At 40.1% G+C, this 72,089-nt stretch overlaps 1 non-coding gene across 1 annotated transcript; it reads right to left on the bottom strand.

Moving 5' to 3' along the window:
* Window positions 1-21,534: 21,534 nt before the first annotated feature.
* On the bottom strand, window positions 21,535-21,606 carry Trnaa-cgc. The gene has a single exon. It is a non-coding gene; the product is annotated as a tRNA-Ala (tRNA).
* Window positions 21,607-72,089: the final 50,483 nt, after the last annotated feature.

Below are 72,089 nucleotides of genomic sequence, written 5' to 3'. Positions count from 1 at the left end.
CGCACTGCATGTGCCACAGAAGAGTAAAGGAGAACTATCTGCAACTTTTTCAAAAACTTTGTAAGACATTAAAACAGGTTTTTGGGAAATGACAGTACATAAAGAGGAGAGTATTTTGCCATATGGTTAACAAGTGGAACTTCCTTTACGAGTCACTACAGACGTTTTCAGTGGAATAATGTAAGTTTTTAAGAGTAATCGATAGTTGATAAAACTAGCATTAGTGTTACTTTGCAATAGCATAAGCGAAGAAATTACATGTTTATTTTTATACTGATGACGTGCTTTTTTTATAAGCTATTGACGTGACTACGTCTCTAGTTCCTCATTTAAGAAACCACTGTTCAGAATTCTGTCGCAACAGCAACTGAACTAGTATGTTAGTGAAGTGAGATTGTGTAAACCCTTCTGTGTTTTGGCAAAAGAAGAAAATTTAAACATGATAGCACAAGATATGTAGGATTTTAATCTAAATTCGCCACTGATAATGCTTCTGTGAAGAAGAAAAAAGTAAGAAGTCTGGGGGCAGTAAAATCACCCCTTTCGTTGATATTTCAGCAGGAGCCTGTGACCCAAGTATATTAATAATGAACAAGTAGGATTGAAACATACCCAAGGATTTTCTACCTACACTTCAATAATCTTTGAAATATGAAAAAGTACAGCAAATAGCGTACCATATTTCCATTCCTAGCCCTGTACAGAGTGAGGGAGTGAATCTTCTTCACTTGAAATATCTTTTATTTCATCAGTGATATTGGCTATGGCGAACAACTGGCGAGGTTCTTAAAATCGTCAGTATGTTCAGAGCCTCAGATTTATGACAGGTTTGTATTACCTTAGTTCTAATCTGCAGCGAAAATGCAGATCACAAATAAGAATATTATAACATTACAAGTAACATATTTGATTCCTGTTTATCTGTGAATAATAAGGTTACAAAAACATGATGGGATTCCGCCAATACTGGGTAAGGACTGGTGATTTATTTTTGTCTGAACTGTTAACCTTTTTCCTTTGAAGAAGCATCAGGAAAATGGCCCAAAATGACATACTAAAAAGTTAATTATTTTTCACAGCTCATGTATACCAAATAAAATTATATAATCGTAATTTTGCATTATAGTAGCATAGGCATACAGAATTCACTACAAAATAACTAGTTGCACTATGGATTAACAATTTGAAAAAAGTTGTGAGCATGTCATTTTAGGCTACTTGGCACAGCAAAATGACACACATTTTCTCTTAGCAGAGTCATTTGTTTATTTTTACTATTAAAATGTTAGTATAAGCATAAATTATAGCATTAACAAATTTTATACCTTAATTGTTAGAACTGTAATCCTAACAAAATAACAAAACATATACAAAAATTTATGGCAAATTATTTCTAGGATGGAGAATCTTACAACCTGTGTTAAAAAAATTGCTTTTTGTGCTTGTTACTGCATCACTTTCTAACAGGTTTTTCATAAACAGATACGCTGCGTTTCAGATATGTAACACACCCATGCAAAGCGACGTGGTCATATGTCATTTTGCCTCTTCAACACAAGCATAATCTTTGGTCATAACCTCAAAAAATAATAAACACACAATCAAAATATTTCTACACATTTAAAGACTTACCTTTAAAAGATTTTCCGCTGAGTAAATCTTCCGCACAGATAATCAGTTTTAAAAGATTCCTAACGGAAATATTGGTTTCGTTGATTTTGAAAATGGTTTCCCGCATTTCACCAAATGGGAACAGGCAAAGAGTAATGGCTTGTGCGGTGTAGCCATAAGCAATTAAGTAAACCAACGATTATGATCCGGTTAAAAAAAGCCAATACGTCATTTTGCCTTTCCGTGTCATTTGGGACACGGCTTCTTTGATCAAAAGATAGTATAATTTATGCAGTAGCTATTGCATTGAATCCTGAAGTAGAGTATCTTGTTAAACAAGCAATTGGCAGCCAGAGACGCCAACAGCATGTGGAAAAACTCGAGTGTCGGTTTGCAGTAACATATGTGAAGAAATTGCATGTTCATTTTCGTATTAGCAAAGTCTCTTTTCAATAACTATCTATGACTTTTACAAAAATTTCAGTGCTGCACTGAAAATAAAAGCTACCACTCTATCGCCGTAGATAAGGGGTTTTGTATTTTAAGTGTACGGCAAAATACTCAGATCTTTGCGTGCTATAATCAGACAAAATTCTATATTCAAATGCAAAAATCATAGTGAACCGCATTTTTGATTGCAAGCTATTCGAATTTCGTCTACTGCAGTACGTAAATGTGAAATATCACAATAGCTACGACCATTAACGAAATGATAGTCACTTCACCTTGAAGCTGACATACAAGGTATCTCAAACCTTTCGGGTCAAATTGAAGCAGGTGATAGTGAGTCCACAACCGATTGTATTGAGATATAAAACCAATGGTCGGAAATGTCTGTTTATGTTATTTGGACACAGATTGCATAACAGTAACGTAGCTCACAGAAAGTGTTCGAAGTGACAGCCACCAATCTCAATGCATACACGGTAAGGGCTCATAAAGTTCACTAGCACACTCGCAAAGGTCCCATGCGTCTGCTATACCAGGAGACAGGCATCTTGGACCCTAGGAAGCAGGTCTTCAGCCATGTCCACGGGAGTTTCAAATACCAACGTCTTGACGTAACCCCAGAGGTGAAAGTCCAGATGAATGAGATCCAGCACTGTCTGTGGGACAGGAACTCCTCTTCCAGTCCAATAATGAGGGTTCATGTTGTTCCAGTGCTTATGAACATTAACATTGAAGGGGGCTGGTGCAGAATCATGTTTGAAACAACATTCGCGTGGACAACATGGGGTACATTCCCCAAGAACTGTGGCAGTACATCTCACAGGAACACCAGGTAATATTGTCCTCACGTGAGAAATGGCTGTTGCAGCTACTGAAAACGCCATCACAGTTGAATGGAGGCGCATCTGTAAACAATATAAACTGTACGAAGTTCAGCATCAGCACTCCAGTGGATAATCTAATGAGAGAAATGAATGTGGGGCTCAAAATTTGTTGGTTGCAGTCCTTGCACATGTTATTTATGATAGGAGTGTAATACCTGTTCCATCAGTACTATATCCTTCGAAGTGTGCGTTTTACAGGTAAGTTGACAGGTGCTTATTGCATGTTGGTCGACCACATGATCTAACACCATCTCCTCAAACTCTAGTGTTCAGACATGTCTTTGACAGGAGTCTTGGCGTGTCGTCTGTGCTATGAAAGACTCCATCTCTCATAAGTTGATATCCATGGAGATAAACTTCTTCCAGTTAAGATGACACCTGTGATAAAAGTGTTCTCTGTACATTTGTGCTACTTTACAAGCAGTATATACTGCCACACCATATATTTAATGCATGTTTGCCAAATCTCATGATGGGGGTCTCACTACGTTTTATGCAGTATATGCAGTAACAGCCCTTACCGTGACTATATCACAATCTAACTCATGCAATGGACAACTGACAACAGGGATAGTGGTGTGCGTGCAACACAGGTTAATGCACCAGTGTGATGCACGCGGTCGTCACATGACACATGTGCTATGAGCTAGGTTGTGTACAGCATGTGTGTTTGGTGTTCAGAGGTGTACACTGTTTACCACCTGCTGCCTGTTCCAATGTAGAACAGACCCCCGGGCTCATTGCGAGAGTGCAACAGAACTTCATCTGCTGTTGCAGTACAGGCACTGAGACTGGCGGTTTTCGCTTTGATTAACTGCTATGAGCTACTCTGTTGTTGTACAGTGTTCACTGCGTATGTCCATAACACAACGAATGTGTGTTTCCGAGCATTGGTTCCCTATATCAGTCTAATCAGTCGTGGGCCCACTACTATGCCTTTTAATTTTATCCAAAACTTTTGACACACACTGTATAGAGCTACAAGTAAAGAAAGAAGAAATTTTTTTACCGATTAGTTTCTATAAAATCGTTTGAGAAAGATTTCAGGGCAGCTGGCATGTGTCCGCCTCAATTCTGTCATAGGCCACCACTTCAAGCCGCACTGCACTGGCGTGTGCTACACTGGTACCTTGCTTTCTTTGTGTGTGTGGTGGAAGACTTCGTATCGGCTCCATCGTCATCTGACCAGCTCACAGGACAAACAGGTAACTCAATGGAGCAATACAAAAGAACAGAATGAGGAAATACAACAAAACAATTAACAAAGCCATTTGCTTGGGCACAACAGTGAACACTCGTATGTTAGCTTCGTTACCTTTATTAGCTGCTCTTTGTCATTCACCAGCCATGACTGGACAGACAGCGTCAATTTTACAACAATATTATCACATTAAAATTAAGAAATATTCGTATTTTAATCTATGATACTAAAGTGGATACTACAAAACATATATTTAAGAACTAGAATATAATCTACACAACAATAATAAGAGAATTGCTGCTGTTTTCATTGGCATGGAGTTAGAGCTCAGGTAGACACAATTCTATAAATACAGAAATACTCTTCTATACTACATACTGGCTGTTCTTTCAGTATACACAAAATTTTGGTCTATTGGTAATGACCGAATTTCTTTAGGTAGAGCATTAAATAACTTTAGGGCCACCAATGGAAAGCTGTTCTGCATCTTGGCCTGTCTGTGCTGCCTTTATAGCGAATGCTCTATTGACGAACTTCATTTCTCTTTCTGTAGGTTTCATGATTTGTCTTTGTGTGAACAGGGCAGTTGAAAACGTATTGGCTGAAACAGTCAAAACTCCTAATCTGTAAATAAATTGGTTTGCAGTGGTCAGTCTTTTTTTTCGTTGGGGTTATGATCATCATTGCTTTCTTTCGTAATAAAAGCATATTCTTGCAACCTGCAGAATGGCCCCACAGCCGATAGCTGATGTGATTGTGGAACATCGTATAGCACACTGTTAATAGGTACTGGTGTGGTATAGTACTTTTTAATTTTCTCAAGATGTGTAGGACCTCTCAGAGTTTGGAGCGTATATGTTTAGTCTGCTGTTACCACGTTAACTTGGCATCAATAAATAAAAAAGCCCCGAAACTTAACAACTGCTGTGTCACCCCCAATGTTCCAGTATCACTTACGCTGCGTGTCATCCTCTATGTTTTGTCTCCATTAACTTTCATCTTGTTCATGATGAACCAGGCCGTGGCCACACTCAATAGGACTTCCACCTGTTGAACAGTAGTTAAATGAAACATCATGAAGGACGTATTAGTAATACTTTCTGAGATACAGAGTTTATTGTAGCATCTGTGAGGTTTTGAAGGATGGAGCGAATTACTGGCTGAATCTGAGGTGTGAGGGAGGCTCACGAGTTAAGTGTGGATAGCTTAATCAGTATATGTTCTGTCTGTGAAAGATATGGTTACGAGTGTCGACCTACACACAATTTAAACCTGTTATGAAGTCTCAAACTAGTGTACATTCCACAGTCGTGTGAAGTTAGCACCCCTTTTTCGAGAAATATACATTTTTTTCACAGTTCTTGATAGATGTAGCATAGTTCTAGAGTTCTTTCCACAAAATTTCAATAGTTCTGCAGAATTTAGCGACGAAAACAACAATACTCGGAAAAATTTTCGTATTGAAAATGTTCTTTGGCAATTTCCGCAAAATGTAAATAAGTACAAGAGTTCTGAGCACAGTTCTGAACAGAGCTCCAAGAGTTGTTTCGAAAATCCAAGTAACATTTTTTTGTGCAGCTAATAGTTTACGAGATAATTGCAATTTAATGAGAAAATCTTTTCACTTACTGTGAAGTTGGCACCCTTTTTTCAGAAATATATATTTTTTTCAGAGTTCTTGATTGATATGGCATAGTTCTAGAGTTCTTTGTACAAAATTTCAATAGTTCAGCAGAATTTAGCGACGAAAACAATATTCGAAAAATTTTTCGTATCGAAAACATTTTTTGTAAATTTTCGCAAAAATTAAACTTGTAAAACAGTTCTGAGGACAGTTCTGAACAGAACCCCAAGAGCTCTATCGAAAATCCCAACAACATTTTTCTATGGCGATAATGGTTTGAGATAAATTGATTTAATATGGGACACATTTTCTTTACGGAAAATATAAATATATTCGTACAACAGTTCTGATGACAGTTCTGGACAGAACCCCAATAGTTCTATCGAATATCCTAATTACAATTTTTTGTGCAGCTAACACGTTACGAGATAATTGCAATTTAAGGAGGGAATCTCTTCACTTACTGTGAAGCTGGAATCCTTTTCTTCAGAAAGATATATTTTTTCAGAGTTCTTGATATAAATGTCATAGTTCTAGAGTTATTTGTACAAAATTGGAATAGTCCTGCAGAATTTAGCGAGAAAAACAACAATACTCGAAAAAATTTTCTTATCGAATACATTCTTTGTCAATTTTCGCAAAAAGTAAATTCGTACAACAGTTCTGAACAGAACACCAAGAGCTCTATCGAAAATCCTAATAATATCTTTTTGTTGCGATGGTAGTTTATACGGTAACTGCTTTGATGTTAGACCCACTTTCTCCACAGAAAATGTAAATTCGTTCAACCTCAAGACTTCTATCGATAATCATAATAACATTTTTTGTGGTCATAACAGTTTGTATGGTAATTGATTAATTGTGGGGCACTCTTACTAAAAAAAAAATTATGTCTGTTCGTATGCTCTGATGCCAGCTCTGGATAGCATTGTAAGAGTTCTATCGAAAATACTAGTAACATATTCTGTGCAGGTAATTGTTTACGTAGTAACTGCCTTTATTAAGGAATGCTTATGAGCATTTCCCGTGAAGTTTGAACCCGTTTTACGATAAATATAAATTTTTTTTCACAGTTCTTGATTTATATGCAATAGTTCTAGATTTCCCTGCTCAAAACACGAATAGTTCTACAGAATTTCGGGAAGAAGACATTAACTCGGAAAAATTTTGGTATGGTAAAAAATTATTTGTCAGTTTGGAAAAAATAAATTTGTATAACAGTTCTGTTGGCAGTTCTGGATAGCACCGGAAGAGTTGCATTGAAAATGATAAGAACATTTTTGTGGCGATAATAGTTTATACAATAATTGTTTTAATCTGATACTCACTTTATCTAATATAGCAAAATTCGTAGAATAGTTCTGATGACAGTTCTGAATATCACCCACAGAGATCTACCAAAAACTATAACAACATTATTTGTGACGATGACATTATATGAGATAATTAATGTGGGACTCACTTTTGTCATGTAAAAGTAATAAATTCGTACAAAAGATCTGATGGCATTTCTTAATACGACCCTAAGAGTTCTACCGACAACTGTAATAACATTTTTTGTTGGGATAACAGTTAATGAGATAATAGCATTTTCGAGAGACCCACTTGGTCTACAATATAATAAATTGGCACAACCCTTTTGCTGACAGTCCTGGATAGCACCGAAAGAGTTCTTTTATAAACCCTCATAACATTTTTATGGTGCCAGTAGATTATGAAATAGATTGTGTGTTCACTCTGCAGTGGGTGTGCGCCGATGTGAAACTTACTGGCAGATAAAAACTGTGTGCCGGACCGGGTCTCTAACCCCAGGCTGTGACGAAAGAATATCGTCACAATATCCTTTCGTCCAGGAGTGCTTCTTCTGCAATTTTCGTAGGACAACTTCTACGAAATTGGGAACGCAGGAGTTAAAGTACTGCTGGAAGTACAGCTATGAGTACGATCGTAAATTCTCACTTTTATTTTGGAAAACCGAAAATCGAAAACCCGGATGTATATTCTACTAAATACAAAAAGTCTAAATGTTCAGCACTATACAAATGCCAGTACACCTTCTTAAGACTGACTGTAGTAACTGTAGGTGGAAGCGTGGGATGTGCACGCTTAGATGATTCAAGGAGAGAAGGCTCGTCAGTGCAAAACAAACAGATGGCTGAGAGAGCAGATACATTCACACGCGCCACTAACCAGATGGTGTCACACCTGTCGAGAATCGCACCAGAGGTACAATGAGCTGTGGTGGAGTGCTGTTGGCGTGGTTACTATGCAGCTTACTTGATGGGCATCAATACACCGTTATATTAATGTACAATACTTGAGAAACAATGTCATTCACACACTCCGAGTTCCTTATCACTCAGTACTAGACTAAATTACCGGCCTAGTGATAAGCAGCCTATGTACCTCACCGACTACACATCTTCGTGTTATAAGAAAAAAAGAGAAAAATACCAAGGGACACAAAATATGAATCCAGATAAGCCGGAAATCCGGATTACTGAGGACCAAATAAACGAGGTTCTTATTTACAAATTTCGAACTTCTTATTAACTTTAATACTGTATCCCCTCAACATTATAACACCTCTATCAGCCATGTATTGAATTAGGATTTAAACATACTACTTAGTTCGTTTGTACGATATATTCAGTAAATATGCTTACATTTCTATACATTGTAAAGACTTTTAACTCTCGCTGTAGTGTAACTCATCAAACTTCCACACTTCCTTTCTAACTAGAACAAATGTTTGCAACAATATTAACGACAGCAATTTCAAATTTATTCCTTACACACAGCACATGTTTTTATGTATCCTAGCGGTTGGTGATGTTGCCACATAACTGTCATCCATGAGGGTCCTGGGCATATTTTTAGCTGTTAGTGGGTCCTGGATGTCATGAGAGCCCAAAACAATTACTGTTTTACGTAATAAAATTCATCTGGTTCTTCCTGATTCTAAAAGTATACACTTCATGTGTGCCTTTCATTGTTGTATGATTCAGTATCGACGCTAATGCTCTCTTGATGAGATATGAGCCGATTGCTCGTTTTTATCCACTGTGCCCTTTCATATTTCATTTCAGCGATTAATTTATTTGTTTATCACCGTAGCAAGTAGTACAAAGCTAATCCAGAATGTAAACTGCACTTAAATTCTGTTTGAACTGTTTAATGGTCAGTGTCCGCTGTCTGAACGTCAAATTTCAGATCAATACACTGCGCGTGGTTGCGTTATTTTATAGAAATTTTATTATTGTAAGTGGGAAGTACTAGACAGTGTTGAAGAAATCCAAAGCATATTGTTCGAAGAGCATAATATTATTCGAAATTTACCTGTACCAATAGGTGCAGCCAAAGCAGCATTTGTGATGCTGTAATTACCTCATAGATAATGATATTTGTCTATTGTAGTTTTGTATTCCAATCAGAATTTAGAGAGCATCAAAGCCTCATTTCAACGTGACAGAGGGGTAAAATCAATAGATGATATTGAATTGAAAGCCTTCATGAGTCTCTTGTTTTTAATTGTGGTTAACAAAAGTAACAGATAAAGCCTGGAAGATCTGTGTGGAACTGATGGTGATGGCATTGAAAAATGTCACCTCGCAAATGAACATAAAACGTTTCAAATTTACTCTGGACAGCCTTAGATTTTACAGTCGCGCAATTCGTGATGAAAGGAGACAATTAGACAAGCTAACAGCTATTCGGGAAATATTTACTGTGTTTGTACGCAACTACCACAAATCTTACACCCTTGGAGAAAATGTTACAGTAGACAAGAAGCTGGAAGGATTCTGTGGAAGGTACAGTTTTCGCCAATATGTATCAATCAAAACAAACGAGTATGGATTCTTAAGTGTGGATTCTTAAGTATTTTACCTGTACAATTTGGAAATATACGCTGTGTTGCAACCAGAAGGATTTACCAACTGAGCAATAAACATTTTGATGTTGTTCTGTGACTGTGTAAACCTATATATCAGTCAGGTCGAAATGTGAAAGCGGACAACTGGTTTACTAGTACTGGAATGATAATAGAGCTATGAAGGGAGAATTTTTCTTTTGTTGGCATGATGAAGAAAAACAAGCGTGGAGATTTCTCTAGAGTTTGCTATCAGTAAAAGAAGGGATGCCCACATTTGCTTTTTTGGCTTCCACAAGACTGAACTCTAGTTTCGTCCGTACCTAAAAAAAGGGACGTGTGTGATCCAGGCATCACGTTTGCATGAAGATAATTCGATAGATGCTGACATTGTAGATAAACGGGAGCCATCCACCATAAATTTTAAAATAGCGTTAAGCGTGGTATTTTCACAGCGGATAAGCAGAACGCTTTGTACAACGCTGCAAGAAATGTGCGCCGCTGGTCAATGGTTGTATTTTTGTAATGATCAGTACCGTTGGAATCTATGCACAAGTGATTTATTGTGGCAACAGTAAGAATTGTATCAGAAGGAAAGGGTTCCTGAATCAGCTATGTTATACAATGTTGTTTTCTTCGCTAAATTCTGCATAACTATTGAAATTTTGTACAGAGAACTCTATAACTATGACTTATCTATCAAGAACTCTGAAAAAATATATATTTCTGAAAAAAAAGGGTGCCAGCTTCACAGTAGGAGCTCTTATGGGGTTCTTAATTAAGTTGCAATTACCTCTTAAACTATTACCTGCACAACAAAATTCTACTAGGAATTTCGATAGAACTCTTCACGTGGTGTCCAGAACTATCATCAGAACTGTTGTACGAATATATTTATATTTTCTGTAGAGAAAGTGTGTCCCACATTAAATCAATTTATCACAAACTATTATCGCCATAGAAAAATGTTATTAGGATTTTCGATAGAGCTCTTGGGGTTCAATTCAGAACTGTCCTCAGAACTGTTGTACAAGTTTAATTTTTGCGAAAATTTACAAAAAATGTTTTCGATAGAAACATTTTTTCGAGTATTATTGTTTTCTTCGCTAAATTCTGCAGAAATATTGAAATTTTGTACAAAAAACTCTAGAACTATGGCATACCTGTCAAGAACTGTGAAAGAAATATACATTTCTGAAAAAAAAGGGTGCCAACTTCACAGTAAGTGAAAAGATTTTCTTCTTAAATTGCAATTATCTCGTAAGCTGTTAGCTGCACAAAAAAATGTTACTTGGGTTTTCGGTAGAACTCTTGGAGTTCTGTTCAGAACTGTACTCAGAACTGTTGTACTTATTTACAATTTGCGAAAATTGACGAAGAATGTTTTCGATACGAAAATTTTTTCGAATATTGTTTTCGTCGCTAAATTCTGCAGAACTATTGAAATTTTGTACAAAGAACTCTAGAACTATGGTATATCTATCAAGAAATCTGAAAAAAGTATACATTTCTGAAAAAACGGGTGCCAACTTCACAGTAAGTGAAAAGATTTTCTCATTAAATTGCAATTATCTCGTAAACTATTAGCTGCACAAAAAAATGTTACTTGGATTTTCGAAAGAACTCTTGGAGCTCTGTTCAGAACTGTGCTCAGAACTCTTGTACTTATTTACATTTTGCGGAAATTGTCAGAATATTTTCGATACGAAAATTTTTTCGAGTATTATTGTTTTCTTCGTTACATTTTGCAGAACTATTGAAATTTTGTGGAAAGAACTCTAGAACTATGGCACATCTAACAAGAACTGTGAAAAAAATGTATATTTCTCGAAAAAGGGGTGCTAACTTCACACGACTACATTCCACTGCATAGTGAAAGACTCATTCTGATTGTGGTTTTTGATTATGGATGTTTACCAACAAACTCAGTTTAAGTGTCGGCCAAGTTTTCAGTCACACACACACCAAAACTGTTCTAAGCAACTAAAAACAATTTGTTTCATATACCCTGCGCAGTATTATAACTCAAGGAAATGGGGTTGCTTTGTGTGCAGAAGGCCAAGCACCAAATGTGGGAGAGTATTACAGAGAAACACCTGGCGGCGTTAGTGACACGGCACTATCTGTAGTAACATCTATGAGCCGTGCACGGCTCGCACCTATCCCATTTATTGTTTGTCATCTTCTAATACGGTACCGCCGCCTCGTTTTCTTATTCCATTTACTGGCGTCACTAACTTCCTGCCTTACTTGCCCGTATGCGGCAGCAGCAGCGCGTATCGATAAGTGCACTGTCGTACCATCTCTGGATTGACCGACAGTATTTCCAGGTCATCGTGTGTCTGGCAGTCAGTTCGGGATGGACCAGCAGTGCAGTCGGGACGCAGCAGCAGTGAAGTCGGGGACGGAGCGCCGGTGAGGCGCCGACAGCCAGTGCTCGCCGACCGCTGGCGACACACGTGAACTGTCCGACGGAGATTGTAGCAGTACGATAGTTGATTGTTCGTTCGGTTGGTGGTCTCATCGCCGATGTATATTTGGTCCTTTCACCGTTTCTGGGCCTGGGGAGTTGTTCGGTTGGCATGGAGCAGCGAGGAAATCTCCGCAGCGCGTAGTTTGGCCGAGGCCGCTGGCAGCGTCCACGCACGGTCGGTGTGTGTCGTGCTGTTCCCATTGCTATGAGGTCCGTAGCTCACCGATCCTGGACACGGAAGTTGAGTTTTGACTTAATCTACCAGCAAGTCTCAACTGTTCACATTATGTCGTTTGGATTTCGTTGTCTGCTTTTGGGACATTCCCGCAAGCAACAACTTGTGTTTTCAAGTTCGCAAATTTTAGCCACCATCCAGTGGAGTTTAACTGTATTTGGTTATTTTGAATTGAAATGCACCAGCAGAATCTTCTGCCTTATGGCTGTTAACGTTCCAGTTACCTGCCCTGGCAGTTGACATAAATTCAGACAAAATCTGCAATCTCTGTGATAACTTTACGTATGTGTGTGTGTGTGTGTGTGTGTGTGTGTGTGTGGGCGCGCGCGCGCGCGCGCGCGCGTTGTGCTTTGCACAATATGGTGATGTACAAGTTACGTAAGTGCTGGATATATTTAGGAATATGCGAAAAATACAATCCTGCAACTTCGCAACAAAATCACGCGGAATTTTCGACGGCAACAACACACCAAAAATACTTCGCCACAGTGGAATAATAAAAATTGAAAACGGACGATAATGTAAAGTGTATCTTGAAAATCATGTGAACAGCCGTCTGATGATGAACTTGCCAGTTCGAAACCGATAACGGCGCTATTTATCTAAATAAATAGCAGTATTAATAGGGGCTGGTTGCTGTTTTCTTCTTTGTACGAATTAACCTACATTAAATGATTCCCATCTTATAAAAAAGATTTCTCTAGGCGTTGTCTGGATTTATGAAGTTTTCCAAGTCATACATAGAATTCTGCCAAATTTATAACACATATTTAAGCAATAGTAGGCATTCATATGGGAAAATTACGGAAATCTTTTTGGTTAAATTGTTCTGCAAGATCACAGTATGAATGTGGCTGAAACAATAGATGCTAGATATACAGAATGCACTCAGTATTAACAAATTAACAGTGATGTAAAATATCAAATGCCTATTTATTTGACACTTTCATCTGTGCATTGCTCCACGTGCAAATACACGCCAGTAAAAAATACACAATGATCAAATTATTAAGATAGGTGGTCCTCCACAGCCATGATTCTTATTATGGAACTCTTAATTGAAAACACAATATTACATTATCAAATGAATCTCTCTATCATACTACCAGTTCCCACCTACAATATCATTGGTAGGTCACAAAACATCACTTGCCTGTGTGTATAAAGCAAGATAATCTTTCTGTCTCATCTACATTTATTTCATTTTGCGTGTCTACTTCTGTAGCACCAAACTGAAGGGCAAATCTCCCGGTCTTCTGAGTGGCTTGATGTGATCCACGACAAATTTCTCACCTGTGCCAAACTCTTCGTCTCAGACTAGCACTTGCAACCTATGTCATAAATTATTTGCTCGATGTATTCTAGTCACTTGTCTTCGTCTACAGTTTTTACCAACTATAAGACCCTCTAGTACCATGAAGGTTATTCGATGATGTTTTAACGGATGTCCTATCATCCTGTCCCTTCTTCTCATCAGTGTTTCCCACATATTCCTTTCCTCTCTGATTCTATGCAGAACCTCCGCATTCCTTATCTTATCAGTGCACCTAATTTTCAACATTTATATAGCATCAAATCTCAGATGTTTCGATTCTCTTCTGTACCAGTTTTACCACAGTCCATGTTTCACTACCACACAATTCCAAACGTACATTCTCAGAAATTTCTACATCAAATTAAGGCCTTTGTTTGATACTAGTAGACATCTCTTGGCTAGAAACGCACTTTTTGCCAGTACTAGTCTGGTTTTGATGTCCTCCGGCTCCATCCATCATTAGCTATTTTGCTGCCTTGGTAGTACAATTCTTTACTTTGATCTACTTTTTCAACATCAATCCTGATGTCATCTTTCTCGCTCTCTCATTTTTGCTACTTCTCATTGCTTTCCTGTTTCTTCTATTTTCTCTCAATCCATATTCTGTACTCATTAGACTGTTCATTCCATTCAGCAGATTATCTAACTCTTCTTCACTCTCATGTAGGGCAGCAATGTCATCAGCGAATAGTATCATTGGTATCCTTTCACCCTGAGTTTCAGTTCCACTCCTGAACCTTTCTTTTATTTCAATCATTTCTCCGATGTATAGATTGAACAGTAGAGGCGAAAAACTAAATCCCTGTCTTACACACTTTTCAATCTGAGCACTTCATTCTTGGTCTTCCACTCTTATTACTCTGCCTTGGCTCTTGTACATAGTGTATATTGCCCATGTCTCTCTATATCTGTGGTGTAGGGGTAGCATTTTTGTTTGGTTATCAAAACGTCCTCATTCCAGGTTCGATCCCCACCACTGCTTAAATTTTGAATAAAAATCAGCATAAGCATTGAAAGATTTACAGCATAAGAAGTCACTGTTATTCTGCCAACGGCCTTGTCGAAGTGGGTGGAGGAGTGGACAGAGGTTCAGGGCACACTCTAGCCCATGTGGTGTGAAACTGACCCTAAAGACAAAAGGAGCAGCTATGATCATTGGCATGAGGATGCAGAAGACAAAGTAAACCACTGCATTAAAGACTAATATTGTATATCCACAGGACATGTGGCCTGTAATTGAAAAAGTGTCATGATGATCTCTCCACTGGCAAAAGATTCTGGAATAGTCCCCCATTCGGATCTCTGGGAGGGGATTGCCAAGGGGGAGGTGACAATGAGAAAAAGATTGAATAACTAACGAAAGGATAATGGTCTACAAGTCGGGGCAGGGAATTTCAGAAGCTTGAACGTAGTTGGAACGCTACAAAATCTGAAAAGGGAAATGTAAACGCTCAGCACAGAAGTAGTGGAGGTCAGTAAGGTGAAATGGAAAGAAGACACGAATTTCTGGTCAGATGAGAGTAGGGTGAAATAAACAGCAGCAGAAAATGGTATAATGAGAGTAGGCTTCCTTATGAATAGGAAGGTATGGCAGAGAGAGTGTTACTGTGAACAGTGCAGTGATAGGATTAGTCTCATCCAAATCGACATCAAATCAACACCATCAACGTTAGTTCATGTATACATGCCAATGTCATAAGCAGAATATAAAGAGGAAGTATATAAGGACATTGTACACCTAATTCAGTATGTAGAGGGAGATGAAAATCTAATAGTCATGGCAGACAGGAATGCACTTGTAGGGGAAGGATTAGAATAAAGGGCTATGGGAGAATATGGGATTGTTGCTAGGAATGAGAGAGAGGAAAGACTAATTGAGTTCTATAACAAATTTCAGCTTGAAACAGCGAATACTCTGTTCAAGAATCACAAGAGGAGGTGGTATACTTGGAAAAGGCCAGGAGATATGGGACGACTTCAGTTAGATTGTATCATGGTCAGGCAGAGATTCCGAAGTCAGATACTGGATTGTAAGGCATATCCAGGAGCAGATATAGACTCGGATCACAATTTTGTAGTGACTAAAAGTGGGCTGAAAGGAAGAAACTATGTCCCAAGGAGTGGGTTACAGAGGTACTAAGGAATGAAGAGATACGCTTGTAGTTCTCTAAGGTTATAGGTAATACAATAAGGAATAGCTTAGTTGACAGTTCGGTTGAAGAGTAATGGTCATCTTTAAAATGTGCAATCACAGAAGTTGGAAAGAAAAACGTAAGTACAAAGAAGATAACTACAAGGAAACGATGAATAACAGAAGAAATACTTCAGTTGATCGATGAAAGAAGGACGTTCCAAAATGTTCAGGGAAATTCAGCAACACAGAAATACAAGTCGCTGAGGAATAAAATAAACAGGTAGTGCACGGATGCTAAGATGAAATGGCTGCATGAAAAATGTGAAGAAATCGAAAAGGAAATGATCGTCAGAAGAACTGACTCAGCACATAAAAAAAGTCAAAACAATCTTAGGTGCAATTGAAAGCAACGGTGGTAACATTAAGAGTACAATGGGAATTCCACCGATAAATGCAGAGGAGAGAGTGGATAGATGGAAGAGTACACTGAAGGCCTCTATGAGTGGAAGATTTGTCTGATGCGATAGAAGAACAGACAGGAGTAGATTTAGAAGGTATAGGGGATCCAGTATTAGAATCAGAATTTAAAAGAGCTTTGGAAGACTTAAGATCAAATAAGGTAGAAGGGATGGATAACATTTCATCAGAATTTTTAAAATCGTTGGGCAACGAACTACTATTCACGTTGGTGTGTAGAATATATGAGTCTGTGATATACCATTTGACTTTCGTGAAAATATCATCCACACAATTCTGAAGGCTGCAAGGGCTGGCAAGTGCAAGAATTATCGCACAATCACCTTAACAGCTCATGAACCCAAATTGCTGAGAATAATAATATACAGAAGAATGGAAAAGAAAATTGTGTGTGTGAGATAACTATCAGTTTACCTTTAGGAAAGGTAAAGGCACCAGACAGAGAATTCTAACGTTGCGGCTGATAATGGAGGCAAGACTAAAGGAAAATCAAGACACGTGCATTGGATTTGTCGACCGGTAAAAAGCATTTGACAGTGTCAAATGGTGCAAGACGTTCGAAATTCTTAGGGAAATAGGGTCAAGCTATAGAAATTAACATTAGAAAAGTTGTAGATGACAAGCTGCTTAGTATACATAGCATATCAATATAAAGTAGAAGTTTGCTTTTTTTTCAGAAAACTCCCCAACGGAATAGAAGACTATGAAGAAAGTCGTCAGTTTAGACTTGAAAGTGCGTGAATTGCTGTTAAGATTTTTAATTCGCGTGGTATCTTTTGAAAATGGATGCAGAAGAATACTGGATGCCTTTCTGCATGAGATTCTAAGATGTTCAATCCAAATGCAGGCTGGATTTCTGCCTAGTATTAACTGTATGAAGGCTCCTAATTCTCGGGGATAAGCTCATGTTGTTAATGACAAACGACATTATAGAAAATGTATACTGAGGCCAATGTCAGACTTCCAAGACTCCTGATCAGGAACGGACAAGACATTCGCGAATTTGTACTGTATATTGCTCGAACTTCCCGTTTCTGAACCAAATATGCGCTTTGGAAATAGGAAATTTATCCCAGAATATTACAGTGTACGTCATAACACAATGAAAATAAGCAGTGTAGACTAATGTTGGTGCTAGACTACCACTTATTGGAGATACTGTTCTGGTGGTAAATATAGAAGCATTCAATTTTTTAAACAGGATACTAAACATGTGATTTCCACGCCAGCTTACCGTCTATCTGAACACCTAGGAATTTGGGGAGCTCAGACACTAACGATATGCCATTCTGTGTAATTAAAAAGTCAGTTTTAGTTTAACTGTGTGTTAGAAACTAGAAAAAATGATTCTTACTTTGATTTAGCATCAACTTATTTTGGAGAAGCCAAGCACTGTTGTCTTGAATTGCACAGTTTGATATGTTGCTTATGTTGCACTCATCATCGTTCACTACCAAGCTAGTATCATCAAGAGTCAGAAATATTTTACGATCACCTGTCATGTTAGAAGGCATATCATTTACACAGTATATATTAAGAACAGTATAACCCCAGCACTGACACCTGAGGCAACCCCTCTTAACCATGACCCAGTCAAACTCCACATCATACCTATTCTCCTTACAGTGGAAAATGACCTTTTGCTGTCTAGTCTTAAAGTGAGAGAGAAACCAGTCATGAGCTACGCCTCGTATTCCATAATGTCTCGGCTTCAGCAGTGAAATTTTGTGATTAACACAATCAAACGCCCTGATTACCTCAAAGACGCTCAGTGTTTACAATTTTTTCTTTAATATGTCCATTGCCTCACCGAGAAAACACAATAAATCAAGTTGAATTATCAAACCACTGCTATTGACAGCAAATTAGGTGAACTGAAATTATGAATTACCCTTATATAGACAGTATTTTCTATAATTTTAGCGAATACTGGTGGCACGTAAACCGGTTTAAAATGGTCCCTTCCTCCTCTTTTACTAAGGGATTTTACTACTGACTACTTTAATAGTTGAGGAACTGGCCATTCCTGAAGGAAAAAATTACATATGTGCCTAATTACTGAACTAACATATGCAGCACAGTGGATACCACATCGTATGCACGAGAGTCCTTAAACTGCAGTTGTTTAATTATTGACTAAATTTCCCCTTGCCAGTATCACGGTGTATTTCAGAAAGCAGTCTTGGAAAATCTTCGAAGAGAGTTAAATGATTCCCTGTGGAATCCACGTTTTATTTAATTCATCTACTTTACTCACAAAATTATTGTTAAATATTGTACATACAGCTGACTTATCAGCAAGAAAAACATATTTGCTACATATTGGCTTATCCTCGAACTTCACAGTTGGCCAGACACTTCCTTCACGTCTGACCACATGATTTCAACTTTATCCTGAGAATTAACTACACTATTTTAATATCACGCCTTTTGCCTACCTAACAAAATTTTAAGCATCTTACAGTACTGTTTGTAATGGGTTACTGCACTTCGAATGCGACTATTTGTGATGTTTTGATGTATTTCCGTATAGTTCTACATGAGATCCTTATCCCATTAGTCACCTACCCAGACTGTCTGGTTTAGTGCTACTACTCTGTTTTAAACGTTCTAACGGAATGCAATTTTTAAAGGGCATAAAAAATGTGCTGAGGAAGCAGCATATTTATCGTCTATATTATCAGCATTGTGAACATCCTGCCACCACTGTTCTTTAACGAGGTTCAAAAAAGTATCTGTTGTCACTAGATTAACATTTCTAAATATACCGTACTTGTGCGCAAAACTGAAGGACGAACGTAGCTTTCGTGTCATGTGTCATTACCAATTAACACAGTTCGATAAAACATGGACCATACACAGAAAGAACTGCTACAGTATAGTACAGCTGAAAGAAATACGCAATGAAACGAACAGAATGACACTCTTATTCAAAGACAATAATTACAATCATGTTACCGTGATTTACGATAGCCCCCTGGACATTTTAAGGCAGGGTACGGTTCTCCATAGTGTGCGCGATCACCATGGACAGCAACGCACGCTTTGCAACCTGCTCCCATGTTGGCCACAAGGTTGATAAGAAGTTCTTGTGGTACGGCGTTCCATTCATCCATCAGCAGGTTTAAGTGATGGATGGGCGATGGTGTATGTGGACGTACGTCTCCCCGACGCATCCCACCCGTGTTCGATGGGATTTAAGCCGAAGGAACAGGAAGGCCAGTACATTCGCCGAGTATACTATCATTCCAAGAGCTGCTCCACCTGCTCTGTTCAATGCGATCGGGAGTTGTCATCCATAAAAACACAGTTAGGACCGAGTGCAGCCCTCAAAAGACGCTCATGGGAAAGGTGTACAGTGTCGCAACAATGTTGCCTCCGGGCCATGTTGATATAAACCCCACCACCGCAGTGCACCATAACTGCTCGCTGCTTGACACACACGGTCTTCTTCCAGTTCCTTCAACTTCCTCGTCTAGCTGCACCAGCCCCAATTGGCGCTATAGTCTTGCTGACCTATAGATAACTATAATTAAAAGTTCAGTTTCACTGAATTCAACTATTCCTACATTACATTCAATGATATGTTCGGTGCACTACTTTGATACCTGAATAGACTGAATTGGAATACTATTTATTATGTAAATGGCCACTCCCCTACTCCACAAAGAACTTCAAAAATAGCTAGCTAATGTGTACACCAGGATAGGAAGCCACTGAAACGTCATATTGTTTTTGTGGTGCGTGATACGCCAATAATACCACAAAAAAATGTCATCCCCACCGATATTCTGCAATCCATTGTTAAGTGTATGACAGAGGGTACTTCCTTCGCACTGTATCAGTTATTTTGGCTTTTTCCCATTCAGTACAAGTACAGAGCGAGTGAAGAACGATTGCTTCGCGACCTGCACAGGAGCGATACGTAATGGACTGCAGTACGTTCCTAAATCCATCACTTAACCCTAGAAGTTTACACTGGGATGTAGACCCTGGGGTTTTTGTTTGTTATTATGCATGCGCACTGCACACTCACAGCTCGCTGCCACCAATGCCAATTCAGCACTCAGTGAGACCAAGTACAGGACGGACGTTCGAAGTCGTGAGACACTGCTGTTTACTGAAATCGACAACAGTACTTTTTGAAGTAGTGCACACAATGTTTAACTGTTCTGTCGCTGAGTATATAGTTCATTTATGTCAAAACAGCACATAGGAATTACATTTTACTACCGGAAGATGCTGTGAAAGTGACTTTCGTGATGAAAGTGATTCTGAAGCTGATGCTCCCGCAGCAATTATGGATAAAGGTGAAACTGTTAAGTCTGCCGAATCTTCAGACAACGATGACGAAAATACTGGCGTCCACGGTACGAGCCATTATTGATGGAACACAGCAGTCCCTAGTAGAACAAGCCTGCCTGCTGCCAATGATATTATGGTCCATATTCCAAGAATGTGGAAATAACGAATGAACGGATTTATGAATAATTCATGTAATATGCGCATTTCATTAAATGAATAGCATCTTCGTCTAATTAATCTGCAAATAAAGTCTTTAGATCCGGATCATTTGTAAGTTTTTTCATTGAAACGTTTCTGCTTAGTCTCGAATCTTGGGTACAATCATACTAATATTGTATTGATTGAAAAAGTAGACTACGCAAGAGGTGAAATAAAATTACAAGTTTGCAAGTCCTGTTTCATCAGTATTTGCGTCAAATTGACTTTAACACGGAAAGTGAAACAAGTATTTTAAAAAACAATGTTCAATGAGCAGTATGAAAACACCTGCGTAGTTACTGTACAGAGCAGATTACAATCGCTGAAACACGTCCAAAACGTATAAACAGTTGTTAGTCTTGCCTTTTACTCTTCAACACAAGTACTTATTTGGTCAGATCTACTCTCCTGCTCCCAGTGTTTCCAAGAAATCTGCGAGGCATGAAAACAGAAAGAGGCGTGTCGTATTTGTGGGGAAACCAACAGCACAAGAAAAAAGCACATGAAATTGTGAAAAGTTATTTCAATAACGAGGTAACAATTTAAATCATGAGGAATACGAACTGTTTTAGATACGTTTGCAACAATTTCAGATAATAAAGTTAGTGGATATCAATATTCAAACGTAGATGTAGTGAAAAGGAAATTTCTGAGAATGTATTCTTTTCATACGTATATAAACATGTGGTCTGAAATTGAGTGTACATAAAGGTAACGTAACTGAGATATTAACGTTACATTAAATGATAAAATTTTTGGAGGAGCTGGGATTTGAACCCAGGACTTTCTGCATGCGAAGCAGACACTCTACCACTGAGTTACACCCCCACACAAGATATTGTCGTATTCTCTGTCTTCACTCTGTGCATGCTGTTTGTTTTTCTTTTTATCTTTAGGATTTTTCGAATGAATTTTAATACTTTATCGATTGTTCTGGTCGTTAAAGATAATATTTCAGCTTTCGTAATCACAGTAGGCAGTTTTCCAATCGCAGTTTATATGACTTTTAATGGTTCCCACATCAAATCGAAGTTAAACAGCTAAATACTTCTGTGAAATTACTGTAAGCCCAATTACTCATCTGAAACCTAACCGACGATTAATTGTGTGATTTCACTGATCACTAAGCGTAGAAACTAACTTTCGATAGTTATGGATGTTACTGTAAATAATTTACTTGGCACAGGAATGATAACATCGTTAAAATATTTGGTTTATTTTGCGTCAGTTGCCTTTCAAGGCTTATACTCTCTTCCATCAAGTCGACGTGTTTGCCTTCTGTTACGTTGCATTAAATCAGATCCCGTATTAATCGCAGCGAGCAAAATGTATAATCTGCAAGATAAACATCTACTGTTAAGTGAAATACTAGGATTATGAACCAGCTGCAAGACTAAAGGCAAGCACTTTGTTTGATTAGAAGCGCTGAGACGCAGGCAAACATACATGATGAACGAGATGAAAGCAGGAACTGAGGACTAAAAAGTTCTGTGCTTCGCGGGATTAGCGTACCTCGCGTCTGCGCAATTTCGAAATAGTTCATAAGACAATATGAAATAAAGCGTTATTAAAGTACTTTGAAAACCAGTACTGATATAACAACAGTTCGCGGAAAGTAGCATTATTTTTCCTGCCAAGGAGTTCTAACAACTAATCTCATTATTTACCACTATGTTGGTAAAACATAGTACACTTTTAAAACAACGGAAAAAAAAATTTTTAAGCTTTGAAAGTATGACACTGATAAAAACCCATCAAACATCCAAAGCGCAACTGTTTCCAAACAATGTCGTTACAACATTCAAAAAAATATTAATATATGTAATAACACAAAAAACTGATACTTCCAGTATTTATTTCATGTACGGTACGGAAACAATACCAACAAGTTCGTTCATTATGTGTAACTTTGCAAACACAAAGTGATGTGAAAGCTTCACTTGCAGCCGTATATTCTGCCTCCTCTGAAGAAAGAGCTGCAATTTACTTTTCCACATCATGCAGCTCAGAGAAACTCGAGTAGAACACAATTTGTCGATTCTCATGTACACTTGTTGCCACCAAGATCAGCAGCAGCACTGTAAGTTTCAATACTACAGTCTTTATTCTTCTCAAATTTAAAGCCAGCTGGTATCTACTCTGGTTCAGTTGTTAAAGATAATGGTTCTGTATCCCTCATACTGGTGCAATACATTTGTATAACTATCTTAACGCCGGCTGAAGTGGCCATGCGGTTCTAGGCGCTGCAGTCTGGAACCGCGAGACCGCTACGGTCGCAGGTTCGAATCCTGCCTCGGGCATGGATGTATGTGATGTCCTTGGGTTAGTTAGGTTTAACTAGTTCCAAGTTCTAGGGGACTAATGACCTCAGAAGTTGAGTCCCATAGTGCTCAGAGCCATTTGAACCATTTTGAACTATCTTAACATATGCTGACTGATTTATCTGAACACCAGTTGTCAAGCTTCTTGATCCATAAACCCAGCAAGAAATCAACATTTTTTACAATGATCTGAAAATATTTACCCAACCGTTCAATAAATTTAGTCGTTGCACCAATGAAGCCCAGAGCCAATCCATCATAAGCATAAAAGAATAGTACTAGGTTTCCACTACTGAACAGCTCTCCCATAAATTATATTCACTAATAAGATTACAAGTAATTCATTCAGCATCTTGAGATATCTGTTTTGTAAATAAAAACCACCTATTTCCAAAACAAATATTTCTGTGCTTGTTTTAAACCATACAGACTCTTCAGCAACTTACATACATATCTTGTATGATCATCATAGCCCTCTGGTTGATACGAAGATACATGTAAATTTACTCTTTAAAACTAACATTGAGAAATGCTGTCTTTACATCAAATTGCCTTATCCATTAATCACGTGAAATTGCAACACTCAACAAGATTCTCAGCATCTCAAAACTTGCTACAGGACTAAATGTGGCTACAAATCTATTCCAGATCATTTAGTGTATAATTTTGCCAGCAATTGAGCCTTACATTGAACCACATCATCATTTACATTTAATTTTGTAGCAAAAACCCATCAATTTTCAGTCACATTTGCTTCAGTTTTGTAAGCTAATTCTCAAGTTTCTTCAAAAGTTGCATTTATTCCTCCACTACTTTCTTCTAGTTACCAGGATTTCCTGACTATACAGATACTTTAAAATTCCTTGGTGTCTCACAAAGAGGCATCACTGTTGGTTAATTGGCAGAATCTCCCTGGTTTCATGTTCACATAAATTGTGACTTTCTTTGTCTTCATTTATTGCTTCCAAGCTGCTCTCATGCTTTCTGTCAGCATCATATAAATGGTTGCTGCTTATAACTACACCTTGGTTTATAAATCCCATTGATTATCCTCTTCAAAATTAAAGTTTTTACGTTCAGTTTCTGGAACACACTTCTTCATCTATATCTGAAATATCGATAATCCTTTTAGTCTGTTGAGTCAATGGTTCCTTTAACTGTCAACAACTCAATTTGACAATTCTGCATACACAAACAAACATTTTTCCAATAAAATAAACATTACACCCACAGTCATCATAACCCACCAAATATCCTGACGAAGATTTACCATCAAACTACTTCTGTTTTTGTGTGGGAGCCTATACAGTTTAGAAGCTTTTATAGCAACAATGTAAACAACATTCAAAGCAACTGCATTACCAAGCCTAGCACCCCTCCCCCCCTACATGAAGTGCTAAAAGATTGTGGGGCATACATTAAAAAAAGGGTTCAGAATATGTCATTACTGAGGGAGGAAATGGCATCTACAGGAACAAAAGTAGTGATGCAAGTAGTGCTCTAAGGGAAATTTTAGAAAGAATCCCACATCCGTATTTTCTTGTTGTAAGCATTCCACAGAGGCACTATCTAACTGAAACCTCATGTGTAAATAAGGAAATTATCAGCATGAACAAAATTCAAGAAGATATGTACCTATTTTCAAAATGTTACATTTATTCAAGCTACAACCTCAGTGAGAGAGCATTTCATGAAACATCACCTGCACAAAAACAGTATTGTGCAAAACATTTATGTGCAAAGAGATACTGGAAATTATTAACTACCCAAGGCAAGACAAGGCCAGCCACACTATCAACAATGAATGAAAAAGACATAGCAGTGCTATCTCCAGTGAAAGGAGGACCATTAATGACTCAAGATGAAAATGAAGAAGAAGAAACTCACTGTGCCATGAAGAGGAAGAATCAGCATTGTATTCTCAAAAAGGAAGAAGGATCATCATTCTCTCCTGAAAAAGAAGGACAATCACAGACTCAGGATGAAAAAAAAAAAAGAAAGATTTGACCTACAAAGGAATACACATCACTGATCTTGCCATAGGAAAAAGCATTGTCAGCAGAAGAGAATGCACAAGCAAAATTGGGAAGAGGAGAAAGAACCAAGAAACACAAACACCTGAAGGACTAGGATTTTTTGTACCAGCAGCTGGGAAAGAAGGTGACATAAAAAATTTAGATGTAAATATAAATATCTTCAATACACAAGTGGAAGTTAATTCACAGGTGGGAATTACACCTACAGATACGGTCCAACAATAAACAATGTAGCTTTACGATTATCCACAAAAACTTCAGAAGCCTTAGTAAAAAGCACAATGATCTGGACATCATAGCATGCATTAGTAAACCAGTTATGTTAGTTATCACTGAGTACTGGTATCCCGAAGAAAAAATTCTCACCACACACCCATTAACAATTAATCTTTGCTCAGCTTTCAGTACAGAAATCAAGGCTAGTGGTGGTGGTGGTGGTGTGTCATTTGCAAAAAGAGATACTGGTAGTAATTACTGTCCTGTAGATGTACTGTTAAGTTCTTTAAGTGTTGAAGGTGTCATTGAACTGTCTGTGGTAAACTATGGACAGGAAAGGCAATGTATCATAGTTGTGGATACACACAAAGCTCCATGTGGAAGTGCAAGTATAATATTTATCTAGCTGATCTCTATCAAATGCTTGTAGAGATAGACAGTAAATACTCTGGGAAGAACAACTGGGTAAATACTTTGTATTTGGTGACATAAATATTGAAACTCTACGCAATAATTCCCCCAGAAAAAGTTTTCAGAACTTATTACATGCATTCAGCTTAAATTTACTCTGGATAATATTTTCACTAACATGGACAAGTTTACTTGTATGACAGGGAAACTGCTATCCTCAAATGTGCTCTCAGTATCATACTGTGGAATTTCAGTGTGTGTCAATAATATAAACTCTCCACCATATCAAATGAAAAGACACATAATAAAAAGAACAATATGTGATGAGAACATCAAAACCCACAACCACATGTAGGATGTACAGCATAGGCTGAAACTCTTACACTATGAAAATTTTGCTAGCGACCCTTCCTACTATGAGGAATGTTCAATAAGTGCTGCACCACTCTTTTTCTAGAAGCTGTTTGGTTTTATTCAGGATTCCAATACACCAAATGTTTCCCCACTCTTTTAGCTATGAAACAATGTTTTTCAATTAATTTTCAATGTAATCTCTGTTCAGTGAAACAGCCTTATGTCACCATACACTGAGAGGGCCTGTATGCCCACATTGCACCAGTCTACAGATTGACTGCACAGCCAACATCTTGCTGCATCAATAATCTTCCCATCATCAATGTACTGCTTCCCATAGAGTCCATCCTTCCTTGGACCAAACAGATGTAAGACGGAAGGTGCAAGATTCGGGCTGGAGGGTGGATGAAGAAGAACAGTCCAATGAAGGTTTGTGAGCTTCTCTTGGATATACAGATGTGTACATGGCCTTGCTTTGTCATGGGGAAGGAGAAGTTTTTTTGTGTCGTTACACATGCTGAAGTCATTTCTTCAGACTTCTGATGGTAGCACAATTAACTTCACAGTTTATCATTGCGCCATAAGGGAGGCCGTCAAACAGAATAACTCCTTCAGAGCCCCAGAAGACTGTCATCATGAGTTTACCAGATGAGAGTGTGTCTTTGAACTTTTTCTTCAGAGGACAGATGGTGTAGTGCAACTACATGGATTGCTTTTTTTCTTCTGGCTCAAAGTGATGAACTCGCGTTTCATCACCTGTGATGATGTTCAACAAAAAATTGCCACAATCAGCCTTTTAATGCACAAGCAATTCCACATACATGGTCCTTCATTGTTCATTTTGGTCTTCTGTTAGGCACTGAGGACCCCTGTGGGCACACAAATTTGAGTACCCCAACTGGTGGATGAGTGTGTCAGCAGTGCCAACGGGCACATCAAGTTGAGCAGTGAGGTGTTTGATTTCGACTGAGAGAGTTCACACGTTCCAACATTGCTGGAGTCACAGCTGTGTGTGGCCAGCCAGCACGCAAGTGGCTGGACAGGCAAATGTGATTTTGTCACGATGATGACAGATGCCTTGCTCAATGACTCGCCATGCTTTTGTTCACTGCCATGTATCTGTAAACATCCTGAAACTGCCTATGAATATCTGTGAAACTCTGGTTTTCTGGCAAAAGAAGCTCAATGACAACAATCTGCTTGAAATGCACATTTGTTACTGTTCCACTATGCCCCACAACATATTCTGTATTTTTTCAACAAGAATTGGCTGAGGGAAAAAAGTATTCATTAGTTGTGGAACTCTCCTCGAAGTTTGAAATCAGAAGCCCAATAAAAACCATACAGTAAAAAATAATCAAATATGCAGAAAAGTATCTGGACAGTGTGTGAAGTTGTGCAAAGAAGGAAAAGGTTAATGTTGTGCCAACGAAAAATGTTAGAAAAATGTGAGAATGTAAAGGTGAAAGAAGCATTCAATAGATATCATGAATATCATAAAAACTTACAAGCACACAAGAGGCAAACATGTTGTTGTTGTTGTGGTCTTCAGTCCTGAGACTGGTTTGATGCAGCTCTCCATGCTACTCTATCCTGTGCAAGCTTCTTCATCTCCCAGTACCTACTGCAATCTACATCCTTCTGAATCTGCTTAGTGTATTCATCTCTCGGTCTCCCTCTACAATTTTTACCCTCCACGCTACCCTCCAATACTAAATTGGTGATCCCTTGATGCCTCAGAACATGTCCTACCAACCGATCCCGTCTTCTGGTCAAGTTGTGCCACAAACTTCTCTTCTCCCCAATCCTGTTCAATACTTCCTCATTAGTTATGTGATCTACTCATCTAATCTTCGGCATTCTTCTGTAGCACCACATTTCGAATGCTTCTATTCTCTTCTTGTCCAAACTATATATCGTCCATGTTTCACTTCCATACATGGCTACACTCCATACAAATACTTTCAGAAATGACTTCCTGACGCTTAAATCTATACTCGATGTTAACAAATTTCTCTTCTTCAGAAAAGCTTTCCTTGCCATTGCCAGTCTACATTTTATATCCTCTCTACTTCGACCATCATCAGTTATTTTGCTCCCCAAATAGCAAAACTCCTTTACTACTTTAAGTGTCTCATTTCCTAATCTAATTCCCTCAGCATCACCCGATTTAATTCGACTACATTCCATTATCCTTGTTTTGCTTTTGTTGATGTTCATCTTATATCCTCCTTTCAAGACACTGTCCATTCCATTCAACTGCTCTTCCAAGTCCTTTGCTGTCTCTGACAGAATTACAATGTCATCAGCGAACCTCAAAGTTTTTATATCTTCTCCACGGATTTTAATACCTACTCCGAATTTTTCTTTTGTTTCCTTTACTGCTTGCTCAATATACAGATTGAACAACATCGGGGAGAGGCTACAACCCTGTCTTACTCCCTTCCCAACCACTGCTTCCCTTTCATGTCCCTCAACTATTATAACTGCCATCTGGTTTCTGTGCAACTTGTAAATAGCCTTTCGCTCCCTGTATTTTACCCCTGCCACCTTTAGAATTTGAAAGAGAGTATTCCAGTCAACATTGTCAAAAGATTTCTCTAAGTCTACAAATGCTAGAAACGTAGGTTTGCCTTTCCTTAATCTTTCTTCTAAGATAAGTCGTAGGGTCAGTATTGCCTCACTTGTTCCAGTGTGTCTACGGAATCCAAACTGATCTTCCCCAAGGTTGGCTTCTACTGGTTTTTCCATTCGTCTGTAAAGAATTCGTGTTAGTATTTTGCAGCTGTGACTTATTAAACTGATAGTTCACTAATTTTCACATCTGTCAACACCTGCTTGAAGCAAACATACGTCACACATTAAATAATGGAAGCAACACTGCTGCTAGCATGTGGAATACTATAGTGAGGGAATATGGAATAGTTGTAGGTAAACAACCAGAATTCTCTCAGATACAGATTTATTCACACTTAGCTTCTACACAGATACAAGTCCGGAGGCTAACTGCCGTTAGCGTCCAACATCCTCTCCAAAGCCCTCTCCTCAAAGATAGCACACCTACGCACAGAACAAATATCGATTTTTATGGCGCTCTACGCCACATAGCCAGCCCCCTCCCCTCCCCCCCCCCCCCCCCCCCCCCCCCCCCCCCCGCGCAATATGGAGTACGTCCCTGTGAATGGGGGGGTGAGAAGTTAGGAAAGTAACGCACAGTTCTTCTGCGTCAGGTGGAAGCGGTCGACTGGTAGGAGACCGGGGGGGTGAAACCCGGTACGTCGACGGTGAAGTCAGCAAGCGACGTCGGCGGCTGAAGACGACGTCCCGTCGTCAGCCGGCAGGTGGAGAATCACCTTGCCAGAAGGCCTAACAAAGGCACGCAAATTGCCACACGCAGCACTTCTGCTCAATTTAAAGCGGTGCACCACACAAGATTCTGCACTTCCTCCCTCAATATTGTCACACACGAGTACCACACACACTGTATCGCCATCTACGACAACAGATAATTTATGTATGTCATCAGGGTGCACAGGTGTTGTGAATTCTTGGATGGCACCTGTACGAGCAATGGTAGGGAGGCAGAGAGGTGTGGGAAAGCCATGGCAGGGGGGAAGCATCTGCTAAGAGGGGGGTGGCAGGTGCACTGGACTGTGCAGGAGACAACCTCGGGCGATCAGCTGACAGACGAGGGAGCGTGACCGAAGGCAACGAGGAGCCAGCGTGGATTGAACGGCGTGATAAAGAGCTGCCACACGAAGATGGTAACACAATGGTAGAATCCGAGTGGTTGGCAGTTCGACTGCGAGGGCTGTGAGGAGTGAAGCCCCGAAAAGATTGGCCACTCGAATTAGATGAACGCGGAGAAGGGGCAGTGCTCGGCAGAGAAACACGCTGTGGAGAATCAATACCCAAATGCATGGTGTGGGAAGATGGATGGCCGCTCGAAGCAGGAGTGGGAGAAATAGGGGCAGAATCAGGGAGGTTCACCTGAGGCTCAATGAAAGCTGGTTTCACTCGGTTGAGTGAGACCGTGGTTACAGAGTCTTTTATGAGGAGATCCATGTTATTCTCAGACCTTGTAAGGACCTGTGTAGGGCGACTGAAGCGGGGCTTTGACTGAGTCATCTCTGAGAAACACGTACTCACAAGAGTCTAGCGTGCACGGTACGTACACTTGCGGAGGTGTATGAGCAGCCGGAGGTGGCAGCTGAATTTTGCTGCAGTGCAAGCGCACCCGCTCGAGAAGTGAAGGGAGTTCATAGGGCTGTGGAAGTGGGGTCAGAGTGACTAATTCTCCAGGCAAAACCAGAGGTTGGCCATACACAAACTCGGCTACGGAACCCTTGAGGTCTTCCTTGAAAGTCGCACGAAGGCCAAGAAGCATGAAGGGCAGTGCCTCTGTCCATAGTGCGTCATGGCAACGCACGGCAGACTTTAAGGTGCGATGCCATCGCTCGACAAGCCCATTGCTTTGGGGGTGGTATGCAGGAGTATGAATTTTGACAATACCATACATTTTACATAAGTCATAGAAAACTGAAGACTCGAATTGTCGCCCCTGGTCAGTGGTGAGATAAACAGGTGAGCCAAATCTAGAGATCCACGAATCTAAGAATGCTCGACTTACTGTCTCAGAGGTAATGTTCGGAATAGGCACAGCCTCAGCCCACTGAGTCATCCTGTCAATAGCTGTAAACAAGTAACGGAAACCCTCGGAGGGGGGCAAAGGGCCTACGAGGTCGACATGAACATGGTGAAACCGGCCTGGCGGTTGGGGAAAACAGCCAAGGGGTGGAGAAGTGTGCCTGGAAACTTTGTTCTGTTGACACACCATGCATGCCCTTGCCCAAGACTGACAGTCACAGCGCATGTTTCTCCAGACAAACCGTTCAGCTACCAGACGGGTGGAGGCTTTGACACCGGGGTGTGCTAATGTGTGTAGTTTGTCAAAGACCTTGCGTTGAAGGGGCTTAGGAATGTATGGCTGCAACGTACCAGTCGATTCATCACACCACACTAAGTCAGATATGCCAGGGAAAGTAGAGCGTACCGGTTGGAGAGAGGAGCTGTGGTCTGAAATTAACTGCATGGTATCGGGGTCTGCCGATTGCAACCGAGGTAGGTCCGGTAAGTCAATTAAGGTTGTGATGGCACCAACACGCGAGAGAAAATCAGCTACCACATTGTCCGCTCCTCGGATGTAGCGAATGTCATTTGTAAATTGCAAGATGTAATCGATGTGACGAAAGCGTCATGGAGGCGGATCAGCCGCAGGATTTTTTATGGCAGGAACCAACGGCTTGTGATCAGTGAGCACATAGAAATCTCGTCCCTCAACATCAGTTCTAAAGTGTCTTATGGCCTCGTAAACTGCAAGTAATTCTCTGTTGAATGCTGAGTATTTCTTCTGCGCGTTGTTTAGCTTTTTTGAGAAAAACTGCAGGGGGGTCGTAACATCGTTGTATGTCTGACTCAGTACTGCGCCGATAGCATTGTCACTAGCGTCAGTAGTGATAAACATTGTGGCGTCTGCCCGTGGGTGAGCAATAGTGACAGCGGAGGCCAACAGCTGTTTGAGTTCATTAAATGCCTTGTCCATGTCTGGTGTCCATGGTACCTGGTAGGTGCCAGAAGTTTGTGGGTCAGCGAGAGCATCTGTGAGAGAAGCCTGCACCGCAGAAGCGGCTGGCAAATGTTTCCGGTAATGATTAACTGTTCCGATGAACCTGCGTAATGCCCTATAGGTCTGAGGGCGTAGCATCTCAAGAACAGGCTTGATCTTGTCCTGTGGTGGTGTCAGACCGTCCGATGACACAACATAACTTAGGAATGTGACGGATGACTGGTGCAATTGAGTCTTTTTATTGTTCAGTTCAATACCAGCGGCTGCTAAAATATGTGTCACGACTTGAGCACGCTCCTCACTCTGTTCCAAAGTAGAAGCAAAAACCAATATGTCGTCCATGTATACGAAACAAAAGTCTAGATGGGATAAAGTTTGATTGATAAAACGCTGCCACGTTTGGAGGGCGTTTTTCAGCCCAAACGGCATAAATTTGTATTGGAACAGCCCGAAGGGAGTGGTTATGACAGTCTTTTCAATGTCCTCCGGAGCCATCTGATGAAATGTGTGCTTACAGTCCAAAAAAGAGAAGTGCTTTGCACCTGCGAGCGCATGATTGAAGTCTGCGATGTGTGGGACCGGATATTTATCAACGATGGTGCAGGTATTTAAACGCCTATAGTCTCCGACCAAATGCCAAGTACCGTCTTTCTTTTGGTCAAACAGGATAGGAATAGCCCAGCAACCGGAAGAAGGTTCAATTATTCCCTTTTGTAACAGATCGTCCAATTGTTCTTTTGCAATTTTCATAAATTCCGGCTTGAGGTGGTGTGGGCGTTGCGATGTGGGCAGCCCATCGGTTAGATGTAACCGATGAACTGTGCCGTTAGTGACTACTGCAATACGTGGCGCGGCACGACAGTCAGATGTCCGTGAAGCGGAGCAGGCTGTGGCGGACGGGCCAAGCTGTGGCGCTGAGGGCACGGAAGTACGGAAGTACAGGTGTGCCACCCACTCGTAGGCTGCGTAAAGGCCGCACACGTGTTAACATGGGCGAAGTTGGTACACTGGTTCTTGGTAGCGGGCCGTGCCGCTACGAGCGCTGTAGGCACGAGTGGGTGTGGCCGGGCAGCAGATGGCCGTAGTTCATTGCCACGAGCTTGGCAAGTTAATTGTCCATTCGGTACGCAAGGAGCATGAACACTCGGGCATACCCTATCATTACAAAAGGGGGTGCTGACACAGTTTACAGAGTTCACAACATTGTAGTTAACGTGCGCAGGCACGGGAACACCAGATTGGCACAGACTGACCTTGTCTGTAGCCAACGAGTCGTCTGCTTATAGTGCCGCGAGGCGTTGTTGTGTGGAGGCCAACTCGTGGTGTATGTCGCGGAGATGCAGCAGCATTTCCATACGTTCCATCCGCAACTTCGAAGACTTGGTGCACTCCACTAGCCACTTGTTTGTCCAAGATTGCAGCTCCAAGGATAGGGTTACACACTTCTGAGCACAGCACACATGTTTGGTGTTAGCCGAACTGTCACTTGGCGAAGCGAAAGGAATATGTTTGTTAAAGGGGGGGGGGGGGGGGGGGTAAAAAACAGTATTTTGCACAAAATCTAGTGACAACTGATACTGGTGACCCCATTTTTGTGTAATACGCGTCCGAGTTACCGCCCGAAGGTTATTTACGCGCAAATCACGTCGGGGTCACCAGTGAGGGAATATGGAATAGTTGTAGGTAAACAACTAGAATTCTCTCGGATACAGATTTATTCACACTTAGCTTCTACACAGATACAAGTCCGGAGGCTCACTGCCGTTAGCGTCCAACATCCTCTCCAAAGCCCTCTCCTCAAAGATAGCACACTTACGCACAGAACAAATATCGATTTTTATGGCGCTCTACGCCACACTATATATAACTTCCAAGTTAGAAATGATAATTTCATTAATAACCTTATTATCAAGCACAATGGTACTATAACAGAATGTCAACAGAATATTGCAAATATTTTTAATGAATATTTCTCTACTGTTGGTAAATCTATCAATGATAACTTCAATAACTGTGAATATAACCTTATGGGAAGTGCATCCACATACAGCATGTACCTCTGTCCAACAGACATCAATGATATAAAAAGCATAATAAAGACATCACAAAATTCTAAGTCTGTAGGATATGATGGGCTAAGTATGGACATCCTAAAATCCTTCTTCATTGATAACGTACCTGGACCCCTGTCCACTGCAGTTAATAGCATCTTAACATCGGGAAGTTTTCGTGACCCATCAAAAGTAGCGCCAGTTTTCAAGATAGCAGACAGACTGGAAAGATAAAACTATAGGTCAGTCCCAATCTTTCCTGGCTTGTCAAAGATCATGGAAACGTATTGAAAATCAGAATGATTTCATTAAAGACAAATAAACTGTGGTATCTTCCACAAACTTTACTGATGAGGTAATAACTGCTGACAGCAACAAGGAAAGCATTACAGGCATGTTTAGGATGGCAAGTGGCACACACAGATCTATTATTACTGATATAAACTGTGGGGTACCCCAGGGCTCAGTACTGGGACCCCTCCTTTTCCTGATTTACATAAAAGACTTAAAATACTGCTCCCCAGCTTCAAAGATAATTCTGATACTGATGATACATCTACTATGTGCAAGCATACAGATTATGACCAATTAAATTAGAAATATTGTGGATCTGTATTACAAATGAAATAATTCAGCAGATCAGTGGAAGTCATTTTACAATTAGTGTAAACACAAAGAAAACTGCAATAATGAATTTTAGCCCCACAACAAGACAGTCAGATTTTTAAATTAAATTGCGCATTGGAACTGATATTGCCATCAAAGACAACTATGTAAGATTCCTTGGGATATCAATTCAAATACACTTGGATACACATATTCAATCTCTGGAAAGGGAATTGGCTAGAAATATATGCTATGTGATCGAAAGTATCTGGACGCCCTCAAAAACATACGTTTTTCATAGTAAGTGCATTGTGTTGCCACCTGCTGCCAAGTACTCCATATCAGCAACCTCAGTAGTCATTACACATCGTGAGAGAGCAGTATGGGGTGCTCCGCAGAACTCGAGGACTTCGAATGTGGTCAGGCGATTGGGTGTCACTTGTGTCGTACATCTGTACACCAGATTTCCACACTCCTAAACATCCCTAGGTCCACTGTTTCTGATGTGATAGTGAAGTGGAAATGTGAAGGGACACATACAGCACAAAAGCATACAGGCCGATCTCGTCTGTTGACTGACAGATTGCCGACAGTTGAAGATGGTTGTAATGTGTAATAGGCAGACATCCATCCAGACCATTGTACAGGAATTCCAAACTGCATCAGGATACACTGCAAGTACTATGAATGTTAGGCAGGAGGTGAGAAAACTTAGATTTCATAGTTGAGCAGCTGTTCATAAGCCACACATCACGCTGGTAAATGACAAACAACGCCTCACTTGGTGTACGGAGCGTAAACATTGGATGACTGAACAGTGGAAAAACATTGTCTGGAGTGAAGAATCGTGGTACACAATGTGGTGATCCAATGGCAGGGTGTGGGTGTGGTGAATGCCTGGTTAATGTCATCTGCCAGCGTGTGTAGTGCCAACAGTAAAATTCGGATGTGGTGGTGTTATGGTGTGGCTATGTTTTTCATGGAGGGGTTTGCACCCCTTGTTGTTTTGCATGCCACCATCACAGCACAGACCTACATTGATGTATTAAGCACCTTCTTGCTTCCCACTGTTGAAGAGCAATTCAGGGATGGTGATTGCATCTTTCAACATGACTGAGCACTTGTTTATAATGCACAGCCTGTGGCAGAGCGGTTACATGACAATATCATCCCTGTAATGGACTGACCTGCACAGAGTCCTCACTTGAATCCTACAGAACACCTTTGGGATGTTTTGGAATGCTGACTTTGTGCCAGGCCTCACCGACCGACATTGATACCTGTCCTCAGTGCAGCACTCCATGAAGAATGGGCTGCCATTCCCAAAGAAACTGTCCAGCACCTGATTGAACAATTACCTGTAAGAGTGAAAGCTGTCGCCAACACTAAGGGTGAGCCAATACCATACTGAATTCCAGCATTACCGATGGAAGGCACCATGAACTTGTAAGTCATTTTCAACCAGGTGTCTAGATACTTTTGATCACATAGTGTATTTGCAGTAAACATGCTTACCAAATACTGCAATGATGCCTATGTATCTCGCAATGATGCCTATGTATCTCAGACTGCTTATCATGCATTGATGTCATCCACATAAATTACAGAACAGAAGTGCAGGGTGGTAAAACTGAAGCAAATTTTACAGGATTTTAAAGTTATAGAAGAAGGCTCTAAGAATAATTTGTGGTGCAAAGTAAAAGACTTATGTTACAATTTATTCTCTAAAGCTTGGCTAATAACTATTAGACAAATATGTGTTTTTAAATCAATCATGTTAGCCGTTACCACTTAAACAAAATGCAGAGTCTGGCCTGGACAAACACAACACCAGAAAAAGATCAGTTTCAGCTCTTGTGCCACACGACTGCACTCCATGAAAGAAATCCACTGTATGCAGTACTGCTGCTTCTCAATACATTATCAATTTCAGTCACATCTCTCCCCACTGGAAAGACTCTTGATTGCCAAACTACACTACTAACAAGGTGAGTATCTTCATTTTGCACAGAATAAAGGCAACTTTATTTAGGCTTCATCACTCATGTCTAGTATCATGTAATATAAACATGTGATCACCCAGTTTTTGCTGTCATTTCTTAGGTAACTAATCTAAAATAAATCTTAGCTGTGAAGGTGAAATGATCTCTACCTTTAAATCAAGTCTAGCTATAAGTAAATTATTTGTAAAGCTGTCTTCTTGTATCACTGTTTGTTGAGGAATGAAAGTATGTTTGTATATTCACTCGTTGTTGTTGTCTTAAGTCCTGAGACTGGTTTGATGCAGATCTCCATGCTACTCTATCTTGTGCAAGCTTCCTCATCTCCCAGTACCTACTGCAGCCTACATCCTTCTGAATCTGCTTAGTGTACTCATCTCTTGGTCTCCGTCTACGATTTTTACCCTCCACGCTGCTCTCCAGTACTAAATTGGTGATCCCTTGATGCCTCAGAACATGTCCTACCAACCGATCCCTTCTTCTGGTCAAGTTGTGCCACAAACTCTTCTTCTCCCCAATTCTATTCAATACCTCCTCATTAGTTATGTGATTTACCCATCTAATCTTCAGCATTCTTCTGTAGCACCACATTTCGAAAGCTTCTATTCTCTTCCTGTCCAAGCTATTTATTGTCCATGTTTCACTTCCATACATGGCTACACTCCATACAAATACTTTCAGAAATGACTTCCTGACACTTGAATCTATACTCAATGTTAACAAATTTCTCTTCTTCAGAAACGCCTTCCTTGCCATTGCCAGTCCACATTTTATATCCTCTCTACTTCGACCATCATCAGTTATTTTGCTCCCCAAATAGCAAAACTCCTTTACTACTTTAAGATTCACTTGTTATGAACTAATAAATATAGAAAACAATTATCCTCATATAATTTGATGTTGAATAAAGTTATAATTATAATTACAATAACGTAGCTTTCTATTCCAAATATCAACCAATTATCAAACTGACTTTCCTTCTACAAAAATAAGTAAATTGGAGTTTATCTTTCATGCAAGCAGTTTGATTCAAAGTGTATGTTGCTGCCAGAATTGCGTCACCCCACAATGTCTTTGTTATATATTCAACAGAGCAAGAACATGTCATCTCTATTCTATTTTCTTGCCCAGCAACAACTTTCTGTTGAGCAGTATATAGAACCGTAACTGAGTGTTAAGAGTCCAAGTGAGTCAGCAAACAAATCTATGTACTACATTTTTCTTATGAAACTCTTTGCAACCATCTGTGTATAGGAATTTTACAGTATCTTCAGTTTGAGCCTTTATCATTTTAATAAGCACTGGTATCTCTTCTTTATTTTGTCTTTGTGTGGCAAAACAAACTGAAAAAATAATCCTTAGAAACAGCAAAGTAGCAAAGACCCTGTAAATACTATTCTTCGATTGGCATTTGTGCTGCCCTTCTCTGTATATATTCAGTACCCCTGTTAGTCCTATCTGCTATGGGTACCACACACTTGAGCAGTATTCTAGAAGTGGTTCATAAGTGATTTGTAAATAATCTCCTTTGTAGATTGGTTGCACATCTCTAGTATTCTACCAATAAATCAAAGTCTACCACCTGCTTTACCTATGACTGAGACTACGTGATCATTCCATTTCATATCACCACAAAGTGTTAAACCCAGGTATTTGTGTGAGCTGGCTGATTCCAACAGTGACTCATTGACATTGTAATCATAGGATACTACATTTTCTCATTTTGTGAAGTGCACAATTTTACATTTCTGAACATTCAAAGCAAGTTGCCGATCCGCTCTGTAATCTTATCAAGATCTGACTGAATATTTATGCAGCTTTTTTCAGACAGTACTTCCTTAAATATAACTGCATCAGCTGCAAAAAGTCTGAGGTTACTGTTAATGTTGTCAGCAAGGTCAGTAACATACAACATGAACAGCAAGGGTCCCAACACACTTCCCTGGTGCACACCTGAACTTACTTGTAAATCTGACAATGAGTCTCCAGCCAAGATAACATGCTATGTCCTCCCTACCAAAAAGCCCTCAACCCATTCGCAAGTTTCACTCAGCACCCCATACGATAGTATTTTTGATAATAAGCCTATGTGTGCCCTTGAATCTAATGCTTTTTGAAAATCAAGAAATACTGCATCTGCCTGGCTGCCTTGATCCAAAGTGCTCAGTATGTCCTGTGAGAAAAGTGAGAGTTGGTTTCACATGATCCATGTTTTCAGAATTCATGTTGGTTAGGGTTGAGGAGGTCATTCTGTTCAATATATCTCATTATGTTTTGAGCTTGGAATTTGTTCTAAGATACTACAAGAAATTGATGACAAGAACACTGGACAGAAGATTTGTGGTTCGCTTCTACTACACTTCTTGTAGACAGGTGTGATCTGTGCTTTTTTCAAGAATCAGGCATGGATTTTTGCTTGAGGGTTCTACATTAATACTTATTTCATTCACGTTATGGAGCTAAGCATTTCAGCTTTTGCTTTGGTACCCTCAGTTTCAGTTTCTGTCTCATTCACTAGAGACTGGACTCTATATTAGGTGCCACTAATAGCATTTACATATGACCAGAATTTCTTTGGGTTTTGCAAAATATCATTTGACAATATTCTCCTGCAGTAGTCTATGCTAGGACACTCATTTGATTGACAGAGTTCTTTCTTACATCTAACACAAACCAAACCTGTGCCATGTTTTTTTGTCACATGCAAAGCATTTCATATTCTCATTCCTTCTATAAGAAGACGTTTTTGATACATCTGTTCAGATATAGTTTGATCATGCCTTTGTTACTGTTTGTTAACCTCCATTTTTAACATCATTGCTGTATCAGCACTTTCGTCATCATGATCTGTTAGTCTCCACTCATAATTTAAGACATTTATTCCATGTTTTATCTTCAGAAAACAAATCATGCCATTTAGTATAAATATAAACAAACTGTTTGGGCAAAGTTTGCAGAAATTGTGCACAAAGGTCACCGACATTGATCGGCATGTCTAACATAGGAAGTTATGTTTGTATTTCATCTAATCTGGATGGACGGCCTTGCATACAATCAAATGCTTCCGAAATGATTATAAAATCCATGTCTAAGCAGATCGATGTTTTTGGATGAGTGAACATAATAAATCTTATGAAGCTTATCCCCAGTCTCTTTAGTGGTCGCACATTCCCCTAGGCAAAGTAAAGGCTTTGTGTTGAGTGGCAGAACTAGGCATTTCCTTTCCTTTCCATTGGCCTTGTTCCATTTAGCATAACTGGTCAAGTAATTCTGAGCAATTTCTTCTGGTTTAATCAATTCTCCATTAACAATATCCAAATTTTCATCATACTCTAACATAATTTTCATTGTAAAACTCCAGGTTTCCCAATTTCATTCATGAGTCAGTTTTTGAATTTGCTGTCTTGTGTGCCATTGTCTTGCTTTTATACTTCTATAGCTTTGCGTTATCATCAAAATCATTTACAACTGTCACTCTATGAAAGTTTTATCAACCATGCAACTCTACTATCATGTTGGTAAAACATCATAGGCCATTTTTAAAATAAAGTATTTATTTCAAAATCTCTTGTGTGGCAATATTGAAAAGCCCATCCTACATCCAATGCACAACTAAGAGTTTCTATAACGTCAAATCAAAGTCTTTCTATAATATTAATATATATGAGATGTGGCCCAGTTATATAAGACCTACGATTTTTTTTCCCCTCAGGACTGGAAACAGATAGAAACTTGCACTGTATGGCACACTCAACTTTAGCGGCAGTGGTGAGAGTGAGGACTGCTTTTGATACTTAAAATGACAATGTTTTCATTACTACAACAGCATGTAATCATTTGTTTTCTGCATTTTGTGGTGTGATACCAACTGAAATTCATCTGTATCCGCTGATGGCGGCGGATGTATTGGACAGCCTGGAGAACAGCGTAAAGCTCCGCAGTATAAACTGAACACTAATCGGGAAGCCGAAATCGATTTGGGGTGTCGCCAACAATATAGGCACTCCCTACACCTAACGATGTTTTCGAGCCATCAGTGTAAATAAATGTGGCTTCCTTCATTTGTGCACATAGAGCAGCAAATGATCGACGATAAACAAGTGAAGGGGTACCATCCTTGGGAAATTGACAAAGGTCACGGAGCAGGCAGATCCGGGGACGGAGCCAAGGCGGTGCTGTACCCCAAGTTGTCAAGAAGGTTTTAGGAAAGCGGAAGGAAAGAGAATGGAGCAGTTGATGGAAGCGGACTCCCGGTGGTAGTAGGGAGGAAGGGTGGCCTGCATACCCTACATCCAAGGAGGCGTCGAAAAAAATGTCATGGGCCGGATTAGCAGGCATGGAAGACAGATGGCTAGCGTAACGACTCAGAAGGACAGCTCGCCGATTGGACAGCGGAGGTTCAGCAGTCTCAGCATAAAGGCTTTCCACAGGGCTGGTGTAAAAAGCTCCAGACACTAAACGTAATCCACGGTGGTGGATAGAGTCGAGACGCTGAAGAATAGACGGCCGAGCAGAGGAGTAAACTATGCTTCCATAGTCCAATTTCGAGCGCACTAAGGCGTGATAGAGGCGGAGAAGGACCACTCGGTCCGCTCCCCAGGAGGTACCATTCAGGACATGGAGGGTGTTGAGGGATCGCAGACAGCGAGCCGAAAGATAGGAAACGTGGGAGGATCAGCACAGTTTTCTGTCAAACATAAGACCCAAGAATTTAGCGACGTCCGAAAATGGAAGGTTGACAGGTCCTATATGTAAGGAGGGTGGAAGAAACTCCTTACGTCGCCAAAAATTAACACAAATGGTCTTACTGGGAGAAAAACGGAAGCCAGTTTCGATGCTCCAAGAGTGGATGCGATCGAGACATCCTTGAAGACGTCGTTCAAGAAGGCTGGTCCGTTGAGAGCTGTAGTAGATCGCAAAATCGTCCACAAAGAGGGAACCCGAGACATCAGGAAGGAGACAATCCATAATCGAATTTATGGCAATGGCAAACAGTACAACACTTACACGGAGCCCTGGCGTACTCCGTTTTCTTGGGAGAAAGTACGGGAGAGAGTGGTGTTCACCCGCACTCTAAATGTGCGCTCTGCCATAAACTCGTGAAGAAAAAGGGGCAGCCAACCTCGAAAGCCCCAAGAGAACAGTGTGTGGAGGATGCCTGTCCTCGAACAGGTATTGTATGCTCTTCCCAGTTCAAAAAATATTGCTACTGTTTGGCGTTTCCGGAGATAATTGTTCATGATATAAGTGGAGAGAGCAACAAGACGGTCAACTGCAGAACGATGCTTTCGGAAACCGCATTGGGCAGGCGTTAAAAGACTGTGGGACTCCAGCCATCAAGCTAAACGGCAATTCACCATACGCTCCAAAACCTTACATACACTACTCGTGAGAGAAATGGGGCAATTGCTAGAGGGGAGATGTTTGTCCTTTCCAGGTTTCGGAACAGGAACGATGATAGCTTCCCGCCATCGTCTGGGAAAAGTACTGTCAGTCCAAATTCGATTACAAAGGCGAAGGAGGTAAAGCAGACTATGGTATGATAAATGCAGCAACATTTGGATGTGGATACCATCTGGTCCTGGGGCGGAGGAGCGAGCAGAAGAGAGTGCATGTTGGAGTTCCTGCATGGAGAAAAGAGTAATGTAGCTTACGCGATTTTGAGAGGAGAAAGCAAGAGGTCGCACTTCCGCTGCACGTTTCTTCAGGAGAAACGCTGGCGGGTAATTTGAAGAGCTCGAAATCTCAGCAAAGTGGTGACCCAATGAGTTAGAAATTGCGACAGGGTCCGCTAATGTATCATGCGCGACAGTGAGCCCAGAGACCGAGGAGAAACTAGGCGCGCCTGAGAACCGTCGAATCCGACTCCAAACTTCCGAGGAGAGAGTGAAGGTGTTAAATGAGGTAGTAAAGAATTTCCAGCTTTCCTTCTTGCTATCGCGGATGACGCGATGGCATCACGCTCGGATACAGTTATAGCAGATACAGTTGTCCGAAGTAGGATGATGGCGGAAAACGCGAAGAGCACGTCGCCGCTCACGTATTGCGTCACGGCAAGCCGCGTTCCACCAAGGAACTGGGGAGCACCGGGGCAATGTGGAGGTGTGTGGTATTGAATGCTCCGCAGCTGTAAGAACAACGTCTGTAATATGTGTGACCTCATCGTCGACGCTAGGAAAGTGACGGTCATCGAATGTCGCTAGAGACGAAAAAAGTGTCCAATCAGCTTGGCCAAACTTCCAGTGTCGCGGGCGCGTATATGGCTGTTGAGGCTGCAGTCTAAGCGCACATGGAAAGTGGTCACTCGAGTGTGTATCATCAAGGGCGAACCATTCGAAGCACCGAGCTAGCGGAACAGTACCGACCGAAAGGTCCAAATGAGAGAAATTTGTCGTGGAGGCAGACAAAAATGTAGGGTCCCCAGTGTTGAGGCAAACTAGATCCGCTTGGTGGAAGACGTCTAGCAATAGTGAGCCACGCGGACAAGGATGTGGAGATCCCCCAAAGCGGGTGGTGGGCATTGAAGTCCCCAACCAGCAAATAGGGGGGTGGAAGCTGACCAAGAAGATGAAGGAGATCAGCTCGTGCCATTGGTGTGGACAATGGAATGTATACAGTACAAAGAGAAAAGGTATATCCAGAAAGGGAAAGACGGACAGCGACAGCTTGGAAGGAAGTGTTTAAGGGGATTGGGTGATAATGGAGAGTATCATGGAGAAGAATCATGAGTCCTCCATGTGCTGGAGTGCCTTCAACAGAGGGGAGATCAAATCTGACTGAAAAGCAGACTGAAAATGTGGGAGAACAAAGTGGTCACATGGGGACGCAGCTTTGTTTCCTGCAGACAGAAGATGACCGGCGAGTAGGATCGTAAGAGGATCGACAATTCATCCCGATTGGCTCGAAGGCTGCGGATATTCCAGTGGATAATGGACATAGGGTGAACAGAAAATGGAGGAATCTGACCAAGGTTGCCGTCAGCAATTGCTCAAAGCTTGCGACCGACAGCATGGAATGGCATTCAGCCGAAGGCAGAAGATCCTGATCCATAGGTTGTTCAGGAGCAGCTCCTGCCACCAGCGATCGGCCGGTTGATCGGCCACCAGCAGTGCGCCTCAGCGACACAGAAGACGGCCGAGGGCGATTACCGCCAGGTGGTGCTGTAGATGAGACACGCCTTGGCGGAGAAGGAGATGAACTGGGTTTCTTACTAGCCTTCTTGGAAACATGATGTTTAGATGAAGTTGGGGTACGTAAACAATCTTCACGAGTATGCTCTTTTTTCGAAGTCTTGGTGTCTGACTTTTGTGCTCGAGATTTAGCAGAACCCGATGAAGGGTGAGCCATAGAGTGGGCAGGCGAAAGTGGGGAGGTTGAACGGACGATCTTTGCGCTGGCTGATCTGACGACCGTGGCACTAAAGGTAAGGTCACAGGTCTGCGTGGCCGCCTCCTTTGTTAGCCAAGGAGAGGCAAGGACAGTGCTGTATTTTCCTGTCTAGGGCACGGTGGGCTGTCGACTGGCGAATAATTTTCGAGCAGCAAAGGTCGACACCTTTTCCTTCACTCTGATTTCCTGAATGAGCTTTTCGCCTTTAAAAATGGGGCAATCTCGAGAGGAAGCAGCGTGGTCACCCATACAGTTGATGCAACGAGGGGATGGAGGTGGACGAGCACCCTCATGGGCATCCTTGCCACACGTAACACATTTGGCCTGATTGGAACAGGACTGGCTGGTGTGATTGAACCACTGACACCGATAGCAACGCGTAGGGTTTGGGATGTAAGGGCGAATGGAAATTATCTCATAGCCTGCTTTGATTTTCGATGGGAGTTGAACTTTGTCAAATGTCAAGAAGACAGTACAGGTTGGAATGATGTTCGTGTCAACCCTTTTAATGACTCTATGAACTGCCGTTACGCCCTGGTCAGACAGGTAGTGTTGAATTTCCTCGTCGGGCAATCCGTCGAGGGAGCGAGTATGAACGACCCCACGTGATGAATTAAAAGTACGGTGCAGTTCCACCTGGACAGGGAAGGTGTGCAGCAGTGAAGTACGCAGCAATTTTTGTGCCTGGAGGGCACTGACTGTTTCTAACAACAAGATGCCATTTCGTAATCTGGAACAAGACTTTACAGGACCTGCAATTGCGTCGACACCTTTCTGAATAATGAAAGGGTTGACCGTGGAGAAGTCGTGACCTTCGTCAGACCGAGAAACACCAAGGAACTGTGGCAACAATGAAAGGACTGTCTGTGGCTGAGACTCATTGAACTTACGCTTGTGAGCTGACATAGTAGAAGATGAGGAAACCATTGTGAAAGTATCCCCCATGATTAACGGCATCTCCGATGGCGCGCTCCTTCCTTGTCGGGGCCCTCTCTGAGGGCACTCCCGCCTTAGGTGATTGTTCACAACTCAGGTCACACCTCCCAACAAACGGACGGAGGGACCAATCGGCACTTTCGGAAGGTATCAGCTCGGATAATCACCTCTCCCTGGGCCTGGCCGTTACCAGGGGGTACGTATGTGTCCTACCTGTCTATCCGGGGCGGGGAATTACGTGTTACCCCGTCACTGGCTACGCACAGAAATGCGTGGGTCGGCCTTCAGACACGCACAGGGAGGAAAAAAGAGAAAGGGAAAGGGAAAGGAAAGAAGGGAGGTCTCAAACGCCGCAGCGGAGAAAAGGGCAAAGAGAAGAGGTAAGGAAAAGAGAAGGACAAAGGAAGGACGAAGACTTGCAAGCGGAGAAAGCAAATAATTTGTTACAGTTTCGAGCATCCGTCTCCGGACGTAGGCACAAAACATACTCCCAGAGGGGGAGAAAGGGAAGGAAAGAGGCCGTGGTGAGGGGAGGGGGGGGGAGGGGGGGGGCGAAGATGGGGGTTGGGGAAGGATGCGGAAAGGGAAGGTATGCAGCCCGGAAAGGAAGGAAGGCCACATTAGCTCGGGGTCCCGTGCTCGCTACGCACGTATCCTCAAAAGAGTTATGGACCCCCTGGGGGGAGGAATATTTCCTGAAAGTTCGGCCGTACCTTTTTTTTTTTTAACACCCTGTATAGTACAGTTTTATTCCTCATAAGAAACTGCTGTTTTGATTTTTATGTTTATTCTTTCTTGGCAAATATATGTTAAATCTAGATCTTGTTCCATGGTCATGAACAAAGTTGTTTGGGTGGTAATTATCAATGTTTCTTTTGAAGTGCACAACTCTTTGGTAAATGCACTCACATGGTGTGGTTAACAATGTGTGTGGTTTGAGGTTTTCGGGTGCTAAACAGCATGGGTTTACAATCCTCAGTGTTTTAAATAGAAATTTTACAATGAGCATGACTACTATTTTTAGTTACTATTCTTACTGCATTTTCCTGTTGTTTGAAAACTGTATTTATATTTTGTCCATTTGTTCCCCAGAAAAGAACTCCAATCCTAAGAACTGAGTGCACATATTAATAGTATCTAATTAAAATACACTGGCTGTTACAGATGGATGATAGGGCTCTAAGGGCACAACATGCTCACAACATTCTGTCTGCAAGTATCTTTGTGTGTTCACTTCACATCAAATGAGAATCAATGTTCATTCCTAGAATTTTGTTATGCAGTTTATAGAGGTGCTAATTACATTTAAGTTAACAGTGTAGTTTTCGCTCTTCAGTCTGAAATTCATGGTATTTGTTTGCTTTTTCTGTAGATTAGATTAGATTCAGTTTTCGTTCCACAGACCCAACAAATGAGATGATTCTCGTGGGTGTGGAACATGTCAGACAGTATATCACAAAAACATAAAACATTTGAATATAATACTTACTACCCCGATCATTTGTCAGAAGATTGCTGAAATAGGTGAATACAAGGCAGTAAAGTGGAACAGATAATATTTACAGAATTAACACATTGTCAGAATGAAACATTGTTATGCGTTGTTAATAAATTTATCATACACAAAATACCTAATCTTGACTGTTGTGACCAAGTGCTGTCAAAATTGAAATCTAACAGACATTTTTACTTAAGCTGGCTTAACAGTCTCTGTTAAGATATTAATCTGTAGAGTAGAAGGAATTGCCTATCTAAAAGTCTTTCAAACTCCATTTAAACCGTGCTTTATCTGTAACCAAGTTTTTAATGGTTGCTGGCAATTTATTGAAAATATGTGTTCCTGAATATTGGACCCCTTTTTGGACCAAGGTAAGTGATTTTAGGTCTTTATGTAGATTGTTCTTATTCCTAGTATTGATACTATGTATTGAGCTATTGGTTGGAAACAGAGCTATATTAATTGCAACAAATTTCATTAAGGAATAAATATACTGAGAAGCAGTGGTTAGAATACAAGATTCCTTGAAGAGGTTTCTACATGACGTTCTTGAATTTACATCACACATGATTCTTATCACACACTTTTGCACCCTAAAATATTTTGCTTGGTTTGATGAGTTACCCAAGAATATGATCCCATATGACATAACAGAATGAAAGTAAGTAGCTTTATTTCATACTGACCGATTGTAAGCTTCCTCGAGGGTTTCACTTGCTTCTTCAGCAAGGAGTTCTCTTCTTTTCTCAGTGGCTATAAGATTGCTGTCATCAGTGACGAGAATTTTTACCAATGATCAACACGACTGGGAACATCATTTGTGTATATTGAGGTCAGTATTGGTTGATATGCTACAGTGAGGAAGCAGCAGCTATGCACATGTATGAAATAACTGTAAAAATCAAGGTCATACTGATATAAAGACCACCTGCTGGGGATACAGAAATATTTCATCATCAATTAAAAGCACTACTTAACATTCTGTTTATTGAAAGAGCCACTATTATTGGCTGTGGGGACTTCAATATAAATCTTATGAATGAAAGTAGGTGAATGATCATTTCTTAAACATCTTACATAGCTTTCACATATTTCACACATACAGCATATGAACCTACAAGAGCAATAACTCAACAAACAATGGAAATTTCAGGTTTAGAATATCAACAATAAAAGGAGAGGGATAGATTGCTACTCACCATACAGATGACACATTGAGTTGCAAACAATCACAACTAAAGGACCATTAAACATTTAGCTTTTGGCAAAAGCCTGCTTCAGAAAAGCAAACACACACAAGTAAGCACACCTCATGCATATGATTGCCATCTCCGGCAGCTTGAACCATAACTCAACAGTGTTATAGATAATATATTTTTCCTACAGACGTAGAAATAACAAATACTAATTTAGGGTTATCAGACCACAATGCTCTTGTCCTGAAAATTTCCTCAATGGCAAAAGCATACTTTTAATACACAAAAGAAATTTTTCTGCAGGCAACAGAGTAAACTTTGTAAACATCAGAAGCAATGAGTCCTGAGAGGAAGCAAACAAATTCCAATGATATATATACATATATTTAAAAATATATTTAAATACAAAGATGATGTGACTTACCATACGAAAGCGCTGGCAGGTCGATGGAAACACAGACACATACACACAAAAAATTCAAGCTTTCGCAACAAACTGTTGCCTCATCAGGAAAGAGGGAAGGAGAGGGAAAGACGAAAGGAAGTGGGTTTTAAGGGAGAGGGTAAGGAGTCATTCCAATCCCGGGAGCGGAAAGACTTACCTTAGGGGGAAAAAAGGACAGGTATACACTCGCACACACGCACATACATATATACCTAAAAACAAAGATGATGTGACTTACCAAACGAAAGCGCTGGCACGTTGATAGACACACAAACACAAATGATGAGGCAACAGTTTGTTGCGAAAGCTTGAATTTTGTGTGTAGGTTTGTGTTTGTGTGTCTATCGACGTGCCAGCGCTTTCGTTTGGTAAGTCACATCATCTTTGTTTTTAGGTATATTTTTCCCATGTGGAATGTTTCCCTGGAAAGACTAATTTTTTAAATGAAAACATCCACAAATCAATAATCTGTAGAAATTGTTAGGTATTACAAGAGGGTGTACAGAAAAAGTAATCGATTATGCAAAATTTCTGATTAATGACGACTTAATAAGACAGACTGACAACATTTCAAAAGCTAATTTAGGAACTGTGAAGACTGAAAAGGGAATACGTAAAGAACGGGATATATCAAAAAAAGAAAATCTGCCAAATTATGTAAACAATTATTTCATTACTGCAACAACTTCATTGAGCTCAAAATTCAGAAATTAAGGAAAACCAAAATGCTAAATATCCACTTTTGCATGAGGCTAGATCCAGCAAACATCCATGAAATGTTAAAACTGATAAAAAGCATGAAAACAAAAATTTCAGCAGAAATAGAAGAGGTGCCAGTGTCTGTCCTAATGAACACTGTCCCATATATAATAAGTCCCTTGAGATATATTACCAACTTATCACCAAATCAACAAATTCCAAAATAATCATAAGTTACCAAACAATAATCAGCAAGGCTTTCAGGCACACAAAAATACAAGAACAGTAGTATGATAGTACACCAAACAAATAATCAGAAATCTGTAGGAAACAAGCACCCGTAGTGTAGTAGGAGCTAGTTTACATTTCTGCAAAATATTTGATATTGCCAATCATGACATCATTTTAGAAAATTTGGAAGCACTAGGTATTCAAGGGTCTATCAAAAGTGATTCAAGTCATACCCACAAAATCAAACAGAGGCTGTAGGACTGATGTCACCTTACTTCAACCATAAATTCAGTTTACTTTCAAATGCATACAAAAACTGGAAAGAGGAGTATCACAAAACAGTATTCTAGGTCCAAAATTATTTGTTATCTGTATACATAATATACACAACTGAGACAGTGCAGCCAATGTCATGCTATTCACAGATATAACTAATATGAAAGTTACACCAAAGGAATTGTTGCATACAACTACTGATAAGAATGCTCATTCTTGGTTTAATGCAAACAGATTGACATTCAATGTGAATATAACAAATTACATGCAATTTTGAAAATTATGTCAAAATGTAAATCTACATCTGGTATTGGGTGACAAGACAGAATAACATCTACAGAATTGCTGGTGACTAATGCTGATGAAAATTTAAATTTTAATGACCAAGTAAAACAACTTGGACAAAATTTGAATTCAGTCTGTTTTGCTCTTAGGATTATCACAAATACTTGTGCCTCCGAAGGTGCCACAATGGCATACCTTGGCTATGTTCATACGTTTATTTATACTTCAAAATTTTCCCTTGTGCAAGACGTGTGTGCTAATTTGAAATTCTAGATTCATATATTTTACTGTTCATGTCACTTCTGCTTAATCTTCCATTGATTGTATCAATACTCATTTGTATTATGATATATTGAGAAATTACAAACATTCATGAGTGCTGTGATAAACTACTGTTATTGTCAATTGCAGGCTTAAACTTACTTGTATACTTTTAACATTTTTGGAAACAGTAGGCCTATCCTGATTCAAATAAATGTTTTCTAATTTCATTGCACAATTACATCAAAAACAGGGTATTTAAGAGAATTTTTGGATGCTTACAAATCTATATTTTCATAAGTTAATAGCGTGAGTTTTTTTAGATAACTTATTTAATTGCAAATTAGCATTTATGATTCACAGTTACTGCCAAATAACAAATCACTCCAAATCTCAGAGTATGTCAATGCAAATAAATGCACAGTTTTGAGAACTTTCATAAGTTGTGATGTACATAATCTAATTTGTAGTAAATCAGCATTTGTGATTTGGTTACTGTTTCAGATATTCTAACTAACATAGTGTGTTACATCTAGTTTTTCCTTAAATAAAAGTAGATATTATCTACATTTATCATAATTTAACTCTGTTTTTGATATAAGTAACCACAAAAAGTTTTAGGAAATCAGTAATTTTTACCACAGGTTTTTCTGTTGCCTTAAGAGAAATCTTGTTTTGTGTATTTGCTTCAATTCTTATAGGGAATTAGTAATGTTTTTTAGATCAAGATATATAAAAGATTATCAGCCAGCTTTGTTTAAAGTTATTTGGTTAATGTCCTGTAAGTCACTGCACCAGCCAAAATGCAGACCCACTATGAATGCTGTTCTCAAACACAGGATGAGTTGGTTGATTTTTGCAAGCAGCTGGAAATTGCCCTGACTACTGTCAAATGACTGGCAGCTACTGCCAATTGGTGTGTTGCAAGAGCTCCTGAGAGTCATGTACTTGTGACATTTGTACCAAAGGTACCTCAAGTGCAATCCTCTCTTGTGGATCCTGTCTCCTTTGCAGAAAGTATCGAATCTGGCATTACTCATTCACTTAACTGCCAGGGGTGTTTCAGTGATAGATCCAGGAATCCTGTATGGTGTGGATAGGAAACATGGAGGGCTCATGGTATTATACTGTTCCCCTTCACTGAAACTGAAACTGAGCCAGTGGAACTCACTTCACCTGTGCTGGGGAAACCTGTTTTGCCCAGTGTCATGAGGAGGCAAACACAGAAGGGTAGGTGTCTATTAATTATCAGCAGTTCAAATGTATGGCTAATGACAGTGCCACTTAGTGAAATGGCAGCAAGGGACAGGAAAGGACATCAAGTGCACACCTGTATATGCCTGGAGGCATCATTCAACCTGTTGAAGAGGCTATTCCTGCAGCCATTGAGGGAAGAGGTGCAACTAGCTGCAGATTGTGGCACACACTAGAACAGATGCTGCCTGTCATCTGAGTTCTGGATTATTCCAGTGACTGGCAGAAAAGGTTGAGAAGACAAGCCTTGTGCATGGAGTTTCAACAAAGCTCGCAATTTGTAGCATTTTCCCCAAAACTGACCATTGCCCCTTGATTCAGAGTCGAATGGAAGTATCAGTTACTACCAAAAGAAATGCCTCCCGTAGGTGACAGTATTAAAATCCTAATGGGTAACTGTCACAGCATTATCAGCACAGTACCAGAGTTTAAAGTGCTTCTGAAAAGCAGTGAAGCTCACATATTACTAGGTACACAAACTGAAATTGAGAGCAGTGAGATTTTTGGGAACTGGGTCCTTCTGCCACCCACCAGACTCATCTCTTGATGTAACCAAAAACTTTAGAGAAGACCTCAGTTTGCTCATACTTAAGTTTCCCAATCATACTGTAATCATTGGTGGAGACTTCAATCATTGAAATATTCAGTTGGAAAAATTACAGTTCTGTTAGTGGTAGGCATGATAAAACATCCTGTGAAACACTACTAAATGCCTTATCTGAAAACTACATAGAACAGCTAGTTTGAAACCCCACTCATGATGGAAACATATTGGATCTAATGGCAACAAACAGACCTCACCTCTTTGAGGATGTCCACCTCAAAACTGGTAGCAGTAACAATAATGCAGTTGTGGCATCATTGATTATCTAAGTACAAAGGGCAAGCAGAAAGATATATACATTCAGTGAACTATAAAATATCAGTAGTGTCATACCTCCATGAGGAACTTGAAACTTTCAGCACAGGAAGAAGCATGAAGAGGAACTATGGCTCAAGTTGAAGAATAGTTGTCCGTGCACTGGATAGACATGCACCCAGCAGAACAATTCATAATTTGAGGGAACCTGCATGCTATAGAGTTACTGTAAGGAGACTTCTGAAGAAACAAAGATTACTGAAGTGTAGGGCAATAGATAGAGAAATGCTGAAGGCGTAGTCCATATTAATTCTGGCAGGTTAGGAAAAAATCTTACCTTCACCTTCATAGTCTCAGATGTTATTGAATTTTGTGTATGTTGAAATGAAGGACTAAGTAAGGAACACATATTTTTTTTTATTTTCTCCTAAAAAATTTCTGATCTGAGATACAGCTCTCCAAAGATGATACTGCACACATAATTCTGAAGATGCAAATTTTTAAAAAAGTTTTAAAATGCTGTATCTCTGGAACAGTTCTAGATATTTTGTTGTTTTTTTATTCGAAAGACAATTGCTTTATGATTACAAACAAATTCTCTATTTGGACTTACCTGTCACAGTTTTTTTTACTATAGTGCTCTGAACTTTTTTTTATAATTCATGAATTTTTTTTTTTTTTTCGAAAATGTCAACCTATAAAATTTTGATTTTTCTTCTGTTTATTAGTACCATATAGTCCTACATTCCCTGAAACGGAGAGCTTCCACTTCTAGGTTGAACATGTTTTATAAACAACTGAAATTTTTGCCATACATTAAACCTGTTTTATTACCACATTACCTAGCCTTATTTAACATAATTTTAGTTTTGAAAGATGAGTAAGAGACTCATTTTTCAAGCATTTTAAATGGTTCCAAAACTTAAGTGAAAGGTCCAGAGACTTAAAGGTTTCAATTTATACAACTTCTGTGCCCTCTGTTTTGTACTGAAATTAGCCAGTCAATGCACTAAAAATGTGTTCCAATGCTTCAGTATATTCCTTTGATATAGAGTGATGCCTTCCTGTTGAACCAATAGGAACTGGACCACTTACAGTCTTCAAAACATTGTGAACAGGAAATGAACACTAATGGCATTGTTGCTTTCCTTCAGCTGGAAACCTATAGACAACAGCTGGTCCAAGTGGTAGCATAAAGTTCTCTACAATTTCATTTAACTCATAACTGGTGTCTATGATCTCTGCAATCCATCACACACACACACACACACACACACACACACACACACACACACACACCACAAATGTACCCCTCAGGTTGTGAATCTGAATATTATCCTGCTGTTTCTGAGGTGTTGGCAGAACAAACAAAATTTCTTCTTTCTTGCTCCTTAAAGTGTGTGCAATATGAGTTCGCCCATCACTTTGAGTCCAAAAATGTATCCTCTGAAATCCTTTCACAGGAGTATTTAGTTTGGACCATTCTTCTTTTTTCTGCTCATGGAGTTCTTTGATTTCCTCTTTGGACAAAAGAATGAGAGCTGTGGATGTGTAAGATTTCATGACTTCCATAAAATCCTCAGCATTCTGAATCACAGCTGTATTTGGTCTGGAAAGATTATGTTTTATAGCATGGTGCTTCAGCAGACCACCTACACCATCAAATGCCCCTTCCCATGACCAGTAGCACTGTCTACCCAGTTAGTTAGCACCAGTGACTTTCCAATTCAAACAGCTGGTAACAATTTTTAAAATGACTAGGAGCACCATCAGAAATAACGACGGTCTTCTCTGCCCCTGTTTGCAGTTGAAGAATTTTGCACATTGCTAGCAATGCATGTGCTGAGACATGTCCTGTGTCATCACTTATAACTGCAATACTTTATTTATTTCTGTATTTATTTATATAATAGAAGGAAACATTCCACGTGGGAAAAATTATATATAAAAAAAAAGATGAGGTGACTTACCGAACGAAAGCGCTGGCAGGTCGATAGACACACAAACAAACACAAACACACACACAAAATTCAAGCTTTCGCAACAAACTGTTGCCTCATCAGGAAAGAGGGAAGGAGAGGGGAAGACGAAAGGAAGTGAGTTTTAAGGGAGAGGGTAAGGAGTCATTCCAATCCCGGGAGCGGAAAGACTTACCTTTGGGGGAAAAAAGGACAGGTATACACTCGCACACACGCACATTTCCATCCACACATACAGCCACAAGCAGACATATTTAAAGACCAAATATGTCTGCTTGTGGCTGTATGTGTGGATGGATATGTGCGTGTGTGCGAGTGTATACCTGTCCTTTTTTCCCCCAAAGGTAAGTCTTTCCGCTCCCGGGATTGGAATGACTCCTTACCCTCTCCCTTAAAACCCACTTCCTTTCGTCTTCCCCTCTCCTTCCCTCTTTCCTGATGAGGCAACAGCTTGTTGCGAAAGCTTGAATTCTGTGTGTATGTTTGTGTTTGTTTGTGTGTCTATCGACCTGCCAGCGCTTTCGTTCGGTAAGTCACCTCATCTGTATTTATTTACCTACGCATCAAGTTCCACAGGACCAAATTGAGGAGCAAATCTCCAAGGTCATGGAAAGCATCATTACATGAAATTACAACATAAAGGTAAAAACAGATAGAGACAAAATGTTTATGAACCTAAAAAAAGTCAGTCCATAAGTTTAAGTAAACGCAATCAACAATACAACGAGAATCAGCTTAATTTTTCAAGGAACTCCTCGACTGAATAGAAGGGGTGGTGACCCATGAAGAAACTCTTCAGTTTCGAACTGAAAGTGTGTGGATTACAGCTAAGATTTTTGAATTTGGGTGGTAGCTTATTGAAAATGGATGCAGCAGTATACTGCACACCTTTCTGCACAAGAGTTAAGGAAGTCCGATCGAAATGCAGGTTTCATTTCTGCCGAGTATTAACTGAGTGAAAGTTGCTTATTCTTGGGAATAAGCTAATATTGTTAACAAGAAATGACAGTAAGGAATATACATATTGAGAGGCCAATATCAAAATACCCAGACTTGTAAACAGGGGTCGACAAGAGGTTCGTGAACTTACACCACTTATTGCCCAAACCGCCCATTTCTAGGCCAAAAATATCATTTAGAATGGGAAGAGTTACTCAGAAATACAATACCATGTGACATGAATTAATGAAAATAAGCAAAGTAGACTAATTTTTGTGTCGAAGGATCACTCCCTTGAGATACCTTTCGAATAGCAAAAATGGCAGCATTAAGTCATTGAACAAGATCCTGAACATGGGCTTTCCGTGACAGTTTACTGTCTATCTCAATACCTAGAAATTTGAACTGTTCAGTTTCACTTATCATATGCCCATTCTGTGAAATTAAAATGTTAGATTTTGTTGAATTGTGATTTAGAAACTGTATAAACTGAGTCTTACTGTGATTTAGCATTAGTCTATTGTGAGCCCTTCCTTGCAGAGTGTATTCTATTTGTCTTTTATTGTTCAATAGATTGTGATACTTTGAAGTTTCATCTAACTTTTGGAACTAATGTTCCACCGCTTTGCAGATGAGCTACGTCTACTGTCATTTTAAAAGCATTTATTTCCCTGTTTTCTTTTAAGCTGCCTAAGGTTAAAAAATGATTGAGAGTTTTTAATTCTCATGCCGCTGACCAGACTATAACTCTGAGGGGAGTTTGGAAGCAAGCAACCTCCAGCAGATGGAATTTGAAGCAGAAACACATTTCAATAATGTAGCATGCCATTATGGGGTGTCTTCCTGTGCACTGCCATTTAGTTTGGTGGCGTTCTGCATTTCCGAGCCTCCTCTGAAGTATAGTACCACCTTCTGTCTAGTCTGACGCATCTTAAGAACTGACTACCTGCCCCTTTTTCAAATTCTTAAATGGTTTCACCATTACGTACCCATCACAGCTCTGGATTCTAGATATGTTGCACTACAGCAACACTCATTACGTAAGATTCCCCTTCAGTCATGATACACTATTTTGTAAGTTAGTGATTCCGAAATCCCATTATGAGCCATGTTTGTGCCCAGAGCTGGACTGGTATGTTTAGAACAACGTGAAGCACCTGAGTTATCTAGGATACTCAATGGAGAAGAGTCGAATGCCCCCCTGAAGTTGAGAAGATGTGCGCCACCCTCTGCTGCAGAGCAGTAGGCGAAATAGATTTTGTGTTAGGATAAAAGTAATTAAGTTCACCCAAGTAAGTGAAGAATAGTAGTTCGCACCCCAAGTGAGTTTTGCACATTTAAGAATTCACCCAGATGACACAAGTTTCATTACTGTTCACCCTACTTCTTATAAAGTAATTTAATGATGAAAGTGAGGAGGTTACAAGTGAGCACGGAAATCAGCACTGCTACCATTTTCATACAGTCCTCCGCCGTGTGTTTAGGAAGTGAGAGATACCCATTTGTTTATTCAAACAGATACACCCATGACATAATAAGATTGAAGCAGCTGCTGAAATAAGCACCTGATTGCTGATGATTAGCACCCATGATGTGCCGTCATCATCCAAGTACAGTAATGCGTTATCTTGTTGGAAATATAGTAAGCAAGAATAAAAGTTTTCATTGTACAATGTCGCAATAGTTCGCGCCCCCCTTTTTCATAGCTCACCATGTTACTTCATGGATTTTGGGAATTTGGTAGTGGTTAACCCTCACGAGACGTAATAGCCCCTATGGAGACAGAACACAGTTCCTCCCTCACCCATGCATTGCACTGGGTTACTACCATTGCTCTGAGTCGTTCATCTATTTGTTACAACCTCAAACATTACTCTGTACCTCCCTCCTCCAGGGCCGAGTGCCTTACACAGTGTGGTTCCTGCCCAAAGAGTGCCCAGCTGATTGGGTTATTCTTTCAGTTTTCGCTTTCATAAATTGATCACCTACCTCTCTCTTCCAACTTTGCATCATTGACACATCATCATGACGAGGCTCGCCTTCATCTACAACCTGGTCGGTAGCCAAGGCTATGCAGACACATTCCCTCCCCCTCTCACCATTCCTCATCCCTCACGCATACCTCTCCAGTTTTTCTCCTCCCGTAAGACGTGCATTATGCCACAGATAATACCCCCCTCCATCACCGAACTAAAGAGAAGCACCATTTAAGTTTGTCAATGTCACATGCGTATCTCTTCTTCCCCATCGTACAAGCCATGTGCTCTTCTCCCGTCAGTCAGAAGTTTGTTTACAAACATCTGTCGCACAGAACCACATCCCAGCTGTAAATCTTTTCGTATGTTATGTTACCTGATTATAAACTCACTGCATTCTTTCCTTTTTTTATGTGAAGTTTTATGAATAGGACAAGGATTTTGTTAGCTGTTCTTTCACTATGGGCGCACATTTTAATTATCTTTTGTAGAGTTTTGCCTGTGTGTTTCTCCATGTCTACAACTTTGTTTTACAAGCTTATTTTATGTTATGTGACAGTACCCTGATAATCTCAAAACTGCAAACTCTAAGAACAGTTGACGGGATACAAATTTTTCTTGAACTTTGTCATTTTAGAGGAAAAAATTAGGCTGTAACTGATATTCACTGTCAATTGATAGTCCAAAAGGTGTTGTTTTGGTCCTGCCCTTCAGAATTTCTTGTTGTAATTTTAGTTTTGTAATGTGTTTGCAGAATATTATGGTTGAGTGGCACTACTGAGAAAAACATTAAATCAGTATGTTCCATGTTAAGCACAAACTTATAAGAAATATTGATTATAGCTTCCTATTATGAGACCTATAGTATTTGTTGTGCAAACCAGAAACCGTTTAGACCACAACGTGGTCACTTTTTAACCTCGTTAATTTTTATTTGCCTTACATTTAACTAATTAATTTACATGTAAGACTAAGTGATGTACATGATCAGTATTATCCCATGAGGTAATTTAAAATGGTTTTTAAATGAATAGGTGTGTCTTATCTTTTGCTTTTCTGAGGTTTTCACCACTATTTGGCTGTATGTGCCATTTCAGATGATGTATCCAAGTTGAGGTAGTGACAGCACATCAGATGCTCTGGCTACTTTATGTTACAATTTTTTACAGTTGAAACTACTAAGTAATTTTGACCTAGGTGTAATATTTCACTGTCTTCTTCTCTTACTGTGTGTTCCTATGTATTCCAGTATGCCATGTTTTGAAGGATGATTGCTCTATTAAGTAATTTAAGGTACTTTAAAGTGAGAAGATAGCATTTTGGTATTATATATTCATGGGTTTTGATGTGTAGCCTTTGTTATCCCCTGAATTCATCCATAACTTCAGTGTTTTACAAGAAAACTTTTGTAACTTGTATTTTAACATGAGTTAATGTGGTTAAAGATTTTCATGTGATTTATGGAACATCATCTCTTCAGCTTGCTAACTGCATCCTCCATTCTACTGAAATATGTTCATATTTTGTAGCCTGTGAAACTTTGTGCAACTATTACCCATCACTAATATGTGGAGGATATAGCATAATTTTATGTTTGTTATCACTCTTTTTAAATGTACTTCACCCAGTTCTTACCCAAGTCATATGTTAAGAATTGCATTAAGCTAATTTATTATATTTTTTACCCAAATACTTTGATTATCCTAGAACTGAGTATTCTGTCATGTTGTAGATGCATTTTATTTTTGGTGTTAATCCCACTACCTAGCAATGAGATAAATATTTGCCAAATAATACAATCAATGTATGTAAATCATTAAAAGATCGGCGCTGATCCAGTTTGGCCACCATCTACTCCCTATGACAATGAGTTTGAACTGCAACACCAGATTAATAACAGATTTTTTTCCTGAACCTAACAGAAACCAAAATAGTTTATTCCTCTTTTGTGAAGCTTTATGGTATGATTTTAACATCATATGTTTTACGATCAGATTATATGGACAGTGATGATTTCTACTATTACAGGAGATATTGTATTGTAATTTGAACAGTTAATATTTTACTATTTTCTTAACTCATGAAATTTGATAAACTTGACTATTTGTTAGTCCCCTCCCACTTACACTAAATGAAATATTGTAACAGATTCCTCCCATAGTATTAAGACCCCTACTAGGGCAAACCGTCTTTCCAGGGAGTGACTGACACCACTTTGTAAATAATGTTTGTCACCACTTCTCTGGAAGGGGGAAGGAATGTACATGGTGGCAGCCAGTCAAGGAATATTTTAGTGAATTAATTAAAAAATTTATTTCAAAGGTACAGTGAAATCTTTACAAGTGTTCTCCCAGAGTAACTTGCATGGTATCTACATGACATAAGTCACCAAAACCAAGGCACTTCTGTCCAGTTAAAGCTGCTAACAAGAGGTGCCCTGAGACCTCTGCTGAAACTGCTGGTGAATTCATGCCATTGGTTTTAGCCAACAGTGTGCGTGGGATACAGGTCACGTGTGTGGATGCTGGAGTGTTCTGCAGTGCGGAACACAGTTGCCTCTCTCTCTTGTAATCCAGACCTCAAGCGGAACAGAAGTCTTTTTGGAAGGCAGAACCTCTGGCTCTGCTTTTCACGACTGGCCACTAACGTAAGTAAACATGAACCGCTTCCCCTTCCGTCGCCCATTTCAATTAATTGTTCCACCTCCTAGACTGGCCTAAACCTGGTAACTTCTGACCCTAGGCCACCACTTTTACACCGTACATTGAAATGTATCCTCTTTATTGTACCTAATTTCCTGTTTTGTCCTTTAACAGCAACCCTGGATGCTCACTCTCAAATCCTGACCACTCAACCTCCTGTACTCTGTCATCATGAGGCATATATAACAACCTTCTCACCCCTTCCCTGCCCTTATACATTAACACTGGTGACCAGAAGTGGGATCATATACATTAACATTGGTGTCAGACGTGGGATCCTAAACGTTAACAGAACTAACAACATGCAAGGACATATGAGCCACATCGGTGTTAAACTTTGTGACCGGCTGTCAGGCCACATCAGAAAGTTGAAACATGAAAATAAATTTATAGCAGAATTTTAAAAAATTCTACTGGAACAATGCTTTTACTCGGTAAGTGATTGTGTTGACCAATAACATTTCTTCTGGTAATATTTATATTAAGCCAAAACTGAAAAGACTGTATTTTGGTCCTTAAATTTTCATTATATTTACGTATCTAAAGGAGAGCTGTAGTATGATGTAACTACTTCACTGAATCATTGTTGTGTATAAAATGATTTGCTGGGAGAGGAGGCTACAAGTGAAGGCCTCTGAGTAACTGATTATAACATTTAATGATATGAATATAATAGAGGGAAACATTCCACGTGGGAAAAATATATCTAAAAACAAAGATGATGAGACTTACCAAACAAAAGTGCTGGCAGATCGATTGACACACAAACAAACACAAACACACACACAAAATTCTAGCTTTCGCAACCAATGGTTGCTTCGTCAGGAAAGAGGGAAGGAGAGGGAAAGATGAAAGGATGTGGATTTTAAGGGAGAGGGTAAGGAGTCATTCCAATCCCGGGAGTGGAAAGACTTACCTTAGGGGGAAAAAAGGACAGGTATACACTCGCACACATGCGCGCGCACACACACACACACACACACACACACACACACATCCATCCGCACATACACAGACACAAGCAGACATCTTTTTTTTTTTTTTTTTTTTTTTTTTTTTTTTAAATGTCTGCTTGTGTCTGTGTATGTGTGGATGGATATGTGTGTGTGTGCGAGTGTATACCTGTCCTTTTTTCCCCCTAAGGTAAGTCTTTCCGCTCCCGGGATTGGAATGACTCCTTACCCTCTCCTTTAAAACCCACATCCTTTCGTCTTTCCCTCTTTCCTGACGAAGCAACCGTTGGTTGCGAAAGCTAGAATTTTGTGTGTATTTTTGTGTTTGTTTGTGTGTCTATCGACCTGCCAGCGCTTTTGTTTGGTAAGTCTCATCATCTTTGTTTTTAGATATATGATTATAACATTTAATAAGAAAAGCATATATCTATATAAATTTGTATTACTTTATGTACACAGGGTGAATATTAATAAAACTGACAAACTGCAGGGACAAATTACTGACTCGAAATAGAAGAAAAACGATCCTATCAACATGTGTTCAGATATGGACAGTGTGAGGGCAATGACAAAAAATCATCCCGGAAAACAGTTCAAATCTGCAATGCATACACAACAGAACAGATGTTCAGAGTGGCCTCCATGGGATTGCAGGTGATAGGGATACTAGTGGCTGTCATGCAGGACACACATAACCATACTTTGGCTTACACCATGTAGGCAGGCCGCCTGCCTGCACCTTGTTGTGTGATATGATTGTGGTTGGTGTCTGTGAGGGTACTTGTTTTGGTATAGCCATGCTGCCTCTTGACTATTTCCATCTGCTGAGTTGTACACAAACATGATATCAGCTTGTTTCTGACATTAATACCGTATCATTCTGCTGCTTACACTGTGCTGCAACACACAAAGAACACATGGCACATGGTCAAAGCATCACTGCGATTTACTGTGGCAATGATTCATTTCTGGACAAATGTTCACAGGATCTCTTTCCCTCCATATCCAGTTAGGAATCTGTCATTGCAGTTTGTCAGTTTCATTAATGTTCACCCTTATTTGTATGTTTCACTTCCTTATAGTGATTTCACATAAAATTTGGACGTACATCTGGATAAAATCCATACATTATATATTATCTACAGATAGACAATTAAATAATTGTATCTGTACTTATCAAACACTGGAGGAGACAGAAGGAAAAGTGACAGACAATATTTCCTGTATTTCCCCTTCACCCTTTCCTGTAGGGTGCTTTTATTTTGGCATATTCTAATGCATTTGAGAAATAACCTTGTTCAAAGAACTGATTTTTTAATGTAGCTAGTGGATGACATTATTTTATATACTGATTTAATTATCTTTATGGATTTTCCATCCAAACCTGCAAATTTTTGATTCCTAATGAAAATATAATATTTTCTATGGCCATTATTAAAATTATTGTGAAGATTTTCATTACAGTGTTCCATCAAGATCATAATTTTAATTTCATTAATGGTTAGTTTCTGCTATTGCCATCATCAGATTCCTCTCTGCTCCCTTTTTTTCCTTTCCCCTCCCTCTTCCATAGCCTCCCAATGCTGCACCAGGTAGTCATGTCTGCCACCAGGTTCCACCAGGCTGCACTGTTCCCTTTTCCTCCTGCTGTACCCTGCTCCCTGTTAGCCCTCCTCCCCCACTCCGCTAGAGATAGCTGCCCCCATCAGTTTCAGTCTGGCTTGAACAGCCAGAGATAATGGTCACGTGTGTGTGAGGTGTGCTTCCTTGTGTGCATGCATGTGTGTTTTTCTTCCCTGATGAAGGCTTTGGCCAAAACCTGAACATGTAACAGTCTTTTGTTGTACGTGTCTGCAACTCAATGTATCATTCAGAATGAGATTTTCACTCTGCAGCGGAGTGTGCGCTGATATGAAACTTCCTGGCAGATTAAAACTGTGTGCCAGCCCGAGACTCGAACTCGGGACCTTTGCCTTTCGCAGGCAAGTGCTCTACTCATTCTGGAAACATCCCCCAGGCTGAGGCTAAGCCATGTCTCCACTATATCCTTTCTTTCAGGAGTGCTAGTTCTGCAAGGTTCGCAGGAGTGCTTCTGTAAAGTTTGGAAGGTAGGAGACGAGGTACTGGCAGAAGTAAAGCTGTGAGGACAGGGTGTGAGTCGTGCTTGGGTGGCTCAATTGGTAGAGCACTTGCCCGCGAGAGGCAAAGGTCCTGAGTTTGAGTCTCGGTCCGGCACACAGTTTTAATCTGCCAGGAAGTTTCAATGTATCATTGTTAATAGTAACCTCAGACCCTTTGCAAATGATGCAGTTATCTATAATGAAATACTGTCTGAAGAACCTGCATAAATATTCAGTCAGATTTTGATAAGATTTCAATATAGTGCAAAGACTGGCAGCTTGCTTCAAATGTTCAGAAATGTAAAATTGTGCACTCACTTCACGAACTGAAAAAAACATAGTATCCTAATATCAATAAGTCACACTTGCAATCAGTCAACTATTGCAAAAACCTGAGTGTAACACTATATAATGGAATAAAAAATGGAAATGTCGTGTGGCTAGGGCCTCCCGTCGGGTAGACCGTTCGCCTGGTGCAGGTCTTTCGATTTGACGCCACTTCGGCGACCTGCGCGTCGATGGGGATGAAATAATGATGATTAGGACAACACAACACCCAGTCCCTGAGCGGAGAAAATTTCCGACTCAGCCGGGAATCGAACCCGGGCCCTTAGGATTGACAGTCTGTCACGCTGACCACTCAGCTACCAGGGCGGACATATAATGGAATAATTACATAGGTCTAGTTCTGGGTACAAGAGGTGGTAGACTTCGGCTTATTGCTGGAATACTGGGGAAATGCAGTCAGTCTACAAAGGAGATTGCTTACAAATCTCTCATGTGACCCATCCTAGAATATTGCTCAAGTGTGTGGGATTTGTACCAAATACAAATAACAGAAGATACTGAACGTATAAAGATAAGGGCTGAACAAATGTCACATGTTTGTTTGAACTGGCTTTAAATGATGACTCTAGGAATATTCTACAATCCCCTACATAATGCTTCCATAAGACTCACGAGGACAAGATTAGATTAACTACAGCATGCATGTAGACATTTAAACAATCATTCTTCCCACAATCCAAATGTGAATGCAATATGGGAAAAAACCCAATAACTGGTACATGGCACCCTTTGTCATGCAGTTCACAGTGGTTTGCAAAGAAGAGATGTATAAGTAAAATCACATGATCATACTAAGTGTAGTAGTTAAAAACAACTGTGTGGTTGTTATAATTACATTGCAATATAGGAAAGTCAATATTTTAAATATTTATTGACAAAAAAAGAAACAAAGAATGAAAATACAGAATCCCTCTACCCTGGGGATTTGTATACAAATTAAGCTGCAAAAATATAACAAGCCCATAAGTCATATAATCAATAACATGTCATGTCCAAATTACTAAATCAATAATGTGTGTAAAACCAGTGGGAAAATGCTCCTATCAGAGCACAAAAAAGGGGAATGGCCTCTTGTTTGACTGACTGAAAAATGGGATACTAGCTGTCTCATTCTACCTTCTTCAGAACCTTTAAAAATATTCCCAAAAATTTTAGCATGTGAACATATTCACGCTCTTTTTAACATGCAATTGCCATCGCACTCCCACAAGCTACCCTAGCTGTAACAAGCTCACACCCACTAGTCCACTTCTGTAAGCCATTCACACCTATCCACTCCCACTTGCCCATTCTCATTCCCTCTTTTACCCCAATTCATTGTCGTTATCTCTTTGTGTCTCTCTAACTGTCACTCTCTCCCATTTCACAGCCACAGTCTTCTTAGTTCTGACCTACTACTACTGTCTCTTCTCACTGTCGCTGTCTCCCCCTTGCTTATTGTACTCTCTTACTTCTACTATTTCATTCAGTCCTTCCCACGGCCACTATCTCTCTCTTCCTTATTGTCACTGTCATAGACCATCTCTCATTATCACTGTCTCTTGCCCACTTCCACTTTCTCCTCTCTTTGTTCTTCTCCAAATGGCACTGATGCTTTCACCCTTTTCCTACCACTGTTCTGTCACTGTCAACTATGTACAACCACCAATGTGTCCTTCACTTTATCTCACACTGCCATTGTCTTCTTTGCACTTACTTTACCACAGTAACTGTCTACTATCTTCCAATATTTATTACTTTTCTATTTCCCACTGCCACGGTCTCCTTTTCTCTCAGAATGAAAATTTTTAAAGGTGCTGAGAAACGTAGAATATGACAGCATGTAGCCCACTTTTCTGTCAAAGTCTTTTCAAACAGGAGTGTATTCACCTTTTTCGTGCTCCAATAACAGCATTTTTCTGCTGCTTTCCTTCTTTTGTCTGCCACAGCAGGGTATATCTCTTATCTCACTTATATGAAAAGAACTTTGTGGGACAGTAAAACACTGATGGTCTACTTACGTGAAATTCAAACAGCGCACATTTAATTTTACACCTCAGATGATTTTACATGCAAAAAAATTTTGCATGTGCTTCAGTACAACAACATGGTATTCCCAGATGATAACAGAGACACTCTACAGCACATTTCTCCATGCTAAATCACTTTATGAACCTCATTTCATCTCACATCAGATTTTATGTATGTACGAGGGCTATCCACAAAGTACATTACGTTTTGGAATTAAAAATAAATAAAGTATTGGAATTTTTTTTTTATTATATACAGATGAAAGCCACACTTAAATACTACTTTTCTACATAGTTGCCATTTAAATTAAGGCAATTATCGTAGCGATGGACGAGCTTGGAAATTCCTTCGTCGTAAAATTCAGCCGCCTGCGCCTTCAACCACATGGCGACTGTCTTTTGGGACAGAAAAGGTGTGATTTTTGTGGATTTCCTGGAAAGAGGCACTACAATAAACTCTCAAAGGTATTGCCAAACTCTGCACAACCTCAGAAGAGCAATACAAAACAAGCGCAGGGGAAAGTTGGGCTCAAAGATCTTGCTGATTCACGACAATGCCCGGGCCCACACGGCAAATGCCACTCGTGAAGTTCTTGAATCTTTTAAGTGGGAGTTGTTTCCTCATCCGCTGTACAGTCCCGACCTGGCACCGAGCGACTTCCACTTATTCCCAGCAATGAAGAAGTGGTTGGCTATGCAGCATTTTGATGACGATGCACAGCTTCAAGAAGAGGTAACCACGTGGTTGAAGGAGCAGGCTGCCGAATTTTACGACGAAGGAATTTCCAAGCTCGTCCATCGCTATGATAAGTGCCTTAATTTAAATGGCAACTATGTAGAAAAGTAGTACTTAAGTGTGGCTTTCATCTGTATATAATAAAAAAAATTCCAATATTTTATTTATTTTTAATTCCAAAACGTAATGTACTTTGTGGATAGCCCTCGTATTATGTACTACATTTTGCAATGTACTGATGGCTCAGACTGTTGCTTGGATACCAATAAACTGCAGAAAGATATTTACATATACATATAAAACTACATATAACTTTAAAAATAGTTTAAAATTTGCAAAGGATGTGAAGGCCATAGAGAGCCTGACTGGATCAACTTTTGCATCACTTGATATTTGTAACTTATACATGAATATTACAATGATGTAAACACTCGCAACCATAAAGAAAAACTTAATGACACACAAGAGCATCAGTCAAGGACAAATATGTGTGCTAACTGAAATGTTAGAGTTGGTGTTGCAGTTCAATTATTTTACATTTAATGGCCAGCTATGACAAAGAGCTTGACAGGAACCTGGTGGATATTTTTTAATAATTTAGATAATATTTTCTTTGAACAAGATTCTAACATTGTGTATTAAGGACAATATCTCAGGGGTTTAAGGTAATGAGAAATGACACGAGGGAATCGGGGGGATTAATGTGGTGCACTCCAGAATTAAATTTACCATAAAATTAGAGGCAGAAAATATAAAGTTTCTGGATTTCTTATTAATTAAAAATTCTGGAAAACATAAGTTCCAGATTCTCAGAAAGCCACAAGTATGGATATAAACATTAACAAAAGTCCTTGACATCCTGAAAGGTCTAAATTGATGTACTTCAGAACAAAGACTAACAGAATGGAGGAGCTACTGACAGTTGGATGAACAGGTATTTGGTGGGAGAGGGGATCGGGGAGATAACTATAATTATAAAAGGAGAAAAAGCTAATGGTTGCAAAGAGAATGATCATTAAATTATATGATGAAATTAAACTAAATGGGAAAATAAAAGAAAGCAGTAAGAAATACAGTTGTACGATACCTGAAAATATCACAAGTACCATTAGTTCAAGATTGCACTGTAAAATTTGGGGTAATAGACATAACATTTTAACATTAAGATTGTATAAACATATAAGGGAACATTCCTAGGCACAAATAAACCATCTTGATGAAACTTGGCAGGTATATAGAGGGGTCAAATAATGAGATACATATTTTTTGCATTTTCCCAACTCCAGTTTTAAGGGGTAAAACCCAACCAACAAGGTAATTTGTCACTTGAGCTTTAGTAGAAATCTTCAAAACCATGATATATAAAAAATATGTGACTCATATAAAGTTGGAATTTAATTAATGCTCTTGAAATCTGTATAATGATCTTTTGTAATAATTTGAAATTTTGCACAATGCTCCACTGCCATCAATTTTGAAAAGAGGAAAACTTTCACTATAACATAAATTAAAGAAGCTTTCATGCCACATTCACCCAGATGCATTGAAGTTGATTTCTGAAACACCACTTTTGGAAAATAAGCTGTACACAATGTGCTGTCACAGTATTTTCAACATACCTCATTAAAACGCCTTTGGTGGCAATTGACAGTAGGTTAACTAGCAACCTCACCAACTCAAGGAATCCCTCTGAGGCTGATGGTCTTGGGACAGCTCTTTCTTGACTTGCTTTTTAAGCATATGCTGTTTATTCTGTTCTGTAATATATCATTAGTAAACTGTGATTATTCAAAGTTGTGGTATTTCTGTTACACATCAGTCATATGTAGTCCTGAAATACCCATATTGGTGACCCGAGTTATTAATTTCATGCAATTTCTTCTGATTCTGCATCTCTGACGGTTCATGTTAACAGACAATGGATCACCAGCAGTAGAGTAATTCAACGCATGTGTTTCTGAGTTCCTCACCTGGATTCAAAAGTGAAACCACACTGGCATCACAGGCTCAGCTGACAGACTCTCATTATACTGTATTTTCCTCTCCACATGGAATTTCTACAGTCACCTAACCTCCACAACCCCGCCATGGCAGGCGCATGGCCTGCATCATCGCAAACACATAGCCACACCCGCCAGTACCTCGTCTCCTACCTTCCGAGTCCCGAGGTCCCGACCTACCTACCGAGGTCCCAAGTTCAAGTCTCGGTCCGGCACACAGTTTTAATCTGCCAGAGGCAGTGTTGGTGGTGCTGCAACTGGGGTCCGTGGTAGGTGGGGGCAACTCCCCTTGATGGTGCTGTGTTCGTTGGAAGAAGGGGGCTCTGGGACATAGGCCACCTTGAACCTTTCTATGGAGTTGGTGTTGTTGCACCTGTTCAGATGAACGGAGAATGTCTTGTCCCCACATTGCAGCATCAAGTGCACTCTCGAATACTGGAAGTGGAGCAGTGGCTGGGAGGGGTCCACATGAAGCATGGCATGTGCATGCTATGAGGTCATGGTGGATGAAGGTATTGTGCTCACCATGACATTGTGGATGAGTTGGTAGCAGCTGAGCCATGAAGTCTTTGAGCTACTTCATGAAACCTGGGATGGTGCTGATGGAAGGAACTTGGGTAGCTTCCAAAAAGTCACTGGCAACTGCAAAAGGCTATCTGTATACCAGCTCCGTGGCAAAAGTTTCCAGGCTGGTTTTGTGTGTTATCTGCAAGTCTAGAAGTACCAGAGGTTGGACAGCAGATCATTTGGAAGAATAACATGTAATGGTGGCTTTAAATGTGTGGTAAAACCACTCCACTATGCCAACAGCTGCGGGTTGGTAGTGGGTGGAATGGTTGAAGTTGGAGCCACAGGTGGCCGTCAGAGATCAGAAGAGGGTTGACGTGAGCCGGCACATGTGACCTGTAGCGATGTCGCAGGGGCTTCCAAAGTGGGATACCCAGGTCCAAACCAAGACTGCAACTACAGTTTCCACTGGAATGTCAATCTGTAAATCTGTCGATAATTGTCAACAGATATCAACATCCAGATGAAGAGATTGGCACAGAAGAGGAATTTGTGGCGGGCTGCATCTAACCAGTCAGAAGCCTGGTGTCTCAAAAAAAAGTTGATATCCACTGGAGGAGGGTAGTGGGCCAACAATGTCAAGGTGTACATGCATGAACCAGTGTTGTGCAGGTGGAAAAGCAGTCGTAGGGGGGAGTTATGCCATCTGACCTTGGTGCACAGGCACAGAACACAGGACTGAGCCCAGTTGCTGCGGTCGCATTTAATGCCTGCCCAGACAAAAGGTTGTTTCATAAGGTTGCCTGGCTGTGTGAGACTGTGGACACTGTCAAAAGCCTGTTTACAGAAGGTGAGAAGGAAAAAAGCATGAGGGCAATCATTGGAACTATTAGGTTGTGAAGGATACACGAGGGTGCCAAACCAGACTTTATGGTCAAAGCCACGTATGGATCTTAGCTGGCAATTGAGGCCAGAGTTGGTGTTCTGAAGGGTGTGGGCTAGGTCCAGGTCACCCTCTCGAGTGGTGTCATGACATTGTTGGATATGGCACAGGAGCGACTAACCAATCTACCACAATATTGTCGATGTTGGAAAGAGCCCAGATGTCAGCAGTGAATTATGCAATATCTCCTGTAGCCTAAACTGTTGGGGTGAGATCTGATCTATGTCTCTCCTGCAAGAACCAGAGGTAAGGGGGTGGTTGTTTATAAAGATCAACTGAAGATCAGAAATAGTGAATGGCTTCGTGGACTGAGAGCAGCTCGCAGTCATATGTGCCCCAGTGGCATTATGCATCAGAGTGCTTTGATGAAATGAAAGCGAGTGGCTGGCAGACTTTGCCCATGCATTGTCGTAGGACAGCTCCAATAGCCACGTGGCTTATGTCTGCCACTATTGTCAGGGAGGGCACTAGGGTGTGGGTGGGCCAAAAGGGCTGCATTGGCGAGGTCCCATTTTTTTTTTTACAGCCCTACATCATGGTGTTTGTCCAAAGGACCAGTTTGTTGCCTTTGTTTTTATTGCAATGGAGTGCTGTAGTAAGGGGCTCCTGGGTGACAGCACTGTCAGGATGGTGATGGGAAATGTTGATCATGCTGATGAAACACCAGAGGCATCTGAAGGTAGTAGGGCATGGAAAGTCCACTATTGGCTGTACTGTCACGGGGAGGGGGCACATGCCAGCAGCAGAGACTAGTGTACGATGAATTCAATCTCATTCGCTCTGAAAATACAAGTTGCCATGTTGAGGGTCACTTCAGCTTTAGTGTTGATGTTAGTGGTGTTCAGTAGGATTCCTGGATTAGATGAGTACATCATTTAGATAGGCAAAACACTCTGGTGGACCCTGGAGGCTTCTGTCCAAACATTTCTACCATGTTTGAGTAGCTCTGCAGAGGCCTAATGTCATGAACACACTCTCAAACAAGCCAAAAGGCATGATTATGGCTGATTTCTCAATGATCTCCAGGGCGACTGGGATTTGTGCGTAGGCTGTAGCACAATTTATCTTACTGAAGATAGTAGCCATGAAATGGCATCACTGTAGTAGTGGAGGAGTGGGGCAGGATAGCATTCAGGGATGGTGTGGGCATTGAGTTTACAATAATTGCTGCAAGGATACCAGGAACTGTCCTCCTTGGGGGTGACATGAAAAGCTGAAGCCCAGGGGCTCTTGGAAGGGTGAAATACGCAGGTGGCAAGCAGTTCTTCAAACTCCAAGGTGGGAGCAGTGGGCACAGCAGAAAACCAGGAAGCCATGGGTAATGGCGATGTAATGCATAGTTCATACTGCATGTGCTAGGGGGTGCTGGGTGGTTGGAGCTAAGCATGTGGGCCTAAAATCGTCAACTGTTTCACGGTAAAACATGTGTCAGGATGGGAGCTGCAGCAGATGGACATAGCAGGAGCTGCAGCAGATGGACATACCAGAAGTGCTGTCAATTAAATGACACTTTGCTGAGTCAGCCGGTAGACTGTAATGACTGCGGAAGTCAGCACTCAGAATGGGGTTGGTAATGTCTGCGACCATGAAGGTCCATAGGAGTTTGTGCTGAAGGCCCAAATTGATTGATTTTACATTAATAAATGATAATGCATGCCCACATGTTGCAAGAATTCTTGGTTGAAATGGAGTTTCATGCCATGGCTTGATCTGTTTGAAGGCCTGATTTGAATCCTACTGAGCATGTATGGGACCTTTTGGGGAGAACAGCCCATCACCACTATTCAGGGATCCTACAGGCTCTACAGGAGACCCTCCTGGAACAATGGCAGATGATTCCTCAAGACTACATTGAAGCATTAATTAGAAGCATGCAGTTAATTAAAAGGATGCTGTGACCAGTGCAACACGAGGCAATGAATGCTTTTGGAGATGTGAAGACAGTTCAGTGAAGTGAAGTCTAAAGAGTACAAAACCAAGACAACTGCATTAGCTTCACAAGCATTTTGTCAAAATTTGGTTGAAATGTGAATCGATTCCTGTTAATTCTGCATCTGTCCCTTAATTTGTTTATAATTATCTTTCTTTCATTGTTAGACTGCTAGTTGGGTCCATACCACAATATTTTATTATATGTGGGATGTTCAATCAGTAATGCAACGCTTTTTTCTTGGCCAATTTGCCTTTAAAAAATGAAGAATTTGTTGGGGGACATCATGGAATATCCCCGTTTCAGCCCCTGTAGTTTCAAGTAGTACTATACATAACCTTCAGCATGGCAGCCTTCATGAAAACAAATTTTACAGATCAGTGCCTCATGTTCTCCAACACGAGCCACCAGTTAACAGTAGATATTACTCACTGAAGTTAATTGTGATGACTTGCTTCGATACTAGGGTAAGACTCATAGGCAAACAAATTACAGCTGTGCTGCAAAATAATGATGTCAGTTCTCTTACTAATAAGTTAGTTCAATTCAAGGGACAACAGTCTTCTAAAAGCCTTCTAACAAACTGTATAAAGAGAAATGTGTTCTGTTATTAACACATGTTAACATTTTTATTGATCTGTGCTCTGTTTTAGCTGTATAATCCTTGGCTATATAACACTTTGTAGCTCAGAGGTAGTCTTCAACTGTATTTTAAAAAAATTGTATTTTTGTAATGTCTTTGATCTCCTTTGGTAATTTATTGCATAATTTCATTCCCTGACGCAAAAGGCTGGTTTGTGTTTAAAATTTAAGTTAAACCTGGCTTTTTTACCAAATTCATGGGCTGAGTTGTTCACACAATAATTGCTGTTTTTTTTTTTTTTTAAATTTGTATAACAGTTTGGTATACGTACTCGCAAGGTACAGTTATAGTCCCAACCTCCTTAAATAGACATTTACTGGTTTTTGTTACTATTGTTATGGCCCTTTTCTGTAGTCTGAAGACTGAGTTTATATTTGGTGCACAGAGACTACTTTATTTACTTGAGTCTCTACACTGATGGGGACCTCCTTTAATGAAGGCTACCTGTTACCTGTATTCATCCTAATAAACATTTATTTGTCCTGCCAAGTTACTGAATTTTGTGCTAAATAATAACCAAAATTTGAGTTTGATCTTTTATTTTTTATTTTTTAAACATAGCATATCATTTTATTT

Source organism: Schistocerca piceifrons, chromosome 6 (assembly GCF_021461385.2).
Source record: "Schistocerca piceifrons isolate TAMUIC-IGC-003096 chromosome 6, iqSchPice1.1, whole genome shotgun sequence".
In the NCBI taxonomy this organism is placed as follows: domain Eukaryota; kingdom Metazoa; phylum Arthropoda; class Insecta; order Orthoptera; family Acrididae; genus Schistocerca; species Schistocerca piceifrons.
This window is presented reverse-complemented; position numbering and strand designations above follow the sequence as displayed.